We start from the raw sequence: 72,089 nt of genomic DNA on the forward strand, positions 1-72,089 counted from the left end.
TAGATATGTATACAGTTATGGGATATCACCATGTGAAAATGGTATGTTTTAAAATTCATAGCAATATTTGTATTAGGCAAAGAATTTTCTTTAAAAAATTATTTTAAAACATACAGGAACTTCAAAAGCATATAAATACAAAAAGACTCTGGTTTATGTATCAAGAATTATATTGTTTGTATATGGACTTTACAACATTTTCATTCACAAGATTTCAATTCTAAAATATTATTATGAAACTAGAATAAACATACAAGCATTAAGATATTCAAAATTAGATGTCACTCTGTGTGTACAATCATGCCTCATGGGTTCAGTCCTTAAACACTTCATGACACCAAAGTTCTGATGATAATCGGCAAATAGCCAAGAAACTGAGCCCCCAAATGCATCTGCCCTAATAGTCAATTATTTTTGCCAAAAACAATATTTTAACAGTTAGAAGACTGAGTAGTAATACAAATTCCTTTTTTCCCCATCCCCCAGAAACACCCCCCCAAAAAAAAACACACAAAACAGGATAACTGAATATTTTTAGACTTTCTAGTCCTTTAGAAGCTAGGAAGAGATGCTTGAATTTAGGACTAAAAATTCTATTACCTGGGGAGTCTAGCATTCCTTGAAAATGACAGCATTCCTCCATGAGCATGAACAAATCAAGGGTGAGTTTCTCATAATGACTTAATATATTGTAGACCTAGAGGTCGAAGGGCCCTGATTCATCCTCTGTTCCAACTCCCTCAGTTTCTAGGTGAGAAAATAAAGGTCAAAGCAGCTAAATAACTCTTCCAGAATTACTCTGGCAATAAAGGCAAATTGAAGGTATGTTCAAAGTAACTAATGGTAGTAAATAACTATATTGAAATTTTGATCCAAGTTTCATAACTATATTGTTTAAAATAAACAAAAAACAAACAAACAAAACCAATGAAGCTTTGCACTGAAAATTATTTCTAATTTAGGAGAATTTAAAAAAAAAACAGCATTAATGTTAACCAAGAGTAAAACTCTTAAAGTTAAATTTTGATGCTTTACCAATCCATTCAAAAAAGAAAATTATCAAAATTTAAGGACAGCATAACATTTGTTTATTATAGCTTATATTCTAATATTAGATTAAAATATGATTAAGTAATTTCATAGACCAAAAATCTGAATTTGCCAGAAATTAACTTCTGATGCAAAAGAGTCCATTGAAAAGCAAAAATGATTGGTTCAATTATTTTTCCAGTATTGTAAGCTATAAGTGCATAGTTGATGATAAAACACTCTGCTCAAACTTAAAGACTTAATAGATGTTTTCTTATAACAATTCTAACAATATAAAGCTTAAAAAGGATGGGGGTGGGAGGGAAATGTAACTCTTAAGGAACATACTAAATGTGGAAATAATGAAAACTGTCCATTTTTAGTTCTGTTTTAGAGTTGCTTGATTTTAATCATATAAAGGATCAGCACAATTAACCATTTGAGACTGAGGCACTTATAGAAACTGGTTGGAGTTCTAATATGTTAGCATCTGAGGAAGATTGGTTTTAAAACTAAAAGGCACACAGGTGCATTTTAATGACCACAAGAGGGCACCAGTGCCTGTAGAAGAGCTGGTCTAGGGAGGTGCATTTCCCTGCTTGGAAACATACAACTTGGAGCTCACATAATGCCAAATGTGTGTATTCATATACAAATATAAATATGTGTGTACATGTAACATTTCAGAACATTTCTCACTGCTAGGTTGTTTTAAATCTATAAGGTCAAGTTGTGTATTACATTGTGTTTCCTCTCAGAAAACAGTAATCCAAAAATAAAAGTGCTCATCATTTTAGTCTTCTAACTTCTTGCTTATGTGTCTCCAAGTTAATGGAAGCTCATGAAGGTAGGAAGAATTTATTTATCCATTAGTGATCTATTTAGATTACTAAAGGAAAAGATGTGAATCAGGAATTGACATTTGATGGAATTGAAATTTCTTTACATTAAGATATTTGATTCTGTAATTAAAAGAAATTCATTGTTACATTTGTGTGGGTGTTTTCTTTATCATGAAATAACATTGAATTTTTTGAGTATTATGACTCTTTCATTTGCATTCTTTTTGGTAAATTGGAAAATGGGAACATGTTGGATTTGGGACCAAAAAAAAACTGTAAGTTTAAAATGCTAGCATTTTTTCCTGAGCATGAAGAAATAGAGAGTTTCTCATAATGACTTAATTGATTGTAGAATTTGAGCTGGAAGGACCCTGAGTGAACCTCTAGTCCAATTTCCAGATGAGAAAGTGGAGATCAAAGTTTATAGGTGATAGCTCAATGTTATGCAAACTTTTGTTGTTGTTGTTGTTACACAAACTTAATAGGTGGGATTTCAGAACAAGTCCTTTGACTTCTTGGTAACTAGAGGTTTTTGTTTGTTTGTTTGTTTTTGTTTTTTAGCATCACACACTGCTTCCTTTTCATTGAGTTCATCTTTTCCCAATACACAAATGAAAATGTTAGCTTCTGTTAATATTTACAAGAAATCTCACAAGAAGTAACATTTCTCCCTGGCTATGGCTTGTCTAATTGTAAAGTTATTATTATAAATATACTTCTAAAATTTTAATTTATAATCACATAGTAATTAACCTAATTATTGCTCAATTTCTTATAGCAAAAAATGAAGGTAAGCCAAACCTGATTTGTTAGATAGAACTGCAATTCTAAAACAGGTGACTTTTCCTTATTCAACAACTAGGTATATGTAAATAGTTTCTATGAAACTATAACTTCCTAGAAGTCACATTGAAAGACCATCCATGAAAAAGGAGTGGGGTGGGGATGGAGGGAAGAAAATGAACTTTTCAATATGCTAATTCTCCCATGCAAATATGTAAACTGAAGTAAGTTTTTGTATTTTTTTTTCCGGAGAATTGATGCTGATTCTTTAGGTTTCCTCTTTCAAACTAAATCTCATTCAAACTGAATATTCATAATAGTAAATCAAAATACCACCATTAGGTAAATGGTATTTAGGAAAACACATTCCCTTCTCTTGGCAGGGACACAGTTTTGAGAGAGGAAGGAAGCATAATATGAATGCAATTAAAAACTAACTATATAAAATACTGTTTTTAGTTTTTTCTTTATCCTAAAATAAGCAATTTCCCATAGCTTCAATAAGAAGACTTTAGTACTCACATTTATTGCTTATATAGCACAGAGTTGAGATGGACAGTGAATAGTCTATGAGAGGACAAACTAAAATTTGGATAATGGCAAAAGGATGAGATTTGAGCAGCCAGAATATTAGAATGACTTGCTCTTGCCACTTGCTTATTATTTTTATTACTACTTATGGGGAAAGGAAAATGGAACTATAAAATGAATCTTGTTTTACCATGAAATCTTTCAGTAGAATTTCCCTCTATATTAAAGAAAGCCAAGTCTACTTGACTACTCTTTAAGTTTAACATACCTAAATTGCTTATTTTGCCATATTATTCATTTTGCCTAATTTTGGTAAAGATGAATTAATATAAAATTATTTTTTGTTGTTGCTGTTGTCAAATTCTTTAATTAGATACTATATTTTCAAAAAGCCATAAAAGAAGAATGAAGGAAAAGACCCCCAGATAATTCCCTATCATTAACAATCAGTTTAGCACCAGGATATTTAGCACCAAAATGTAGTCTAATTGTTTACAAATAGTAATAATCTTCATTGTAAAGGAACCAAAATATAACAAAAATGCTATACTGATTGAAATGATTTTAGCACCATTTTCCACCAAACTATTAGGGATTCAATTTATGTAATTGACCCTTCCTAGATTAGCACTTTGATTCCACTAACAGATTTACAAATCTGTTCAACATTGTCATGAATCCAACTTCCTTCTCCCTGAACAGTTTAGTACATAAAAGATGTCATTCAAGCCAAGACTGAATCCAAAAATCCATAGAAATAAGGGTTTGTTACACAGTGTAAGACATTAGACCGGATTCAAAGCATGAGTCCCTTTTTAACATAATAATAGTTCACAATGGACAAGTTAGCCTAGGTATATCCAACCCAATTATCTGGCTAGTTCATTTAAGTAATAAATGTGACATGTCAAGCACTGTCCACAAGCAAATTACTCAAAATTACCTGTCAGAATATAGGTTGAATTCCATAATCTGTTTGCTTGACCCAACAATAAAGCTAGTTCAGTACATTACAGTACTTGAAATGAAAATATATTCCTTTAAACTTAATCATCTGAGTCAGTTATGTACATGGAACCTATCACACAATTTTGCCCACTCTAATACATAGCTAGATGGGGCATTGAAACATTCTGTGCCTAAACTTAGAGCACTGTATATCAGCTAACTTGCAGAGCTGCATAAACTGGCCATGGAAGAAATATCAATTACTGCTACTAAACAAGAAACAAGCATAATATTCTGCAACACTTATTAAGGCAAGATTATCTATAACCACCTGAAATATTGTGGTTCTATCTATATAGTATCCAAATTACTATCCATCCTTGAGGAAATTTACCACAAATCTATCCTTAAGGAAATTTACCATTTAAATGATAACAAAAGCCAATAAAGTCAGACTGATTTTTTGCAGTTCTATAGACAAAAGAATCTATTGATTAAGTTCTTTAAAATCTTGGTTGTTGTTGTTAAACACGCTGTTATGGAGATACAATCTATAATTCAGAGAAGGTAAACAAAGTTCAATAAACTATGAATACATATTACCCCATCTTTTTACTGAAATATTTTCAAATAAAAATCTTAATGCTTGCTACACATTTAATAGAAAGCTGCTTTTATGAAATTGCCTCTAACCAGTGTGATATAATATGCTGTTATATTTATTCCAGCACCATTGTTGTGTGTTGCATATATATATATATATATATATATATATATATATATATACACATACATACATACACACACTTAATTGCTATTAGCATACTTTCATTAGCTTTAGCCCTGGAAAATAAAATATTTCGCATGGGCAGTTTATATTACTAATCTCTTTAAAGTAACAGCTACAATAACAAATATAACCATTATATTATTTTCAGTGGAGTTATTAAATTAGAAATCAGTGTACATTCTAGTTGTTTTTGGAAAACATCACTCTGAGTGTCATTTAAAAATGCACAGTCTATAGTCATTAGTCTGAGAAGTGATGTAATTATTTTAATGAATACATAATTTGATATTTATAATCTTTTCTTGGTCTTTACAAAGATTTGGTGAAGCAATGATCCTAAGTATTGCTGTTGTTGTTTTTTTTTTAAATTCCCAAATATGTAATCACTAATATTTAAGAGAAATTTCTTAATTTTCATAAAGATTGATTATCATCTCTATTTTTTTCTTAGTTAACAAAATCTTCATTAATATGACATTATCTCCACAGGGACTGAAATAGGCACTATCATTCTTGCTTTACAATCTAGAAATAAAGTATAGAAAGATAATGTATCTTTCCCCAAACAAATATGTAGAATAACTGCTCCCATGAAAAGTGTATTGAAATTTTACTGTAACAATATTAAGACAATATACTGTATCATTAATTCACAAAATAGATTGATTCATTCACCCCAGCACAATTATAAAGTTGGTAAGGTAATTCTTCACTATCCCATGGTTCTCCTTTTAGAAATATTGTGTACATATGGTCTTTTACTCAAATTGTCCCCAACAATTTAGGGTTTCCTATCAAAACTTCCCAAATGACCTTGTCTTTTGTGGTCAGAGTCCTATACTTGAGAGATTATTCATCGCTTCCTTAGATTCTTTAAAAAAAAAATCCTACTATTCCTGTGCCCCAATTTCTTTAGACTCTTGCTTTCTAAGGTGTTAGTCACCTGATCTGATAAATCAGCTACTAATTACATATTAACAAGTAATAATGTTCTTCTCCTTCCTTCCTATTTTATATATTTACATTTTAATACTTGGCAAAAGATTTCAACCCCTTTCAAATAACATTCATTCAACCAACATATTGCTCAGTTCATGAGTCTGTGGAGTAGTAACAAGTATAGAAATCAATTTGTCCAGGACCCTACAGGAAGTTAGTGGCAATACTAAAAAAAACCTAAGAGAAAAATTATTCTATCATATTGCTTTTTGAATTGTTCCATGTATAAGTTAATTGCTGCTAAGAAGTAATTGGGAAAAATCCATATTTTGTGAACTAAAAGAAGCCACATCCCTTGAATATTTATCTTTTGCACTTTTATGACAGAAATTAACTTGTTTCCAATATTGTAGGGTGCCATTTTGTGAAATTTCCTAATAAACCACCATAGCATTTCTGAAAATGTCTTTCATTTCATGTATTTTACAATCAAAGAGAAAGATTTCTGTCTGTCAATATTACATTACCTTCTTTCACATGTTATACTACACCATAAATTAAAAGATCAATATTTTTCTTAAAGAAATTGTTGTCTAAGAAAAATACATTTTGGAAATTAGTAAATTATTACTTATTCCTTTTTAAAAAAGCAATTAGAATAATACTTTTTTTCTTTTCAAATAATTTATGCTTATTTTTTCAGTATTGGGGGATAATCAATGAAGACTACTTTTCAAAGGAGCAAATGAATTTATACTATACAAAAACTAATTTATACAAATGAATATCAAAAGATAAGTGATTACTATGAAATTTTGCATAATATGTGCAAAATTCAATTTACAAGCTTTAATCTTGCAGAAAACCATCCTACTGAATAAGAAAACAGGCAAATTTATTTAAACCAATATAAGTAGTTTGATGTCACTCCAGGAAAACAAAGGTTATCAGTACAAGATCCTCCATAAGTGGGAGGGCAAGCTGAACATGGCACTCCTACTTTGTATGGCGCTTCTCCAATCCAGTTTCCCCTAAGAAGAAGGAAAAATATATATACATAATTTTAACATTTATAATATAGTTTGAAAATTAAGTTGCCCCTACATCAATGCAAAAGAAAAAGGCAGGAATTTCCATGATGTATCCTGTCTACAAAGGAAGGAGTACAATTACACTGGATCATAGGATATAGCAGATATACTATAAATATATAGATACATAAAATAAAATACCACAATATTTGAAGAGCATGAGAGACCACAACCTTGATTTTAATTTAAATAAAATCTGGAGGAAACACGGACCCATTGAAGTTTACTAAATGGAAGAATGACAATGTTGCATCTATTTTTTTTTTTTTTACTATAACTGATAGTTGAGTGGAGGATAAACTGGAGTAGAAAGAGATGGAAAATAGAAATCAATCAAGAGGCTGTCAAAATATTCTAGGCTTGAGATAATGAGAGCCTCTTCTGGGATGACAACTGTGCCAAAAGAAAGATGGTGAGAGACAGGAATATGTGAAAGTAGAATTGGCAGTATTTAGTAAGAAATATTTGAAGAGTTGAGAATGGGTGCTTAATTTGCAAGCTTGGATGACTTGAGAGAATATTAGTGTCTTTGGAAGTTCGGAGGGTTGAAAGTCGACAGGGACAGGAAGGAAAGCTGAGTTTAGTTTTGTGTATATTGAGTTTAAGGTATATATAGAGTTTAGATGTCTAATAGTCATTTGGAGATGGGAGATGATCTAGGCCGTAAGAAAAAAGTTTGGATTGAATAAGTAGATATGAGATTCATGGGCATGCGGGTGATAACTGAATCAATATGAACTGAGATGATTACCATTGGAGATAATATGTAGAGAAAAGAGGGCCCAAAATAGTGCTTTATAATTGTAACTGAGATGATCATCTATCAAAGAAATTTGAGAAGAGGCACTCAAGAAAATAGGGGAACAAAGAGAGGCTAATGTTATAAAAACCTAAAGTGAAGAGGGTATCCATAAAAAGGGGATAGTCAACAGTGTCAAATGCTGTACAAGTCAAGAAGCACCATCAAGAATATGCCATTAGTTTGAGAACTAAGAAATCACTGGTAACTTTGGAAAGCACAATATCATTTGAATGATGGAAGAGAGAGCCAGAAGGGAAAGTATAGGTGAGAGAGAGAGGAGGGGGGCAGAGAGAAAGAGAGAGAAGAAGAGAGAGACAGAGACAGAGGGACAAAGGCAGAGGCAGAGGCAGAGACAGAAAGACAGAGAGACAGAGACAGAGGAAGAGGAAGAGAAAGAAGAAGAGGAAGAGGAAGAGGAGGAGAAGGAGGAGGTGGCCTCAATTGTGGACTCTAGTGAAGTTACTAGGGGATAATGTCATATGTTTTATGTTTGCTATTTCTTTGTCAAAAATATTTTTATTCTTTTCCGAAATAAGGTCCAATTTGTGTACAAATTATTAAAATGGATAGACTCAAGGTATAAATAAATATTTAATTGAGATGCAGTATTAAATAATATTTGCATGAATGATGAATTTAGTAATACCAGTGGTAGATAGTATGTGTGACTTATGAGGAAATCACTTGAGTGAAAGCCAGCTGTTCTAAAAATGTCACATGCTAATTAATCTAAAGCAAATATTGAATAACACATGATTCTCTTACTATCACTCCTACTACAAATATATTTACATTGTGTTATGCTTAATTTCATTACACCTTCAAGCATAGAATAACAGCTTTTCTTTTGCAAACATATAATCATTTTAAAATTAAGTTTATCCATTTATTTGGCCACAGAAAACAATATGGTATAGTTAAAGGGACATTAAATTAGGATTAATATGACTTGCATTCTAGCTTGTAATTTGTCACAATCTCTGTCTGATCTTGGTTTGGTTCCTGAATCTCTTGTTTATTCATCTTAAAAATGAACACATTGAAGTAGGTCACTTCAAAAGTTCATTGAAATTAAGTAATTAATTTTGTCTTCTTTTGCTTATGATTACTATCTCAAATTTAGGAATCTTCTCTCATCCCTCTTTCACCTCTTTTTATTATGTTCAGAGCAGACTGTACATTCATACTATGTGTTCACAAGGACTTGTTTTCATTCAAAGCGTACATTCAGTGCTATTTTATCAAGGATTTCTGTGTTTGCTTTAAACATGCAAAAGAAAAAGAAAATAATCCCTCTCTGAAATATTGCAAAATATTTAGTATGTTGTGGACAAAATGATATAAATAATGTTTTTGAAACAATATAATACTTAGATGACAGTCATATTATTTTTATATAATCCAAAATATAAATTGAGCTATTTTTACTCTTAATGTAATATATTTGTGCATCAATCATTACATTGAAATATCAATGTATGAACTGAATCATATTCATATTAACATCCTCCTTAAATGTGAAAAAAATAAAGATATAATTATAGCCAAATAAATGACAGTGTAACTTACAGATTTTAGTCAGAGATGAAATAAAGAAGTTAAAAGAGTAGGTTTCTTTGTGTGCCAAAATATAATGACAATATCACTTCATGATACATTAAGCCAAGGCAGACCAAGAAGTATGAGAAATGCAGAGACCATAAGATTCAGTAATTAAAAGATCATTGGCAACTTTGAACAGTTTCAGTTGATTGATGAAGACTGAATCCAGATTACAAGTAATGGATGAGAAAAGATGAAGTTGAAGCAATGAGAGTAGATAATGGTATTGATATTCACATTTACTGCAGCAATTTAGCCAATGTGTAATGGGGCCAAAAGAACCCAGAAATTGCCTTAGTCAGCAAATAAGTGGTCTTTTTGCTTAGGAGAAAGATATGATCACCAATGGAAACAATATATTAGAACCTAAACTCATTAGAAAAATATCATAAACAGAAACTGTGGGAGAGTTGCAATCTCCTACAAAATAACAAAAATTGGTGTCAAAGGAAATGAATCTATAAAAAAATTGGTGTGGGTTCCAAAAAGGCCAGATCATGCAAAGAGCATGAATTTAAGATATGGATGAAAAACTAAAAGTGAATGAAAAAGTGAAAAGGTATGCTAATATTTTACATTCATATTTTGTTCATAACTGATAACTTTATAATAATAGCCAACATTTATAATAGTTTTATTAAAAGCACAAGCTAGGTGGTGCACTCTAATACCTCTTCTGTTCCATACTTTCCCTCAGAGCCTCCCAAACAATGAGCTAGTTCTGGCTATTTGTGTACCAATCTCATTATCAATGTGGATATTCCTGGAAAGTATACTGCCAAGGTAAATGAATTTATCCACAGCATTCAAAACTTCATCATTTGTTATAACCAATGGTTCCACATATGGGTGATGTGGTGCTGGCTGATAGAATACCTGTGTTTTCTTGGTGTTAATGGTTAGGCCAAAATTATCACAAGCAGAGAATTACTCCATATTTTGTTGTAACTCTGCTTTGGAAACTGCATTGAGTGCACAGTCATCTGTAAACAAAATAATCATGCATCAATACTCCCTCTAGTTTAGTTTTGGCTTGTAGCCTTATCAAGTTGAAGAATTTACCATCAGTGTATAGCTCACTTCAACTTCATATTTTCCTCATTGAAGGGAAAGCATTTGACAGCATGGCTAAAAATATCATACTAAAAGGCTAGCATGGAAGCAAGCACAAAGTCTCGTTTCACTCCATTGGTGATTGACGAAGTTAAATAGCATTGTCCATTGTCCAGAACTAGGGCAAGCATACCATCATGAAATCAATATACTATACTGATGAACTTCTTTGACAAACATATTTTGACATAATTTTCCATAAGCCCTCATGATTGACAATTTCAAAGGCCTTGATCAGGTCTACAATGTTGTACACAGTCCTCTGTTCCGTTCCTAACATTCCTCCTGGCGTTATCAGGCAGTAAAGACCATATTGACTATCCCTCAGATGTTTTTGAAACTACTCTTACGTAGATAACCTTTTTCTAGATATAAGATGAGTCTATTTAGGAGGATTCTGGCAAGAATCTTGACAGCAGTGACCAAAAGAGAGACTCCTCCTGTGTCACATGACAATCTATTCACATTATCTTTATAGATATGGACAATGGAGGGTTCCTTAAATTTCTGGGGCATAAGCTCCTCTTGCCATATAATCTAGAAAATTTCAGTTAGCTTTGTATGAGCAATGGACCCTACCACCACTACCACCATCTTGTAACTCTCAGCTGAAAGAGAATAAACACCAGGTGCTTTGCCACACAATAGTAGCTTAATGGCATTCAAAACCTCTTCAACAGCTATGGAGTGACTGATTTCAACTTGAGGCAAACAGTTAGTTTCCACATTGTTTGACGATGATTTCTTGAGAACACTAAGGAAGTGTTCAGTCCATCTCTTTAGGATCATGTCATTATCACTAATCAATGTGACACTATCAGCACTGAGTAACTGAAATGCATACTAGGTCTTTGGCTTAGAAATAGCTTTCAGTGCATCATTAAAATGATTTGGATTATTACTATCAACATAAAACTGAATTTCATCTGCCTTCTTACTGAGCCAAGAATCTTACATTTCTCTTATTTCACATCTATTTTACTTTTGATGGAATTAAATTTTACCTTCTTAGAGATGGATTAACTAGCCTGCTAGTACACTCTGTAGAGTTCTTATTTTTAATTTAGTGGCTTCCAAATTTCCCTATAATTTTCATCAGAGCAGGCTTGATGTCCTCAGATAAGCAAATGCAGACTGTACATCAAATCTCTGAAAGGTACGCATTCATTTTTCTGCTTTACCCTTGCCAAATGTGTGTTGACTCAACTTTTCCTCCAAGTTAGCAAAAAACTGTTTACACTAACTTTTCTAGTAGTCTTTTTGCATATGGGCTGCCACTTTTATTGAATGTGAATATTCAGCTTGGAGAGGCATGTTGGACTGATCATAGACTTATCTTCTCCAAACTAAATTATTTTCATCATTCTCACATTCTTTCTGTCTCTTATTCTTGCACTCACATAGTCTATTAAATCTCAATGTTTGCTGCGAATATGAATCCATAAAGTTTCACTGCCCTTAGGAAAATGGAATACAGTGTTGGTGATGAGGTCATGAGATGGACAAGTCTTCAAAAGCAAATGATCATTGATATTGCTGTTTCCAACTCCATTCCTTCCAAGGAATGTCACTGCCATGTCTGGTAGTCTAGCCTACTCTCACAATAAAGTCACTCAAAACTATAAGCAGCATTGTGACTATAGCTTCTATTGTATGCATACTTGCTGCTTTGTCATTCATCCATCACCACAGGGCTGTGAGATACACAGAAATGATAAAATGGTATAGTAAGGTCTTTTGATTAGAGTGTAAATTAAATTTATGTGAAACCGAGTTGCACAAAGTCATCAAGCCTCATACTCTCTTCCAGAGTCATCACTGTCTAGTGTCAGGATAGAGTCAAGATAATTGATTATAACACAAAATGTAGTGCATGACTTTGGAGTCTTTGATGCTAAATAAATTATAAGCACTCCACAACAGTTATTTCACCTGCCTTCATGGCCATTGGAACAAATTGTTCTCATCCATCCACTCCAACACGGAAAGTCTTCACTTGCTTGGGGAAGACATCCCCCTAACACACTCTACAATTTGAGACTTCTTGGTTACCTTCAACTTTAGCTCATCTGCTGAAAAGGTTTACCAGGGTGTGGCCATTGTGCTTGCTAAGATTTTTGGAGCCACAGAGGAGAGTTAGGTGGATTGGGTGGATAGCAGAAGTGGAAAGCAGATTTGTTAAGGGCTCAGAAATCCTCACTCCAGGGGTACTAGTCTTCCCTGAATATACTCTATACCTGGTACTTGAAGGAAACCAGAGAGCCCAGGAGATGGAAATGAGTGAGAATTCTAGGCAAGAATAGAGATAGAACCTCTTGTGCTTGGAAAGACAAAGAAGTCATTAATATTGAGACACAGAGAATGTGGGAAAGAATCAAACATAAAAAAACTTGAAAGGGAGAAGGAGATCAGGCAGATATATACCAATTAATTGTAAACTCCTATGGGGAAAATGTGTGAAGAGCATATTATTTGCATTAACATTTTTCCTATCACTTTCTTAAATCTAGACAATGAACAAAACAACAATTTAAGCTCTCATTTGTATCACTTGGCAATTCCAAAGGTGTAAGTTTTCACAATGAGGGGAAAATAGTGATCCAGTAAGTTCTAGCTCCAGCATACCTCTAGGGCCATTAGAATTTTATATTTTATCCTGGAGGTGAAAGAGAGCCATTGGACTTCATTGGATAAGCCAGTGAATATAATTAAATCTGTACTTTAGGAAGGTTAATTTTACAAATGAGTTAACAATGGTAAATAAGAAAGAGACTGGAGGCAGGGCAACAATCAAAAGACTATTGTTATGAGACAGGTGAGGACCTGCATAGGATAGTTGCTGTGTTAAAGGAGAAAATCAAGGATACAAGAGAGATGTTAAAAGGTATGACTGACAGAACTTGACAACAGAGTGGATATGGTGAATAAGAGAGAGTGAAGTGTGAAGGATGATACTTAGGTTGCGAATATAAACTATTGGAAGGATAGTAGAGCCCTTAGCAGTAAGTTTAGAAGCAGGAAGTTTAGAATAGGGAACAGTTTGGGATGAAACATAATGAGTTTGAATTTCTATGTATTGAGTTCAAGATAGCTATAGGGTATCCAATTGGAGATGTCAATAGGTATTTGAAAATCAGAGGTTGGAAAGGTCATGAAAGATATTAGGTATAGTTAAGAAGGTCTAGTAGTCATCAATATAGAAATGACATTTGAATCCATGAGAGTGGATGAGATCAGCAATGAAAATGGTCTATAAGTGAAAAGAGGGCCAAGAAAAGATCCTTGCTTTATATCCAGTTAATGGCTATAACTTGGATGAGAACCATAAAAGGATACTGAGAAAGGGTTAGATAGGCAAGTGAAAAACTCTTTTTATAAAGAGTTTTTTATAAAAAGTGTCAGGAAAACCTAGAGAGAAGAAATTACTAAGAAGAAGATATCCAAAAGTGTCAGAGGCTGCAGAGAAATTGAGAAAGAGAAAATCTGAGAAAAAGTCATTAGATTTGGTGAATAATAGAGCATTGGTAACTTTAGAGAAAATAATTTCCATTGAATTGCAATGTCATAAATCTGACTGCAGAGAATTATGAAGATATCAAGAAGAAAGTGGAAGCAGCCTTCTCAATTATTTGAGACACCAAAGAGAAAAGATATATAGTATGAAACTAGTGGGGATTAATGCATCAAGAACTTTTTTTGTTTTTTTTTGAAAGTGGGAAACACAAGGACTTGTTTATATTCAGTAGAAAAATTACCAGTAGAGATCGAGAAACTGAAGATTAATGAGAGTGGGATAATAGAGGAGAAATATGCTGGAAAAGAGAAGTAATGGGACCATTTGTTTATGCAGAATGGTTAGCCTTTGCATAGAAAAAAAGCCACCTCTTCTTTATGTGAGATGAAGTAAACAAAGAGATATAGGTAGAAAGCAACTGAGTGATGTGAGATGAGGAGAAGGAGATAAGAGAGAGCATGCCAAAAAGAGGAATTGGTATTTTATACTAGACAGAAGGCCACTTAAGCTCCTTGAACAAGAGAGTGATGTGACCAAATAAGCATATTAGGTGCGTTAATTTGGTGACAGAGTGAAAGATTTATTGGAGAGGGAAGTCACTAGATATAAAAAGATTAATAAAGGACCTTTGGAAAAGTCCAGGAGAAAGAAGATAGGGGGTTATTTGCATATAAATTGAAAGGTAAGAAATTAAAAAAAAAAAAGAGAAGCTATCTATATTTAAAATCTACTTCTTGATCAAATCTCCTTATTCATCTTTAGGCATCCACAGGGTACCACATGATTATGAAATCTAGTTTAAAAAAATAAATGAAGGAGCTACCTTTCCAATGTCCTTTCCTTACATGGGAACTACTTTTTGCTGATAAAAATTTAAAAAGTAATTTTGGGGATTCAATATCTATAATCACCTGACATCTCAGTTTTATAATGGAAATTTTCTGTTTCATAATCCATACCAGGATGAAAGATACAAAGAAAAATCTCTGGATGGTTCTGTTCTGAGGCTCCTGCACATAACTGTCAATAAAGCAAGTCTCATCTCTTATACATATTGACATGATACAAGCTTTCAGTGCTCTAGGCAATACTCTAAGATATGCAGACCTCCATTAGTGTAGAGTTTCTATGTTAGAAATTCCCCATACAAATGGAACTGCAAGTCTCATTTTTTAAAAGGAAGAAACTGAATGCTATGCAAATATTCATATTAAATAATTTGCCTAATTTAGAACCTGGAATTTCCCATGCTGAAGGGGTAGTGGTAGAGAAATCCTTCTCTGCCAAAGGCAATTTGTATGAGAGAAATCTCAGAGTTGGATAGACCTTAACTTAGATTCTGCCAAATTAATGTCTTCCAACCCCATATGCCAGCAAACAGATCCAGACAACTCTAGGCCTTGGGTAAGGTGGTGGAGAGAAAACAAAAGCAGACATTCTTGTCATTTTCTCCAAATATACCCACCTAACCCTTAACTATATATTCCTACTTTATTCTCTATACCTTAATTAATGAGAAATACAATTATTTTAGGCATGATAAGTTTTAAAAATCAAAAGGATTTACATTCATTGTCAATGGAAAATCACTTCTTTCTTAATGAAATACAGCTAATCAATAACATTTCTCATGTAATGGTCAAAGGAGACCTGGTTATAACAGAATTAGAAGAAGTAATTGACACTAAATGAGGATTCTGTAAAGTATCTATTAAATAAAAGTTAAACACTTACTTGGGGGCATAGTTGCATACCAAGTAAATTGCTCGCCGCCAAACAGCGCCCCAAACATTCATATTCTGGCAAGTATGGATTGCACAGCCAATACGATTGGAAGTAGCCCAGACCATCTAAATAAATAATTATTCTTTTGTTGAAGTCCAAGAATCAATAAAATACATAATACTAAGAAGATAGCAAATATACTTTAAATTTAGATTTAAAAATTATGACAACTCTGATTACCTGTGTGTAATGTGTACACATCGGCCCATAACATCTCATAGGACATCTGGGATTGCAGTCTTGAGGATATGGAAAAGCATAGTCTTTCACTTCATCATACCATGGTTTAACCAATTGGAGAATGGAACGATATCTAGATAAACATAAAAAAGAAATGGGGGCAGAGGAAAGGAAATGATTTGGAGAGAGGGAAAGACATTTGGGAGAGAGAAAAGGAGAAGGGGAGACTGAAAGAGGGTGGACTAATTTGTCACATATCACTTTCCTCAGGTGTTAGATACAGTTAGTTGGGATTCATCTGTGAAGTTTAGTGAACTTGAATATTAATTAGGATGAACTAAATCCTGTCTCCCTCTGTACCATTGCTGCTAGATCAATATCAATAAGTCAACCAAAAAGGACCCTGGGATTAAAGGATGGTTAATTCTTATTTTCTACTATGTGTGGTCAATTGTCTTCTAAAGACACTTTTTTATTTCCTATTATGTTGTTTTCTATTGTTAATTTTTCCTTTAATAAGCAATATTTTTCTACATGGTCTTACATACTTTGTAGATTGCAATAATGTGCATATTTCCTCTACTGAAAAATATACATATAAATAGATAGAAACATATCAATGTAGATAGAGATCACAGTCTCTCAACAGCTTATTCTTTGTGAAATTTCGTCCATATCTTTCTGTTGGGAATTCACCTAAATGTTTTGTTTCTCTTCTTTTTATTCTTTTAATATATCAGCAGTTCCATTGCATCACTAAGATCTGTTATTCCTCTAGATGACTGGCATCCTCTTTCCCATAAATGCATGTCTTTGACAATAATATGGACTGCCTAGAAAGATGATGGACTACCCTTTATTGGAGGTCTTCAAGCAGAAGACTGGCTGACCACACGTTAGAAATTTTATAGTAAATATTATTTTGAGGTTTCATGTAGATTACATGGCCACTAAAAGTCTTTCCAACTCTATTAAACAGAAACAAAGAATAGAAGAATAGGCTTGGAATCAGGAAACAAATTCAAATCCTGCTTCTGTCATGAACTTATGGTTTGACCCTCAGAACATAATTTAACCTCTTCCAGACTCTGTTTTCTAATATGTAAAATTAAAATGTAGAACTCAATGGCTGCTAATACTTTCTTGTTCTAAATTTATGACACTGTGAAATATCTTTTATGCTGCTTCTCATGCAATGACAAAATTGAATTATTTTAAACTGTATTTCCTTTCAACCATATATGCTCACAGCATTATTTATCTTAGATGAATATCACATTCATTTTATTGAAAACTAGTTTTTTTCACACATTTCATTATCTATATGTTGACTTCTCAAAAACAAATGAGCCTGTCTTCTAAAGAGAGATTATTCTTAGCTTTCATCTTCAGTTGTCAATTAGATGAATGATTTATTTCCTGAAGGGTTTTGGGGACACTTTCAACATTTTTATTGTAGTATCTGTTTCTTTAAGAAATTTTTAATAGAATCAGTGTCTTTATTTTGTCCTTTTTCAGTTAACAACTTGTTTAAACAGGTTAGGCTGAAATTGTTTCTATTACATATATTTCCTTAAGATTTATTCAAATTTGAAATGAATTTTGCCCTTTGGTTCAAATAAATATTGCTCTAATGCTTTGCTGACAATTTATTCTGAAATGGCTGCTATGTCTTTAACCTGTAGTTTTCTGTCTTTTTTTAAGTTCTCACTTCATTCCATAGTTCCTACTAAATTAACTTCAAAATTTCTTAGAGTTTTCATTTTGGGTCTCTTGCAGGAGGAGAACAGTGGATTCTTTCAATGACTATTTCACGGTTCTAGGACATCAGGGCAGTTTTCCTTGATGATTTCTTGAAAGTTGTTTAGGCTCTTGTTTTTATGGTGGTTTTCAGGTAGTCCAGTAATTCTTAGATTGTCTCTCCTGGACTTATTTCCCATATCAGTTGATTTTCCAATGAGATATTTTACATTTTTTTCTATTTTTTTCTTTTTTGTTTGTTTGATCCTTGATGTCTCATTGAGTTATTCACTTCCATTTGTTCAATCCTAATTTTTAGTGAATTATTTTCTTCTGTTAACTTTTTTATCTTTTTGTATTTAACCAATTGAACTTTTAAATAACTTGTTTATTCATTGAATTTTTTTCTATTTAACAAATTCTGTTTTTCAGAATTGTTTTCTTTTTCCATTTTGCCAAAACTATTTTTAAGGAGTGATTTTCTTCAGACAATTTCTGTTTCCTTTTCCAAAGTTTTCATTTCCTTTCTCCATTTTTCTTCTAACTCTCTTTTAAGATCCTTTTTGAATTCTTTCAAGAGATTCTTCTTAGATGGAGACCAATTTATATTACTCTTTGAGGCTTCATCTGTAGATGCTTTGCCTTTAGTGTCTTCAGGGTTTGAGATCTGTTCTTTCCTATCTCCATAAAAACTATCAATGGTTCCAGCTCTTGTTGCTTTTTCACTCATTTTTAAATGTTAAAGTCTCATCTTAAGAAGAAAGCAAGACTTTCCTAAGTTTTCTCTACAAGTACTTCCTCTACAAATACTTTCTTTACACTTCCCTGAGACTGATGCTGCTTGCTTCCATCTCATGCTGGGTGGGCATGGCCAAATCCCACTTTTTTTATGCTGGGGTTCAGGGATTTTATTTGCCTTCTGCAGTTGTGTTGGAGGTCTCACAGCTAGTCTGATAATTTATTGGTTTCTGAACCAGGACAGAGTAGCAAATGCTGCTGTAATTTAGCTATAAGCCTCCTGCTAGATTCCCTAAGTAAATTCAAGTCTCCCTGCACTTCACTGCAACTCTGCGGGGCTTCAACTTTCCCCCTGCCCTATTAAAACAGACCTTTACTGAAGTTCTTCCAAAATATCTTCCACTGCAAATTTGCTACACTCCAAATATTTGTGGGTTCTGCCACTTCAAAAATCATTCAGAGCCCAGACAAAAACCTGTCTACTTTCCACCATCTTGGCTCCACTCCCTCCTATCTTAAAGGAAATTTTTATTTCATACAAACATGAGCTTTTTTGTTTTATTTCATTATTTCATCATTGGATTTTTGTTGTAACCTTATTTTCACTATCTTGAGACAGCGTGGTAGAAGATGGGGACAGTGAATAGGAGTCATAATAGATAAAGTGGTAGAAGAATAATTAGGAAAACCTGAGTTTGACTCTTAGGGATGTGGCATTCTAGCTGTGTGATTAGGAAATTTCTTCATCTAAAAATAGATATAATAATAGCACCTACCTCTCTTATGAAGGTCAAATGAGACTGAGCATAAAAACATATATGTGTACTGTAGATATATCTATATTGCTTGGCAAACCTTAAAATATTTTATAGAGGTGAGAAATTCCCCTCAATCAGTCTTTAAATTGACGTAATCAGGCAAAATATATATATATATTTATCTGGTTTGGTTTGGAGGATCTTGTTAAGTTCTTCATAGAGCATCTCTGTTCTATCAGCAATATAATGAAAATGCCATGTTGCTAAAATATGTTCAAGACAGTCTTTTTGGTTATGATCATTGTGAGCATAGCAAAATAAAGTGATCAAGTACCCATTTCTCATTGCTTCTGGGTGAAATAAACATCAAACACTTTTTTAATATCCTTAATAAGGAGAAGGTGTGAACTACCTCTGTTTCACTTTCAGATTTTTATGTCCTCTGTTTATTTTTAAAGTATCAATATGCTTGGAAACTCATCCTAATTTAAAGGTTTTTAGATAAAGATGAATATTAAGATAACTAAATTAAATTAACTCTTTGTTAACTTTCTAAAAGGACTCAAAGAAAATAATCTTCATGTAACTAAATAGTTCCAATCTGGATAAATTTATTAAAGCAGAGTCATTGTACAAGGTGGAAAAAACTGGCAGGAGTTGGGATGGGAGGAGAAAAGGAAGATGAGTTGATGACTCATATTTATAGTTATAGTATCATGGTTATTTTCAACTCAGAATTCTCCAACTTTTTCCCATAAAAATGGACTTTTCTCATGCACTGAACAGCCATGAATATGGCTTCAGTAGCCACTAAGGAATTTCCCTGGCTCATCTGAGAGGAAGACTGTATAAAGTTGATCATCATAATAATTTTAGTGGGTGGTTTGAGGTAGAGGGAGGGTTTTAGCCTGTTCATGCTCACAAGGGTATTTAACTTCCTAGAATGAAAAGGAAAATTGGCTTCACTAAGCCTTATTCAAATGATTTATTGATAGTTGAACAAAATGGAAAATCTTTATTAGACCAACAACTGGTATTGTTCAAGCCAGGGCACTATAAACAATAAATTCATGTGGATTAATTATACCAATGAAACCACCTCCTACCTTCCAGTTCGAACAGACAGATTTTGGCCCAAAAATCTCAGTAAATAAGAAGGTCCATGGTCCCAAATGCATGTGGCAGCCCAAGCCTCAGCTGATTTTGCAAGATTTTCATCCCAAACCTGTTCCAAGAGTAAAATGCTTTTAGCTTTCCCAAAATTATTAGTGACAAAAGGGAGAAAAAAATCCAGGTGAAATACAATTACTTTTAGGTGTCCCTGAAATTCTAAAACTTGGAATTATTTTTAACAAAAGAGATTGTTATTCACAATATAAATTACTTTGATACAGGATAATTGTGGTGTTTGCAGTTTTTTCAGAGATGATCAGAGTTAAAGTTAGTGACTTGTAACCAAAAAATTAGCCTACAAAAATTCAAATGGCCTAGGATATTATGCCTTCAAATGGTTAGATGTTAATTTCTTTGGGTCCGAATTTCTCCATTTATAAAACGAGATTAAATATTAGCCATTTGTAAGATCCCTTCTAATTCTTTATTGTTTTTCTAGTGATCCTATTTCACTAAAAGAAATAGTCTATAAAAGTAATATAACTGAATTGTTTTGTAAAAGATGGAAGTTAAGAAAACCTAACTTCAACTTCTCTGTTAGTTATTAATGCATGAAGATAGTAAAATCTCTAAACTAAGGTTAATTAAGTACTAATTAACTAGAACAATAATAAAGATACACTACATACTAACTAATGTACTTTGTTGTTATATAGTAATTTTTTTGGTAATCTTGTTGGCTCTTTTTGGAGTTTTCTTGACAGAGGTATTGGAGTACTTTGACATTTTCTTCTCCAGATCATTTTACAAATGAAGAAACTGAGGCAAATAGGATTAAGTGACTTAGGTTCACAGAGCTAGTAAGTATTCAAGGTCAGATTTAAACTCATTGAGATGAGTCTTCCTGACTCAATGCCTGGCACTCTATCCATTATGCCACTTAACTACCCAAACTAGTGTACTAGAACTTATCAAAATATAATTGATCAAATAAATTGTAATCAATTCTAAGACAATATATAGCATAATCAAATTTAGATAAACTGTAACAGGTTTTTAAAAATTATTTATTGACTGAATGAAAGATTTGTAGCTAATGTAGTAATTTAGAGATTAAAAGTCCCATTAAAATAAAACAGACCTTTAGGCTTGTGATCCAGACTCACGAACTTATAGGATTTAGACTTAGCAGAAACCTTGATACTGAGTTTCAGAAAGGTTATAGGACTTGACCATGGTTATATTGAAAATAAGTAACTGAACCAGGATTCCAAGCAGAGCATTCCAACTATACATATGATGTGAGCATTTTATTATACCATGTTGCATCATTATGAGGCCTCCAGCATTTTGCGAGGTCACAATTTTCTTATAAGTATTCCGATGCAAAAAAAAAATTACATATAGAGAATAAAATTAAAATATTATGATGATAGTACCTTTTATTTGCAAAGCATTTTAAACTGTCTGAAAATGTTCCAGCATGATAAAACACAGCCATATTTTCAAGGAAAATAGTTGAAGAAACTGATGCTCAGAGAAATGCAATGTATCCAAGGTGACATAATGAATTAATAACAACAGAGACAAAATTAGAACCCCTAGTATTGCCATCCTATTTTAATGATTTTTTTCCCCTCCCTTACCCCAGAGCATTTGAAGTTTGAAGAGGCAGGCTATAAATTCAAATTAGAAAGTAAAAGGAAATGCTTTGAACCCAGCTATAGAAGGGACCTTTCTTTTTTTTTTTTTTTCCTCCAAGTTCATAAATATTTTTGGATATTTCTTTTTGGTAATTTGGGATATTTAGGGACATCTAAAAGGAAATTGTGATGGACAGTAGAAGAAAGGGCCCATCAAGGCTTTAGCTCTTTTTCAGCATATAATCAATTCCTTCTGTATAGTGAGTGAGTGTCTCATATAGAAAGAAAAGAGAGGTCATTAATTCCACAGCATTTCTTCTTGTAATGTGTAAGTTGTAACAAATTTTTGTTACTTTGAACCACCCAGTTGGACAGTGAGAAAGATTAATCATTTGGAACATTTTATTGCAATGAGGTCTATTGTAGTTTTGTAAAATTTTGCCTGCAGACACATAGATGAATCCCAGTGGAGGTAAAAGATCATCAAAATAAACCCTGATATAAATTATATATGTAGTTTTATATTTTTAACACAGGGAAAATGTGATGGGTATCAGAAATTTTAGTCCCTATTTCTTAGCTGTAAATGAATTAAATATGAATGTGGCTGCTATAATATATATACTTGGATCAGCGAGTTAAGAAAAAACACAAAATAGAGGATACCCTAATTCTCCAAAATGCTATATTTTGCTATGAGACATATTTTAACTCTTTATTACAGAGGATTTTCAGTGAATTTCTTTTTTATATGTTCCCTAATTAATTTATTGAATCATGAAATTTTTTCTGAGTTAGAGCTGAAAGATATTTCAGAGAGGTAGGGAATATCTTTCCCCTCCTGCACCATTTAATTGTAATTTCATGTTTATATTGGATGTATGGAAGAAAAGCATATCATCTCCACAATAACCAGTGGAAAGCACATTATTTGTAGAATTGCCAGAAGAAAATTAGCTCCTAACTAATTCAGCTACACATACTCTGTAGTTGTTTGAGCCATACCAAGTCTGACTTCTGTCTAGCTTGATTCCTTCATCTCTAAATTGTGATGTTTGTGAAGACCTTTGCAAATCTTAAAGTACTACACGAATAGTAACTATTACTACTATTATTATTAGAAAATGTCACCACTCAACTATATAGGAAGTACAGAGAATAAAAACATTTAAACAAGACTTTCTAAACATAGAAAAGTGCTTTTTCAAAGCCATCCACCTGGTGTCAGTGGAAGCTTAGCATTATGTGCCTGTTGATGTCAAAGCAAGTGAAATTCTACTGGGTACATGGAAATCATAGCATTGTTTATTGATTTCTTGAGACAAATTTTATTTATTGTGTTACACCTTTTTTTTCCTCCCATTCTCCTTCCTAATGGGCAATATTCCTTAAATCATAGAAAGACAGTAGGCTTAGGAAAATAATATAATTATAAAAATATAAGGAGGTTGGATTGGATGACCCCAAAGTTCCCTTCAATTATTAAATTTATGATTCTATGATCTAAATTTAGTGGTAATATTATACAAGAATTTCACTGTGGTGCTAATAATAATCTATAAGGTATATGTGTGTAGAAAATGTCCTACTCTAGAGGGTAAGACTGAAGAATTAAGTTTATCTAAAAAAAAGGAAAAGAAAAATTTTGATAGGGCAAACAGAACTTAAAATGACTAAGAAAAAGAAGTTTGAAAGAGTACCTGTCTGATCAGTTTCAATTTCCTAGTAGTTTATCTGTAAATGAATAGTAGAGAAGGAATGATTTTGTCAATGTAGAGAATTTCTGGTTTAGAAAACTCTCTTCACCAAGTCAACCACCATTGACTTATTTTTTTTTAAGTACCAGGGGGTTACTTGAGGAATATGTCAAGTTGAGTCACTTGTTCAGGGTTCTACAGCTAAAGAGAGATCATATATTTGCATGAGCTTTCAACTCTAAAAGGGCACTGTAGCCTGTATGCCACTTAGCCCCGAGGAAGAGCAGTCTTTTTAATATTTAAGTCATCAGAAATTCCAAAAAATAAATTGATGTTGAACCAATCAAAACTAATGAAAAACTTCTCTCTCTCCAACATAGTAAGAGAGAGATGAGTGTATAGTATCTAGAAATTATCTGTTGTTGTTTTTTTTTTTTTTTGTCTAAGCAAATTTGGCTTAAGATAACATTTAATAAAAATAAAGATATAGTTGAAATCTTTAAGTCAACTAGTGGGACTTCTTGACCATTCAACTTTAAAAGAGTCTTATGGACTTTGTTCTTTGATATCTTCTCCATATAATAGACTAATGGGATGATCCCCTTAAGTATGGCAGAATAGTATGACCAAAAAACCACTGGTTCTGAAATCAGATTAAAGCTTCTAATTTTATTTCTGGTGTTATTGCCTCTATAACGTCAAGAGTCATTAATTCTTCCTGGGTATTACTTTATCGATCTTTCAAATAAGGAAGACTAGTTTCCAGGACTTTCCCATTCTGGGCTTTGATCCTATGACAATTATTTTAAAGAAAATTATCTAACAATAGAATTTATAATTAAATCATGACTTTCACAACTTGAAAACATTTTATTATTAATGATAAATGTTACATAATGCCTTGACCTAATAATGTCATGAAATTTCTTAAATCACAGGTAATAAATAAAGGCTTAAAATGGACCCTGTTTATGGAGCTAGAAGACCTCATAATCTTGGAAACACAATAATTTGGGAATTGCTCAAACTAAACTGGGATATATTTTTTCTCACATTGATTTTTCATTTCATTAAAGGAAATATTAATTAATTGAAACTCAAGATAGAAAAGGAAAAAATAGTTAAAATTTTATAATGATGAAGCTTAAAGGGTCTCCATAATTGATGCATGTGCTTTTTAAAGATTTTTGAGATAATTGTGTCAGGAAAGGTTTTTTGTTTTGTTTTGTTTTGTTTTACCTGAAGTATCCAAATTAGGAAATCATTTGTATGGCAATCAGATTAGTTGACCTCTCCTGCCAGGATACATTTTTTAAGGATCAAAAGATCAAAACTAAACATAATTATTTAAAATCAGAAATAGTAATGAATATTTTATAATATTGTAAAGTCTACTCTCTAAGTTTTTTTTTAAATAAATTTAATGACTCATTAGTGGTCTTGTTGAGTTGTTTGATTTTTTCTTTTAACTATTGAACAGTAAATAGGTCTCTTCAGGAAGCTTTCTAGTATCTAATTATCCTACCAGTTCAGGTGAAGTTAATCTTTTGGCATGACATTTGTCATTGCCTAATCTGTAGAAGTCTATGCAAATAATATTAGTGATATATTGCTAATTAGATATGTTTGTTTCCCTTTAAAATCTTACATGTCTTTTTTTAGACAAATGATCAAATATAAAATACACACCTTCATGATGTATCAAATGATGCCAAGGAGTACAATTTACAGTCAAGTTCAGAAGGAGCTGCATGGATAACTTGCACATTGTGAAAAAGTGCTTCATGTTTTTTACACGTTTTGGTTAAGAGGAGGTGATAAATCATTTCTAAGGTCTAGTCCAAATGTATTATTATTCTATACTTCTTTATATACCACACTGTTAACTAACAGAAATAAGAGCCTAATTAAATAGCTGGAAGAAAGTAAATCAGTTGCATGAAGAACAGGAGATTAATAAATGGAAAACATTTCAGGATACAAACTTATGGAAATAACCAATTTTTGATAATATATTAGATTTCTTTGCATAGTATCCTTGTGAAGATATGCCATTGCATCAGAAAGAAAGTAATTGGGATCAAACCATAGGCTTATTCCATTCCAACTTAGTTCCAGGGCTGAAAATATATTTTGTTGTTTCATTTATGATGGTAATATTGAAGGTCATGAAAGTGTGGTATAAGTATAAAAACAACATGAATTGATATTTTAGATCCTTAATAGAAACTGAAGTTGAGATCTAAACTTTCCCAGTAGATTTGTTCTCTGCAAATTCACTTCAGTTCAAGATTTTGGTATAAGAGAACAGGAAACATGATGGAGTGGAAAGATTTTTTTTGCAAGGAACTCCCAATATTGAAACACCTTCTATTAAATCACTTCTATTAAATCCCAATGAATTATCTCTAAACTTTGTTTCACAATGATCATTTTGCCTCTGTTTTTATCCACAACACTGATTTTTTTTGAACAGGGGAAAGTATACATATTCACAACACATCACTGAAAACTTCTTAAAAATGTGACAATAAACCATAAATGGCTGCTCTTTGAGGTCATCTTTTCTCAACGTATCCTAATTATCACATTAATAATATGTTCTAGATCTTGGCAGAAATTAAAATCAGGCTATAAACTTTACTCTTCTTTTTTTGAAAACTGGGACAATTTTTGCCCTTCTTCAGCCCTGTTTCACTTCTTTACTCCATGATATTTGAGAGGTCATTGATTGTAGCCCAAGAAACATATCTATCAGTTCTTCTGTATCCAAGACCTAGTGTTTTTCTGGGGCTTGTGATTTAAACTTCTATGACAAACTACTCCTACTCTAATTCTACTTCTGACTCTAAGTACTTATTATCCAAGCTATATTATACAAGTCTTTATTTCTTTTTAACAAGAATATGCAGTTAGATTAATAAATATGTCAGTAAAACAAATATTTGGATACTAGTTGTACAGCTACATGGAGAAGGAAATGACAAATCATTCCAATATTTTTGCCAAGAAAACCCCAAATGGGGTCATGGAGACTCAGACAAAACTGAAATAACAAGTACAGCTACAAGTGCTAAACTAAATTTGAGTTTGAGACTTTTTACATACTTTGAAGTACCATAATTTTATGAACATTAAAAATCATCAATAGGGGTATTTGTAACCTATTGACTATTCTAACTACAAATTCATTTGTTTTAGGACCAATGGGTCACCTTCAGTACCAAGGCTAGAGGCATACATGTGTCATATCCTGTGCTACAAACAACAAACACCACAATCCCTGAATTTGATGTAATGATGCTTTATTTCAGTGTTCCATTTATTCTTTATAGTGTTTATTTGCATGTGTGGTTTTGATACAGCTCTAAACAGTTCTCTGCCTTGAATAAAAATAACATATAACACTTTCTTTGTAAAAACCTCTGGGAATTATGTAAATAACAATCATTATATTAGAGAAAAATTGTAGCTATGGTTTGGATGGAGATATGTATTCTTCAGAAACACATAGGAGATGTACTTTACAAAATCTCTTCCTAATCAATCAAATAACATTGCTTACTATAAAGGACTCTAAATAAGAAAACAAAATACATGCACTCTATTTCTGGTTCCATAACTAATTAGTGATATGACATTAGGTAAGTACCTCTCTATTCTTCGGTTTCTTATAATTCCTTCTATCACAATCTAGAGTTAGATCTTTGATTCTATGGCTTGATTTTGAAGATAAAAGGAAACTTTGTAAGAGTGACTCCAATGTGCCCTGGTTAATACTTTATGTAGCGTATCTTTCCATTTACTAAATAGCAGTTTTTGATATATCGCCCTGCAAAATTGTTCTTCATTTACTTCTATATATATATTCTATTGCCTATTTCTATTCCCCTCCTTAAAGACAAAATTATGCCCACATCTCTTTGGTATCCGAGTACTTGATAGTATGATATATACACAGGAGATTAAATATTGTTTTCTCAGCATTGGGGAGTCAAAATGATATCCTGAATGATTTGCTCTTTTGTTTGCCTTTTGATTTAATATACCAATAATGTAAACATTTATAGGGGCAGCTAAGTGACATAGTTAATAGTAGCCCTGAATTCAAATGCAGCATTTCTATGGCCCTTATAGCATATGATAAAGGAAGATTATGAAAAATATTACCTGATTTAGAAATTTGGTTTTATCTTTTCAATGACCATGCAATTTAGTAGATTTCAACATCGTTCGATGGAAAATAAGTTCTTTGAGGGAAGGAACTACTTTTGATTTTGTCATATTGTTCCTTTATAACCCAGGGCTCATACATAGTAGAGACAGCTAAGTGGCACAGTGGTTAAAGAATTGGACTGGGAGGTAGAAACAGCTGACTTTGAATTCTCAAACACCAGCTGTGTGAAAGTCACTTAATCCTGATTTCAGATGAATTATAAGCATAGCTAATCCTGGGTAATCACCTTATGGCCAACATGGTGATAAGCATATTTAAAGTTAACTAGACTATTTTTTTATAAAACAGACGTTTTTTCTGATTTCAGTTTATATCTGAAGTCTTTCTACCTTGGAAATACTTGATCTTGAATTCCATTGGCATAATTTTAAAGAACCCAGTGTCATTTTTTAAAATATCAGTAAGTATCAGACTAGGAATGTAGTAGATAATTCAATTGGAAAATAAAAGAAAGAACCCTAGTCCAATGACTTTTTCCTGTGAGCATATCCCAATTTTGGACCAAACATTTCTAGAATTTCATTCTATGAGACCTTAAAATTCTAGTGATGGAAATACCTTTAAGAACTTCTTTCAAACCTCAAGTGCCTCTTCTTAAATGGGGTTGTTACCAAACTACCTGCCCACACCAGCTTCTACTGCACTCACTCTCTAATCACTTTATTTCTTTATGTGTGTGTGAGTATATGTATACACTTATCACAACCACATTCCATCTATACCTATTTATATTCATATATACATACTTATTTTATATTTATACTTATTTATATCTGTGTGTATTCCTGTATATGGACATGTTAACTTAGCAACAGAATATCTGAAATTCTGTCCCTTCCTTAGCACATTAATCACAGATGTACAAAGTGAAACTATTTAAATTCATGGCAAAAACTAATGGATTTTTTTTAGATCCCCAGAATTCTGCATAGATTTACTGACTGCTATATGGTAAACCTTACAAATTTTTTGTGATTAAAGTTCTGACTAAGAGTTTTATCAGAGCGCTTTAAAAAAAAAAAAAAAAAAAAAAAAGGTCATCCCCTATTCCATATAACACAACTCATCCAGGACTTCTGGAACTTTAGTTTCACAGAGAAGAAACTTTTTTGAGTTCCCATTTGTTACATTCCAGCAAAACAAACAAACAAACAAACAAAAACAAAAACAAAACTTTATTTTAAAAACTAACTTAAACATAGTGTTAGGTGTAAATAGCCCTCATATAAGAACATTTTGAGAAGATTAATATAAAAATGAGAGGCAGCATATAATATAGCAGATGAAGAATTGACCTTAGAATCAAAAAGGCTTGAATCTTCCACATACCATCTGTGTGATCGTGGACAAATCCCTTAACTTTTCAGTGCCCCATGTGACTTTTTGTTTTTTGTTTTTTTTGGCAAGGCAATTGAGATTAAGTGACTTGCTCAGGATCATTCAGCTTGGAAGTCATCTTGCTGTCCCTCACACTACATATGATTTTTTTAAACTATAAATTGCAGAAAATATGTCATCCTGCATTTATAGAGGGAATTTCTTCAACTAGAGTCCCCTATACTAATGAATTTACAGGTTTAATATCTATCCTTAAAGTTCAAATGAATAAGAAACATTGAATTTATAAATTACAGTAGGAAAAACAAAACTTCAGAAGTGAACAGAAAATTCAAAAGAGTTTCCTCTTCAGCTGTTTTTAGTTTCATTCACTGATGAAACTACAGGTAAACTCTAGCATGAATATGATAAGAATATTAAGTTTTAGTGTAGGGGGAATAGGAGTTCCTATTTGTAAGGGACTGAGAGTTGAAGGGTATTATATCCTGGTTATATTCAAAGTTATTGTAACTAGAGGGTAAGGACTGCAAAAATAATGAGAGTACCTAAACAGCATAATCATAACATTTGTTAGATACTTTCATATATAATATTTAATTGGATCTTCCAAACAATCCCATGAGACATATAAGAAAAATATTTTTATGACCCTTTGAAGAGGAAAATAAAGCTCAGGAAGAATCAATACAAGGTTAATAAATGGTGAAGCAGAAGTCTTCAATGTTAAGTTTCATTCCTGTACTTTCAATGCCATGGTCAATCCTAGATTATGGTCAAAAGGAGTAAGAGCATGTTTAATGATTTTAATTCTATGTTTAAAACTAGTTTCTTATTATTTTGAAATGCTTAAACATACAGTTTATTATACACATAGAGTTTACTCATTTATCAAACATTTGATCATGGATTAAAAACTGGAGATGATATTAGAGAACATTAAGCCTAACTTTTACATTTTCCAAAAGAGGAATATGAGCCCCAGTAGTATAAATGACTTTTTGAAGGTTACACAACTGTTGTTTGAGGCAGAATTCAAAATCAGGTCTTCTTGACTTCAACTCCAGTGCTTTAACTACTGTGCTATTTAGCAGTCCCTACTATGTACAAGTCCTATGTTAAAAAGGAGCAATATAATGACAAAAAAGGCAACCCTGAATTCAAAGAACTTACATTTTCTTGGAATATGTTGGAATCTCCTATATTGTATAACCAATGAAAAGATAAAATGAAATGTCTAAGTCAGAAAAAAAATTTCATATTACTCCTTTGTAATTTGCTATAAGGGCACGAAATTAAATGTCTTTGTGAGTGACTATCCATATTTTCAAGTGACCAGATTTAAAAGTTTTCCTATATTTCCAAAATTTTCTTCAGATTTCCCAATTAGCAATTGAAAGGATGATAATTAATGCATTGTACCCCTGCAGGTTCTGTATGGTTACAGACAACAAAGAGCCAAGTAGGCTTCTATCCTGCCTTAGTTTTGCCAAGACTGGCAATCCTCTTTCAAGCCTTTCAGAAGTAAAAATGCTTAGAGAACTCCTCTCTAACTAGATAATTAATGAAAGACTACAATGGTTATATGGGCAGCAAAGTGGCTCAGTGTATAGAGAACTTTGCCTGAAGTCAGGAAGACCTAAGTTCAAATCTAGCCTCAGACATATACTAGCTGTGTGATCCTGGGCAAGTCATCTAACCCTGTTTGCCTCAGTTTCCTCATCTGTACAATGAGCTGAACGTACTCCAGTACCAGGAGTACCAGGAAAATCCCAAATGGGGTCACAAAAAAATCTGAAAAGATTAAACAACAACAAAATGGTTATAGAAAAAATGCCAAGGCTTTTTATATTCATTATTTGTTTTTAAAATAAAGGCAGTAAAAGCAAATTTTATACATGATGAAATAGAAAGAAAGCTATTTGGCTATGAAATCAAAGAATTTCTCCTTAGATCCAGTCTCTGCCATTTAATATCTATCCTGGAAGAGATCTTTTGACCCCTTTGGATCTCCATTTGCTCATTTGTAAAACAAGCCAGTAGAACTGGATGATTTAGGAAGTATATTAAGTATCTTATTTTCTACTTTAGCAGAAAAAATGCATTATTTATTTTAAAAGTCATTTGGCTTATAAAAGGAGAGCTGATTAACAGAGGAAATGACCTCAAAATATATTTTTTAAAGTGTTGACAAAAATATTTTCCCCAACAACAGCCAACAGCTTTTGAATCACTTTCTAAGCATAATGACCATGGTTTAATTTCAAAATAAAAATATTTAGTGGATGTATGCCCATTATGTAGAAACACTTAACAAATATTTATCATTGGAATCTGTGTGAAAGGATAATCTTGAACAAGAGAGAAAGAGGAGGAGAAATCTGGAAGAAGCTGACTTCATGCAAATGTTTGGTCTTTAATGCTTTTAAATGTTTAAGGCAAAGCAATAAGGGCTTCATTTGCAATTGGGATATTACCATTAAAATCATAGTGTACATTGTGAATTTTGAATGAATCTATTATGAAACTATAACGTCTTTTCAAAAAGAGATGAAACCTTAGGAGACTGGGGAAAAGGAAAGGGGATTTGCATAGGGTGAAGTCAGAAGTAAAGCCTATTTTGACCAGAGAACAGAATTGTTAAAAAATGTATCACTTTGTCCTGAACTTCCACAAAACAGCCTTGATAATAAAAAAATCAGTCTAGAAAGGAGAATATCAGGGATTATATTGGTGCTCCCTCCTTATTGATATAGGAACAGGAAGTAGAAGTTAGTTAAGCATCAAATAAGATATAGCTCAATAGAAAATTAGGAATGTATATATATATAGAAGGCATCTGTGACTTCATCAATAAATAGAAAATTTGTGTTGTGGTGAATAGAGAACTAGTCTCAGAATGAGGAAAACCTGGCTCCAGTAGTCTGGTCTCTGACAGTTACATAGTAGATGTGTGTTCTATGAAAAGTAATTTAGTGCCATACAGAGTCCTCTAAGACTTGAAGAGCTGGTCCTGATCTTCACTGCTCTTGAGAATTTCCTCATTGAGTTTCCTTACAATGATGAAATCATCAATCTAATTAAAAACAAAACGATACTGCAACTCTCACTATGGAAATTTTTTTACCAATATAGTGATCCTCAACCTTTCTATGGCATAGTAGATAAATCCTAGGAATTGCCTGGTAGGTGACTAGATGCCTGCTATGAATTACAAGCCAGGTAACTTGCTTTTAGGGTCACAAAACTAGTGTTTAAGGATTTAATTCCAAATTTTCTTAACTATAAACATTCTATTTACTCAAAATATTTCTATTTAAGGAATTCTGCATTGTTTAGGTACGACTAAGTAGCTCTCGGGGAGAATGGTATCCTGGATTCAGGAAGTTCAATTCACTCATTTTTTTTTTTTTTCTGCTGTGCTCAACTCCTCATGATCCCATTTGGGATTTTCTCTTCAAATATACTGGAGATATTTGCGATTTCCTTTTCTAGTTCATTTTATATAGAGAAAAACAAAGGCAAAGAATAAGTGATTTTGTTGTGCCACAGTTTCCTTTTATTATCCTGAGTCAGTTTCCCTAATTGTCCTGACTCAGTTTCCCTAAGTTATTCTGCTTCAGTTTCCCCAATTGTTCTACCTCAGTTCTTTAAACTGTTCTGCCTCAATCCCCTTGGTCTCAACCCTCCTTTTCTGCTCATTAGAACAGAGATAATTATGGCTGTGTAGATCTGACATTCCAGAAGATAAGACTCCAGATGTCCTATCTCAGATACTTAATTGACTTTGTCTATATCTCTAAGTTTCAGACTTCCTGGCTCTAGTTGGACACCTCCTAAGTCCTCCCAATTTGTAAAAATTTATGGTTCTACCCCCAACCTGTCAGAACCAGATTGATGGTCCCTGACTGGAGATTCCTGCTCACCAGAGTTTGGACTCCAAACTCCTGCCATTGTCTATCTACCCAAGCTTAGAGCCATATATATGTCATTGAGAACTCATGTTCCCTTCTGGATGCTTTGAGACATCAGCCCTGGGGGCAACATGCCCCCAGCACAATGTCTCCCTCTCAAATAAAATATTAAAAACTCTCTAATCTCTATCTTGCCTCAGTTTCTCTGGTGTTACAATTTACTCAAGGTCAACACAATTGAGTTTCATAAGGAGACGAAAAAGGTTGAAGTTGCACACCAGTATTGCAAGGTGTCTCAAAAGAATTTGCAGGCTTGAGCACATCTCCAAGTCAAGGGGCAAAATTTATTATACTTATAATGCCAATTGAAGTGGGTTAAATTCCAAAAGGAATTTATCCAAAAAGATCCAGGATCAAACAGATAAATTTATAGAAGATTGAGAGATATAGTTTTTTTATGTCATTGATATGTTAATTTTATGACTTTGAGGTATAACTGTGGAGTGATCTGATATGTATCTCAATAATGAATTGTATGGTTTAGAGGTGAGATTGAGTAGTAGTCTGATATGCACCTCAAAATTTGTCTCAGAAATTCTGTTATCACTGATCACAGATTGTTATCTGGCAGTCAGAAGAATTTGTAGGACTGTACCATAGTATTCCTAAGTCCAGAAGACTTTAGATTTATAGACAAACAGATTCTTAGAACAATACTACTCCTAAAGTCGGGATGCCTCAGGATTACTGCTATATCTCTACTAGAATTTGTACCCTGTCACTAGTAAATGTGTAAGGTTAGATTTACACTCAAGGAGAAGAGTTTTCCTGACTCTAAGACAAGACAAAGATCTCTGGAGCCAAAGAAGATTTGTGTTCTGATTCAAGTGGTCAAGTCACTTACACTTTGTTTGCTTCAGTATTCTTTTCTAAAAATGGGGGTATTTTTACCCCCCTACTTTCTAGGGTACTGGTGAGAATCAAATAATATAATAATTAGAAAAGCACTACAAAATAGGGGTTGGCACATTGCAAAGGCTATAAAAATATTAGTTATTACCATTTACATTTTAGTATTATTTTAGGCTTTCCTTGTCAGTTAAACATATTCAAATTCTTGTTCATTTTTGTATTCACCAGGTTTGGAGTAGAAGAGTTTTTCTTAGTGTGTTAGATAGAATACTCTCAATAAATATTTGTGGAATGAATACATGAAGGTATAAATGGATACCAATAGCCCAACACAATGGTATGACTTTTAAATTTGTTAATTATTAGTTCTGAGTGCAGACTGATTTTGTGAACAATGTGAATACCTAATCCAATAAAATAAGTACTTTTTTATCCTAATATTTCATTGCTAAAGATCACAATCTCCTCATTAACAGATAATGCTCTTCTGTGACCTATTCAAGTGCAATAATTATGGAAATTATGCATTTGATTGGAAGAAGTGATATTCTTGCAAGGCAAGAGGAGATGAAGTTGGAGATGGGATTTAAGACTTATCCCAAAGGTCAGTCAATCTATTATAAAAAGACTATGGTGGGATGATATGAAAGGTTAAATTTCAATATGTGTTGGTTGTTAAAAATCATTGTGTTTAGTTTCCACATCTTGTGGCTCTAAGTACATCATCTAACTCTTTTTTTTTCTTCTTTTTAAGATGTCTGTTGCACTAACTGTCCTCTAATGTCCCTTTCAGTTATATATCTTATCTGTGTAATTCTATGATTTTTTTTATGGTAGTCTCCCGTTTTTAAGTAGTCTCTCACTTGACTGGGAAATTTATATTCTGTAGAGGACTTGTAGTGTAGAGACAATTTGATGAGCTGTGAAATAGAATTTGAGCTGTGAAATAGAATTAGTGTTTTAATCATGGTTCTCCTAATTATTGTTTAAAAATATATTTTAAATGAGAAACTTGAAGTAGATGATAAATAATACTTCTTGATCTCAGAATATGACTGTTCCACCTCAAGCTTTTGTGATAAAATTAAGTCCTCACTTAAGATATAAATGATGTGGATAATTTAAAGCACTACAGATTAATCAAGGATCAATTGAGCTTCTGGGGAATCTGAAGTTAACTCCAATATCTTAAAGTCAGCATCAATATTATTGATCCCACAATATGAGAACTCCATATCTTGAATCAATGAATTAAGTTAGCAAACATTTATTTAGCAACTACAGATAAGGAAATTAAAGCTGGGAAAAATTAAGTGACTTGTCCAGGGCTACACAAGTACAAAAATACCCAAGACAGGATTTGAATTAAGGTCTTTCATACATCAGGTTCAACACACAATTTACTGCTTTATGTCAATTCACAATGTTATCATGCTACGTTCTCCAATGTGTTTGTTCACTGAAAATCCTTAGCATGAGGGACATCATCAGGATGATTAATTGGTTGAAGCAATGAAGAATACTTTGCAAAACTGAAAAACTGCTGAAGTTCTTTTATAGTGTGGGGAATGGGTGTGAGAGAGAGAGAAAATTTGTCCCTCACTATAATATAACTTCTACTTTGTGTGACCAAGATTTGAAATCAGATTCTCTGACCCCAGATACAGTACTCTTGATTGAGTAAGAATTTTAATAGCAGACAATTCCAGTAGAGCAACTGTTGTTAATAAAAACTACAGAATTAGAAAGTGCAGGATAATAACGGAAATAAATTGGAGGGAAAAACTGAAGACAGAGAACAATTATAGAACTTACATATTAATTCAAATATTTGGGACCCTAGCTATAGTACTAGCAATGAAGCTGAAGAGGATGGATGCAAAACATACTACAGTGGTAGAAAGAAAAAAAATTGGAAACTGATTTATTTATTGGAGGAGAGTTGAGGACACATTTACCATTTTAATTATCTTCTTCTCTGGGCCTAGGAGAATTTCTAAAGAATTTTTACAGTAAATGTGGCAATGGAGTGTTTCACCATAAAGCAGTAAATTTGAGTTTGGGTTTTGACTTAAGCAGTAACCAGTTGGGTGAAGGAGGCCAAAGGCCAAATAACTTAAATTATTTATGCCTCAGTTTTCTCCTTTAGAAAACCAAAGCTTATATTTGATTATCTCTGAAGCCTTTTCCATGTTTACATATCCAGGATTTATCTCTGGTTATTACAAATATGGTTTTGGAATTCATAGGGTTAAAGGGCTTTAGATAACACCATCTAAAAACAAGAGAAAGAACTGAAAATAACAATATTCTCCTTTCTGCCTTGATAACGTCCTTTGCTTTCAAGTTCTTGATGAGTACCTCTTGGATTGACAATATTCTTTGCCCTATCATTCCTTATCTTGCATGTACTTATGTGGATACTGTATCATTCTTAACTGAATATAAACTCTTTGAAGACAGGTTCATTGTCAGTATCATTCTATATCTTTGTATCTCTAGCATTTCATACAATGTTCTACACACAAGACATTTGGTATAAAATGCTTTTTAAATTTAATCAGAAAACCAATGTCTAATGGCATTGAGGTTCCTTTTAGAAAATTACCAGTGTTCAAGTTATTCCATGACAGCTAAGTCATTAAGGACCTTCAAATAAGAGGTAACATTTTGTATTAGATTTTGATATCTAAGTCTGTGTCCCTGCTCAGATAATTATTTCCTGAGATCTTATATTAGACAAATAACTTTTCCTGACCTCAATTTTCTTGCTTTTTAAGGGGTTTGTATCTCATAAATCTTCTAAAATGCCAACCAGCCCTCAATCAATGGTTATTTAACCATCTCACAGTTATGGCTGCTAAATATAGAACAAAGGGGATTTTCCTGCCTAAAAACCAAAAACATCAGGGCTAAATGACAAGTATCATTTTTCCCCCCAAAAAAATGTTCATGTGGGAGAAATATCAGTCAAATTGGCTGTGTTCCATTCCCATTCATTGCATTCCAGAGTTTAGCACAGTGTTTAATATATAGTGGTTGTTTAAAATATGTTTCTTAATGGACTGAATTGATTTGTGATTTCATTTGTCCATTTTTGCCTAATTTCTTCTAAGTATTGCTAGTTATACATTGAGTCACTTCACTGAGCTTATTTACTGAGTCACTTAACAGTGAGCTTCTATGTGTAGAAGCTAGATATATTTTTAATCATCTAAAAAATCTTCATACTAGCACAAGTCACTGGTCTATTTCATCTGTAAAATGACATTCTCAAAAGTTCTCTATTGATAACCTCTCCTAGGTTCCCTTTAAAGACATGCAAAAGGTGAGGGACCATTTTCTAGGAACAGTATTGGCCCATTTCAAGATATTTCTGAAAAAAATTCAGTTGATTTTGCATAATAAACAAATATGCAACGAAGCTACAAAGCACAACTAAGATCACTTGTTATCAGGAGCTAGGCAAACCAGTCATATAACCCCAAATATCTCTAGATATTTGTCTAGACAACAAAACGGCACAAAACTAGAACTCCCACTGTTTTATTGTAACAAAAGCATTCTTTTAAATGGCAGACTTGTAGAACAAGTAGCTAGACAACCAAGGGAAAAAATTAGTGTATAGTTTGAGTCCTATTAGTAATGTAGCTTGGCATTAATGTGGTTTCAAGCTCTAATTCAAGATAGATCAGATAGAAACCCAAACATGGGACTATTTTTTCCTTTGCATTGGAACAATTTAAACTATGATATAATCAGAAGCAGTGCATCTTGTATTAGTAATTGGGTGCTTAGAAATGGAAAAAAAAAAAAAACAACACTAGACTGGAGAAGATAGAAATTAGCCAAAAAGTTTAGAAGCTTTAGCAGTATTCAAACATTGATTAAGTAATTCATTGACTAAGTCAGCAAACATTTAACAAGTATCTGATACATGCAAGGAATAAAGTGCAATGGATATAGTGAATAAAGGACTAATTTTAAAATCATAAAGGTACCTGGGTTTAGGTCTACCTCTGGTATATCTTAGTTTTATGACCAAAAATGAATTATCTTCTCAGTTCCCTAGCTAACACTCCAAAACTTTCTCCAAGTAAGTATCTAATTAGCATAGATGAAGGGAATATCCACATCTGGAAATTCATATGCCAATGAAGCAATAAGTCTATAGAACATCTTTGAGAGAGGAATCTATGAAGAGGAAAAAATGCTGACTATCTTCAGGAAGTTTTCAATCCTTTCTGATACAAAAATGTCTATAATACAAAATGTGACAGATAAGAGTATGAAAGGAACAAAATACTATGATATCTTTAAAAAGAGATTATTTCTGATTTGAGAATAGGAAGAAATACTGTGAAAGATGTGGAATTTTTTTAGGTTTTGGAAAAAATATTTTGGATTCATACCTGCAATCTCATGCAGTGGGGGAAGGAATCTACCTCAGTAAATGGATTTGGCAACTCTGTAATTTATAATTCAGAGCACTGCCTAGGGCACTGAGAGGTTACATAACACAATATTGTATACCAAGCAGATGTGAAGCATAGGATTGGAATTCAGGTCTTTTGACCTGGAACAAGCTCTCTAGCTATTCTATCTTAGTACCTCACAGTGAAAATTTTTGCCCCTTGCTAAAATATATTATAGAATTGATAATTAAGAGTAAGAAAGGACATTGGAGGCATTCTAATTCAACTCCCTAATTTTTAAAGATTGGCAAACTGAGAATCAGAGACAGTAAGTGATTTGTCCAAAGATCATACAAGCAGTTAATGGCAAATTCAGGATTTGAATAAGATTTTTTTTTACTTCAGAGACAATATTCCTTCTACCATGCCATTTGAGGCAATGATTTTTGGAATCTCCCAGAATGAAAGAATAATTCTCAGATAAATCAACTTATACTTGAAAGAAAACCCCTATAACATATGCCAAAAGGTTTTTTAGTCTTTGTTGGAAGATCTCCAATGAATAGAAATCTTATGATTTCTCCCTCATGAAACAGACCAGTTTTCTCTTGAACAGCAATAACATTATAGGAAAAATTTTCTTGTACCCAAATCAAATTTCCTTTTCTGTAACATCTAACCATTGCTCATATTTCTCCTCTCTGACCCCAGGCAGAAAAAGTATCTGCTATATAATAGCCCTTCAAATTCTTTAAGGTAGCAATCATGTTCCTAGTAAATCTTCTGTTCTGTAGGCTAGACATTACCAGTTTCTTCAACAGAATTTAATATGACACATACTTGTGATCTTTCACCATCTACATTGCATGTCTTTAAATGTTTTCAGGTTATCTGTCAATGCATTTCCTAAAATGTGATTCCCAGTGTTGAATATAACAGTCCTGATATGTTCTGACCAGGAAAGTAGAATTCTTAATTTCCTATTTTTCTTGGTTTACGGTATAGGGTAATATCCTATAATGAGTCTTTATTCTATTAAAATTTCTTGTATTTTGAAGATGAATTTCTAAGCCACCATCTCCTTCATCATCATGGTGTATTTGCAAAGATTTTTTTTAAGTTTCAAGTGTAATATGTTAACTTTATCAGCATTAAATTTAATCTTATTTGTCAGCCCAATGTTCTTGAGCCAAATTTTTTGAACCCTGATTATCTCTAATAGCATGATAGCTGCCCCTCTCATTCCTATGATTAGAGAATACATTGAGCAAAAGAGGTAGATAATAATAGAGAACAATTGTGGAATGTCTAGTCCAATTTGCTTATAAAATATGTGAAAGAGAACTCTGTGAGCAAAGACTGTAAAGCTAAATGATTGCAATATTGAAGAACTCTTGAATGCTCACCTAAAGTATCTAAGTTTCATATCTTAGGGAAGAGTTATTGAGGATAGTATGATCAAATTTTGTCAGAACAAGTTTACTCAGATAGCAGTGTATTGTGAGATGCAAGAGAGGTGTGAGACTAAAAGCTATTGTAATAGTCCCTAAGAAGGTGTTTGCATGTTATAATTGGGTGGTAGCAAATGAATGGCTCCAAATGGATTGGTGACTTGTGAATCTACTGACTAGATATGGAAAATTATTGATTATGGATATCAATGGAAAGAGCATTTCATTAGGATGACTAAGAGAATGAAGCTACCATTTACAGAAATGCTTTCTGTGTCTATTTTTTATTAAGGTCCTTTCCCTTTTACACCGCAAGGCCATCCCACCCATGCTCTTTCTTTCTAAGGAAGAATAAGTTTTAATATTTAATAGTGCTATTAGGAATGATGGATTCATTTTTCTTTAATTTTCCCCAAATTAAAAAAAAAATACTACATTGTTATAATACTACAATAAATTAAGTTATTATATGATAAAAAAAACATTAAAATATGCCTGGAACCCCTATTGTCTTATATAATGGACACTTCATATTTTGTGATTTACCTATTTTGATAAAACATCAGCTAGGTGGCACAGTGGGTAGAGTGCCAGGTCTGAAGACAAAAATACTCATCTTTCTGAGTTCAAATTTTACCTTAGCCAAATAAGAGCTGTGTGACCTTAGGAAAAAATCAGTTATCCCTGTGTGCCTCAGTTTCCTTATGTGTAAAATGATCTGGAAAAGGAAATGGTGAACCATGCCAGTACCTTTGTCAAGAAAACCCAAATAATGTAACAGAAAGTTGGACAAGTTCAAAACAACTGAACAACAACAAAATTTTGGCAAAAGTATGCTTAACCACCAGGGGCAATAATATATCACAAATATTTTTGCTTCTACCTACTATCTGAGGAAGACATATGATCACTTAAGAATGTAGAAAGGAATGTAGATTTAGTATTAGATTCACATTTAATTAATTTAGGAAATACCTACATTCAACATCTATGTTTGTGCCCAAGTAACATCTTCTTTAAAAGTTTTGCTGTGGTTTATAGCATATGAAATTTTATGAACTTGATTTAATAATAGAGATTAAAAATATAGTCTACATACTAAACATTTAACTCACTGGGCAAACTAGCCACATTCATCCATGTCAAAATGTTTGACTTTTGGATTTGGATATTTTGAAAGAATCTAGGTCAGACAGAAAAAAATCTGCTCCCCCTAAACCTAAAGACAATTTTCATTAATTGCCTTTTTCTTTCAAATAAAGTTTTTGACTTCTTGTTTCTTCCTCCAACCTTTCAGGAAGAGTCACAAACAACTAACTAGCATTACACACACATACACGCACACACACACACACACACACACACACACACAATTATATATGTCTATTTGACCATGGCTAAACATGGAAGTTTAGAATTCATGGTAAGCCAGGGCAGGGTCCCCAAAGAGCAAATTCCTATTTCTAGAATCTAGAGATTATTACAAGAAAATTCTCGTTTGTAAGAATATATTATGGCATCTCAGGATATGACCTTTGGTGCAGGTAGAGGTTTTGGTTAATCTTGAAATACTCACGAATTTTCTAATGTTCTCTACCTTTATAATACAAAATATGTAATTGAAACATTCCTACAATTCTAGGGGTCTAATCCCACAAGCCTGAAGTGAAGTTTACTCATCTTAGATGCCCCTCTCTTTTAATACTACCATTCCAAGAGCAGAATCTTCCCTCAAGACCTTCACCTACCCATTTCCTGTTTGAGATTCTATATATTTGGATGGATGTTGCTTCACCAACTAATGTTTTCCAATGAATTACCACAAACTCAGTTAATTTGCTTTCTCACACTTTGGTAGAAGGGTATCCTAAGTTGTAAAAATGGACTGTTTCTGTGATTTTCTCTGCCTAGCAGCAAAACTTATCATTTGAGCCCACATATGGACAAAGAACTAAAAGCTACCTACATAACCACAATGATTTCTAAATAATTAAACATGGTAATAATAATATTTTATATTTATAGAGTACTTTACCTTACCAAATGCTTTAATATATGTATATATCATATATAGTTATAATAATCCTATGAAGTTAACATAATTATCATTTGAATGTTCAAGATAATTGAATTGAGGTTCAGAAAGGATAGCTGATACAGAAAATCAGGAAATCCTACTCCAAGCTCATTTTTATTTAGCACAATATTGATTTTCTATAATACAATGCAATTTCCCAATATGCTAAATCAATAAACTTTTTTATAGCAACCACCTTCCTAGTTGTTGTGGGTCTAATAGATGACAGGAAATATGATGGCCATTGAAGATGCAAAGTCAGAAATGAAACAGGCCTTGCCTTCAAGAAACTTAAATTGTTTTGGAGTGAGATGACATATCCATAAGCATATATAAGATCTATACAAGATAAATAGAATAATTTTAGGTTGGATAGGTACTAATAAAATCAGAAAAGACTTCATGTAGGAAATTTTGCTGAACTAGGCTTTGAAGGGATTTTTTTGTTGTTATCATTGTTTAATAATTTTAATCAAGTCTGAATTTCATGGGCCCATTTGGGCTTTCAAAGATACTGGCATAGTTTGCCCTTGAATAGTTTGCCATTTCCCTCTCCAAATCATTTTATAGATGAGGAAACTGAAGCAATTGGGATTAAAGGATTTGTCCAGAATCACACAGCTAGTAATTGTCTGATGCCTGATTTGAACTCAAAAAAATATCATTTTCACTCCAGATCAGACACTCTTTCTACTGTGCCAATTTACTAACTACCCTCTTCAATTTTCTTATTTATATAGAATTTCTAGTCTATCTTCAGTGAGACTCACAATCTTTTTTTTCATGCTCAAATAGTCACTTACATTCACCCTAAATATCTAACTGCTTAAGTTTTTCCATTTTTACTTTCACAATAATTCCATAGAAGCCCCCTTCTTTTCTCGCATGCAGACAGATATAGACTTTAATTACATCTTTATCCTGAGCCATTGCAGGAACCTTAGTTTCCCTGCTTGATATTTCCCCATTCTAATTCATTCTTGTTTCAGCTGCCAACATGATTTCCCGTAGCAGAGATCTCACTATGTCACACTTTTACTCAAAAAACTTTAATGGCTGTCTTTTCCTTCTAGGATGAAATAGAAAACCTTTTGCTTCTTATTTGAAGCCTGACCTCTTCCTGTCCTGGTCTTCCTACATATTACTCCCCTTTATGTATTTTTTGACCCAACCATAATTCCCTACTTGTAGCTTCTCCATTTTCCAACTCCATGTACTAATTCCCTTCTCTATTTCCTCACCTTCAACTTTTGGCTTCCCTTACTTCCTTCAATACTCACTTTAATTCCTGCCTCTTACAGGAGACTTTTTCCATTCCCTTTCTTGTGAAATTACTTTCAATTTACATTATATACATATAAAAATAGAAATATGTATGTATATACCCACATATATGGTTCATTTGGATGAAAAGATGTGTTCCATTTTGGGAATGGTGCAATTGAAATGCCTATAAGACTTTAAATTCAAGATGCTTGAAAGATATTTATTTGGTAATGCAAAACTGAATCTTGGAAGAGATATTAGGGCTGGATATATAAATGTAGAAATAATTTACAGAGAAAAATAATTAATCCCATGGGAGTTGATGAGATTACCAAGTAAGATAATAAAGAGGGAAAAAAGAAAAGATCCCAAGACAACACTTGGGGAAATTTGGGGATTTGAAGTTTGAAGTTTGGGGATTGCAGGTCCAGCAAAGAAGACTAAGATGCTCAAACATTAAAAAAAAAAAAAGGAGAGAAGCATTTAATGAAAATTTCTAGAGGTCATAATGTATAGGAAAAGACATTCAACAATGTTCACAGGAGCCAAGAAGGATGAAGTTTGAGTAAAACCCATGTGATTTGGCAATTAAGAGGTCACTGGTAAATTTAAATACAAAATAATGAGAAAAATAATTTCTATTTGGTTTCAGAAATAATAGGGAGCCAATAAAGTTTATGAAGAAGAAGCATGATATGGTTTAAGTCTTCACATAAGGAAAATACTTTGGAAACTTTATGGAAATCAAATGTGGAATTAATTAATAGAATCTAATGTCAAAAAGGTAATCAATTCATAACTATGGATCCTATGTGTTTGGGCTACTTTTTATTCTCAGCTTTGTTGTATTGCCAATGAAGCTATGCATTTACACTGATCCCTAGAGTTTACTTATACCTTTTACCTATTTAACATACATTTCACAGCTGAGAAAAAAATAGTACAAACTTGTGTCCTTTTGGCTTTGTGTGTGGAAAGCTGACTAAAAGCAGGAAGTTTTCAAGGTTACTACCTTCTCCATTCATGTATAAGTTAGTCAAAGTAATGTGTACCTTGGATGAAAATTCTTGAAAAATATGCCCTGTCTCTGTTTCTAGCCAAGGCATTGAAAAGGTTCTCCATTATGTAGAACAAGAATGTGGAGATCTGAATGTGCTGGAGAAATGCCTTCCTGTCAGGATTCTGCTAGGTTCATTGCTCTTTGGCAAAAAGTCTCAGAAGACTTTCTAGTGGTCGTGAAAACATTTATGGAAAGACTTCAGAATTTATACTTTAAATTTCTCATGTATACAATAAAGAAAAAAGCATTCTCATGCCCAAATAAGTATAAATGCTCAGTCTGTTGACATTATATTTTATATGAATTTTGATAAGGATGGGTATATTCCAGAAGGGGGCTATTTTTGGCTAGTGTTTAATTCACCACTATATAAAGTGCAAAACATTTTACACCTTATATAGACAATCAATATTTTCCTCCAAATTAAAGGGAGATTATTGCTCTTCAATCTTACAGAATCACAAGTTATTAGAGCAGTATGGGATTTCAGAGAAGCCATGCCTTTTTGGGAACCATTAAAGAATCTAGGGATGGTTAGCGTAGAGAAGAGAAAATTTAGAGGAGTCATGATAGATGTCTACAGATATTTAAAATGACATTGTATGGAAGAGGAACTGGTATTTTCTACTTGGTCTCAAAGAGTAGAACAAGGATAAGTGGGTGACATTTTGAAGGAGTCTGATTTTGACTAAGTATAAAGGTTGAGTCAACATCTCTAACAGAGTTCTCAAAAAAATTGAATGGTTTTTCATAGGAAGTAGTCTGTTCTATTGATCTTGAAGCATTGGCTTGATGAATTCAAATAGAGATATTTATGAGTTTGGCTACATTGATGTTGGCATCCATTCTGACTATGTGACTATGACATATTGAAATGTAATAGTCCAACTCTCTTACAAATCAGGAAATTTAGTCTGAGAAATTTGAATGACTTGCCCAAACAGAGAAAAAGTAAGGATTAGGAACCCTCCCCTCAGCTTTCAAATTAATAATCTAGTTTTCTTTCCATTATACCCATTGCCTCACCTAACACAGGAATGAGGTAGTAGATAAGGTTTGTCTCAAGGGCTGATGCCTAAGACTGAACTACTATCATATATTTTCCTTGCCACCCTAAGGAAATACAGGGACTTGTGGGAGTTGGTTTGCCAGTAATTATACTATGTTGTGAATTACAACTAATCATAAATTATAACTACTCATTTTTGGCAATAGAGCACTGTGGTTATTTGCCAAGGTTATTTTAAAGTATTTTTCATTCATTCATTCAAATTATACTTCCAGGTGATTTAGTTCAAATTGATGATTCACCTTCTTCCCTTTCCTTTTCCCTTCCCTTTTTCACAAGATACTATGAAAAGTAAGATCCAATTAGATTTTGCACATGATAATTCACATAAAATAAACTAGTAGCTTGGCCTAATTAAAAATGTCTTTTTGCATATATTTAGGTAAGTTTTTCTAAACAAATGAGCATATTTACATGAATAATTTTCTTATAATAACTAGCTTTAGTAATTTGCTTTAAAGTCTGCATAAGTTTTTTTTTTTTTTTTTTCAGATAACCCTCACAACAACCTTATGATGTAGCTATTAGCATTTTATAGATGAGGATAATCAGAGACATTAAGTGTCTTGCCCTTGGGCATACAGGTACTTAAGTGTCAAAAGTGGAATATGATAGTTACAGGAAGCTAGTTGGCGATAATCAGAAAAATTTATCTCAACTACTTGATCTTGGGAAGATCACTTAACTATGCTCTGCCTCAGTTTTCCTATCTGTAAAGTGGAAAAAATATTATTGCCTTCCTCCTGAGTTGTTGTGATGATAAAATGAGAATATTTCTAAATATTTATATACATACATATATACTTTATATGTGTATATATATATTTATATATATACATATGCAATTCCTTTGACCTCTTCTCTTCCTATTTTTTCATATTCTTCACATGATAATACAGAGTTATGTACCACTGAGATGAATCACAAGTGTAGATCACTTACATAATTGTGAAAAGTAGGCTTAAGTGGTATGTATCTTATTACCAACAATAATATTATCATGAAAAGGCACAGACATTATTCATGGCATGTACAACAAAGAAAAAAGCTAAACAAAGCGTATGATATGACAAAGGAATGATAAATGGATAAGGAGTAGTGTAGTGGTAGTTTCATCAATAAAATATTAAAATAATTAGAAGGCATCTGGAATATCAGGGTGGACCCTTTATCAAAAAGATTTACAGAAAGCTGTGGATAGGAGGTAGCTAGATGATTCAATGAATAGATAGCTGGGCTTACAGTCAGGAAGACCTGAGTTCAGAACTGGCATCAGATACTCATTAGCTGCATGACCTGTGTGACAAGTCATGTGACTTGTGTTTGCCTTACATTGTAGGAGGAAATGGCAAACTACTCCAGTATGTTTGCCAAGAAAACCATGGACAGTATAGTGCATTGGGTCACAAACAGTTGGACACAATTGAAGAACAAAAGCAATGGACAAGAAGGTCTCAAGATAAAAAGCCACGAGTGCATATGTGAGGGAAAGAAATATCCACACAAAGAGATCAGGAGATCAATGTATATTTGAAATGAGCATATGTACCTCTATAAACATAGATGATATCTACATATCCATGAATAAAATCCTCAATATTTTAAAAATCTGTGACTTCTTAAATATAGTCATTCCATCACATTATAGGGCACATTATAATGATATAAAAGGCTTTAGTCAGTGTAGTCCCAGAAATCTTGATACTTCACTAAACTAACTTAAGAAAACAAAATAAAACAAAACCAGAACTAGAATATTTAACTGGAGGTAAATTAGAAATTTACTGGAGGTAAGAATAGATGATCTACATCTCTCACTACATTGAATTATTTACTCTTCCCTTTACATCATATTCCGTCTTTTTTGTCTAAACATTTGCACAGAATATCCAGCATTTCTCCATCCCTTCCTCTGTCTGTATTCCTCTGTTCAAGCCTCAACTCAAGGGTTATTTTCTCCACATAACCTTTCTGATTGCTCCCAGCCATATTACTTCATATTCATTTTGAGTACATTTTGTATTTATTTATTTATGCATATTTTGCTTCTCTCAATACAATGTAAGTGCCTTACAATTGTGACTACCTTTACATCCCCACTTTGATATGATATAAATTTTGGTATGTTATCTCATCATTGTCATTATCTTGAGTGAAATTATTAATTGTGTCTATAATTTGCTGTTCACACAATCATTCTTTAAGATGAGATTATTTAGTTTCCAACTACTTTTTGGTCTATTTACTCCTAACTTTTGGTTGAATGTGGTTTTTATTGCATCGTGATCTGAAAAGAAAGCATTTACTATTTCTGCCTTCCTGCATTAAATTTTGAGGTCTTATGTCCTAATATATGATCAATTTTTGTATAAGTTCCATGAACTGCTGAGAAGAAAGTATATACCTTTCTGTCTCCATTCAGTTTTCTCCCAAGATCTATCATACCTAATTTTTCTAATATTCTATTTACCTCTTTAATTTCTTTCTTATTTGTTTTGTGGTTTGATTTATCTAATTCTGAGAGGGCAAGGTTGAGACTTCTCACTATTATAGTTTTGCTGTCTATTTCTTCTTGCAACTCTCTTAACTTCTCCTTTAGGAAGTTAGATGCTATACCACTTGGTGCATATATGTTTAGTATTGATATTGCTTCATTGTCTATGCTACCCTTTAGCAAGATATAGTTTCCTTCCTTATCTCTTTTAATTAGATCAATTTTTGCTTTTGCTTGATCTGAGATAAGGATGGCTATCCCTGCTTTTTTTATTTCACCTGAAGCATAATAGATTCTGCTCCGGCCTTTTACCTTTACTCTGTATGTATTTCCCTGCTTTAAATTTGTTTCCTGTAAACAACATATTGTAGGGTTCTGACTTTTGATCCCATTCTGCTATCCACCTCCACTTAATGGGAGAGTTCATCCCATTCACATTTACGGTTAAAATGATTAATTCCGTATTTCCTGCCATCTTATTATCCCCAGATTATGCTTTTCTTTTTCTTGCCCCTTCTAACCTTCTTCCCCAGTTTTTAACTTATGGGCCCCACTTGTGTCCCACCACTCAGCCTCTTTAGGATCCCTCCTCCCCCTTTTGAATCTCTTCCCCTTTCTTATACTCTTCCCTTATTATTCTTTTCCTTTTCCCTTTTCCTCTTCCCCTTTTTAATGAGGTGAGAGAAGATTCTCTGTAAAATAAATATGTCAATTATTTTCTCTTTGAGCCAACTCTGATAAGAGTAAGATTCACACAATGTTTCTCCCCCTCTCTAAATTCCCTCAGATTTGATAGGTTTCCTTTGCCTCTTCATGGGATGTAGAAACTCAATTATTTCTAAAAAAAAAAAAAAAAAACTTGCTAAGAATGAATTTCTATAGCTTTACTAGATCTAAATATCTTTAAAAGACCCAAAATAAATTAAAATCTGGACCTATTTCTCCATTATATATTATAGTCTATATGTCTCAGGCTCTTTGGGCATCAAACTAAAAAATAGTAGAATTCACCAGTACCTTGATGCTAAATGGAAAAAAAAAAAATTCCTACTGTCATGCTTTTAAAGGTACTATTTGTAGAGTATATTTACACTATGATAAATAGCCTTAGTCTCAATTTGTGAAATACTCTCCTTTTATTTTAACATATAGCAGCTTTTATTTATTCAAGGCTGATTTACATCATTAGAAAGAAATGGGGTGTGTTATATATATATATATATATATATATGTATATATATATTCTTCTAAGCTACTTAATGCCTTCTATGAATAATAATAATAAAAGCTTCAGAGGATAGTGAATAAAGTTTTTAATATTTGATCTCAAACTAATTCAACTTATCTTGTTGGTTTTAGATTAAATTCTTAACTAAAAAGAACCTAATCCTTCTTGTAGAGAGAAGCTGTGAAAAGGGTCAATGAATCATTCAATAAATATTTATATTGAGCCAATTGAGCCAAACTTTATTATAAACTCTTGGAGTGTTTAGAAACACATCAGAATATCACATAGCATGCTATAATTTTTAACAAGTTGAAATAAAATCTGGAATCTTAAACTGAGCCTTGAATTAGAAGGCAGCATTGCTAGAGATAATCAATATCCATTAAGAAATTGGTCCTCAAAAACTACCACAGACAGATTATTCTTTTATACCTTTTGTAGACTTTGGATTTGCATTAACAAAGTCAAAATCTACAAAACATACAATGGAACAGGCAGTGTTCTGATTTAATTGAGTCAATTTACTAAAGCTTTATAACTTTACATGAACTTCCATGTGGTCTTCTTGACTGCTGTTGTATTACTTCACAATATCACCTCAACTATATGGCATAACATGTTAAAAGGTAAGCCTGGAGCCTTTAAGACTTTGTTAAAGTTCCCCTTCTAGAACATATTGACGGTGATTCTGGGTAATTCACTCTTGTCCTCTGAGAAACTCTTTTCAGGTAAGGTTCTTTTCTAGAGAAGTTCCTTATGTTTGTGTTCCCTATATAATTGAAATGATAGATCCAATCCCTACTTATTCCAGCCTATACTAGATTTGTTTAGGTTTAGCAGAAAATATGGAACAACAAGAATGTGGTGAGCTTTTATGTATACCTAGCATTGTGGTTGGAGCTCTGAGAAATATAAAAGGATTATATAAAGTCAATTTATTCACACCATTTCCTTCTTTTCCCAACCCAAGAATAAATAGTGGGAAATATCAAGTGGAAATCAATATTCCAAGGCATCCTTTAATTGAGAAGCAATGTAGAATAGTAAAAAGAATGTGAAATTTTGGAATTAAAACATCTATATTTGAATCCTGTCTCTTTTTACATTTGAAGCTCTGTCACTTGCTTTTTTGTGACAATCTCTATTTTTCTCAATTCTCTCATCTATAAAACAGAAAAGTTATAATAGAGCATCTAAGGCTATTCTCAGCCTATAGCCTTTATATCTCTTATTTGATGATTTTATCTACAAGCTTTGAAAAAGTAAGTTTGTAGGCATCAGCAACCTGATTATCTACAAGTGGTATTAATGCCAGCCTTTTTGTACTTAGGCAGTGCAATTTGTTGCATTATTTTACAAAGATGCCCTAGATATTATCAAATTACATTCCTTTTAATTTATAGTATATGACTTTATAGCTCCTTAAAAGTAGTGACTTTTTAGATCAGTTTTTCAGACATCATGTTTTTATATAGGGTGTAAAATAGAAGTTTTGTGCTTAAATAAATTATGCATATTCAGTAAAGAAATTTTAAAACAAGGCCTATTGCTTCAAAATCTGATCATGCCAAGAGAGACTGAAAATCCATGTCATAATATTTGAATGATTTCTAAAATCTCATAAATTAAAAATAAATGTGTGAAAAGCATCTATGTAATGCCTACTATGTTCCAAGCTGAAAATGCAAACAGTCCTTGCCCTCAAAGAACTTACATTCTAATTGGGAGGGAAAGTGTATAGAGAAATATAGTTTGGAAAAGATGTTTTGGTCTGGGAAGTTGCTTATATGGTGAGTGAAACAATAGGGCAATCCATTGATGCTGATATTCATGAAATGAAAAAGGAAAGATGGTCTCTAAATTCAGGGATATTCCTTATCCTGGGCCAGAAAGGGAAAAGTGAAGTCAACTATATATGGTCTTTCTCTGAAAAATTCTAAAATCTTTTAGTTTCTAAATCTTTCATCTAAAATAGTGTCCTCAAGGCCATTAACTTATTTTCTTGATTTCCTTTCATGGAGAACAACAACAACAATAATTTTTAAAAGAACAATACAAGTAATTGATATTTCACTAAATCTTATAGTAATAAGAATTAGATTGTTCTTTCATTATCTTAAAACAAAATCAGGAGGATCGTGATATATTAGAAAGGATACTGAATTGACACTCATATGTATTGAGTTCAAATAGCATATTTTATTACTGTGGGAACTTGGGCAAATTAGTTAATCAGCTTGAGCATCAGGTTCTCCATCTGGAAAACTGAAATAAAATAACATAATTATGTACTTCACAAAGTTATTGTAGAGAAATATAATTAGGCAATGTATGTAAAATATGATTAAATACAATTAGTCTGATACTAAAATATTTTGTAGAATGTATAATTTCTCCAGTTTAACCTGTTCTCAAGAATTTCTATTCTTCATTCAAGTTGAAGTTGTTGGCAAGCTCTTTAGAGAAAGGAAAAAGTGGGATAGTTTAGTGAAAGAGTGCTAGATTTGGCATTAAATAAGCTGCCTTCAAATTGGCTTTTCTTTTAACTGTATGACTTTAGACAAGTCACTTAACCTCTCCAGCTCTTTATTTCTTCATCTTCAAAATGATTATATTAGACTTGTTTTGAAGTCAATGAAGCTCAACTATAGCCCTAACACATTCTAATCACTTAATCCTTAAAAGAAAAAAGATAAATAGAATAATTAAATGAGTTTATTTGTCATTCCCTCAAAGAAGCATCTTATTTCTATAGATATGTGCTGAGTTAAAGGGATTCTCATTTTGATATCTTTCCTATTAATTTTTTAAAAGACAGTAACTGAAACTGATATGACCATAAATTATCCTTTCTTAGAAGTCATAGAAGAGTTTATCTGGACAGAAACTTAAACAACCTTGAGAAACTTAAATTAACAGAGAAATCCTTTGCATTTGAAAGGTGACATTTTTCCCTCCCTGATCTTTCCAGCTGATCAAGTAAAATTTATTTGAATAGAACCTGTTTTCAGAACAGGTCTGAAAGATTTCCCTGTGCTATTAATATTATTATTCCTGACACTTACTTCTGGACACCAAGGTGATGGTCTTCAAAACCCAAAAGCTGTCTCCCTGCTGCTCTCATTTAGGATTATGTTACACATCATCTTGAAGCATTATTCATTCAAAACCAAAAAAGAAATGTGATTATCTTTTTAAAAACAACTTGAATATTTTACTTGCTAGGTAAAACCATTTACACATAATTAACGTATTTTATTTACTGCAGGTTGGAAAAATCCCTCAGTTCCTTCACTGAGCGATTATCTGATTGACAAAGCATTAAGCCATAATGAGGAAATAACAGAGCATAATCTCTTAGCAGAGCAATAGTATTTCCAGAAAGAGTTTTAACCCAGAAAGGTAAGACAAGTACACTGGAGTCTACTGAAACATATTATTATTAAGGAAACTGTAACTGAGAGAGAAATAAAATCATTATCATGAAAACAAAATGTGCAAGTGTTTCATGTGACAACTCTGGATTTTTTATAACTCTTTCTTTGAAAAAGTTCAAGAAGCTTACCAAAAATCTTCTATTCCTTCATCTTCTGAGGCATTATCAATAATTATCAACAGTTACAGAGTTCCCCAGCAATGTCTACCCTCTTACTTTTATGGAGTCATTATCAGCTAAGAACCAATTTGTAAATACATCTCTCCTCCCCACTTAAAAATACCACCTTGAATTGATATTTTGGTTATCCTAGAGTAGGCATCTTGACTAAGAAGCTCCTTCTACACCCATGGGAAAAAAAATCCTCTTACCATGTATTCCATGTTGGCAGCAGGTGGAAACACCTTGCCCCGAACTTGGTTATGATAATCGAGGATGGCAATCATGTCATTCTGAGAGATGTAGCGCTTCCTCCTGGCTTTGGGGAGATCTGCTGAGTCCAGATGTGCTTTTAGAGCAGCTTCAATATCAGTGAAGTTATTGGTTGGCAAGGATGAGTCAGTGGCGTTGAGTAAGATGATTGCACTTGTTTCACAGAGAAGGGAGAACAAGAGCACACCACTAACAACAGAGATTGCTATCATCTTGGGATGGAGGAGGGGAGAAGCCACAGCGTTTACTCTGCTTTGAAACAGGAAGGCAGAGTTAGGATCAATCTATGAGAGGGCAAATAAAGAAAACTTCCAGAACACATGATTTAGCACACAAATGTCTCCCCTGAGAGCCTCCCTTAACTTGATTATATTTTGTAATCCAAAAGACTTTTTTAAAAAATGTTATGAGAAAGCATATAATTACTGCCAATGTTGCTTTGATGGATAAAGAAGTAATCTAAGATAAACTCTCCAGAGATAGAGATGAATAAAACAGCATATCACGAACCTTTGGCTCTCAGATGTCTTGCAAATTATTTGTCCACAATGCCTGAACATATACATACTACAAGATACCAACTGCCAAAGTGGACACTTGATTGTAAATGGGCAATTTGTAAAGAATTAAATCTCATTCAGTTACTGAGAAGAAACACATCTCAGGAAATAGCTTCTGCTACCTGCAGCAAATGTATGGATGTTGTGTCACAGACACATGCACAGAGTGACAAAATAAATACAAAAGTTATAATTCTATCTCAGTTTCATTCAAGAAAAATAAATGTGAACTATTTTAGTATAAATGCATGCAAAACAGAGTCATTCAGCTAAATGGCTTACCTCTGAACAATGCCAAAATGAATATACTGTTCTTCCAATTTTTTAAAAAAGTTCTTTGCTATGTTGTGGCATAAAACCTTGTAAGGAGGAGTGTGTCTTATTACAAACCGTCTAAGAGCAAAAACTCTTGCTAGTTTTGACGCGACTGGTCCCAGGAGCTGCTACAGCTTTTATATGTCACAGGCTGCATAGTACAGAAAGGGCAGGCTTTCGAAGGGTCTCTCCCGAGCCAAAATGAAAGAGGAGGGGCTTTTGGAAAGAAAACACACTGATTGGGTGGCGACCTTTTTCATGTGGGTGGTGAGGAAATGGAGTCACACCCACAGCTTGCAAAGTGCAGACTTTACAAGACGATCCCCTTTTCTGACCCAGCTTCTCACCTTTTCTGTGACTAGCTCATTTGATACTGGTTCCCATGGGGGAAGGGGGGGAGGGAAGGAGGGGAGAGGGAGAATGGCTCTTGAAAGGGGGTAGTTCTTGAGGGGAAAAAACAACTTCTTGGGTAGCAAACAGAATATTTTACATGGAAGATGAATGACCTGAGAGTTAAATCAGGGAAATCAAGCAAATGCTATTTCTAGGTTGGGGTGGAGGGGGAGGGGAGAACTTAACATTTTTCTTTTTAAATCAACAAAGGGGCCACAGTAGTAGATAAGCAGTTTAGTTAGGACATAAATGCAATGAATGCAATGATGACTGCTATTGGTCTCCCATTAACTTTTTTCCTTTCGTGTTCTCTCTTCTCTGTCTGCCTGTCTCTGTCTCCATCTCTATCTGTCTCTGTCTCCATCTCTGTCTGTCTCTGTCCGTTTGTGTCTCCCTCTGCTCTCCCTTGATTTCTCTCTTTCCCTCCTTCCCTCTCTCTCTCCTTCCCTACCTCTCTTTCTTCCTCTTTCTCTGTCTGTTCCCCTTTCTATCCTCACTCTATCTGCTTGCCTATCCATCCTATGTCTTTCTGTATCTCTCTTTTTTCCTTTGTCTTTATCTTTCTCTGTCTCTGCTTCTCTCAGTCTATGTTTTCCTGTCTCTTTCCTACGTACACATTTTTTTCAGCTTCCTCCTCATTGCTCTACCCCTAACACACATACCTTCCCACCAAACAAGCAATACCTCTGTATGTATCTCTGGCTAAAGAAAGGATACATAAATTAGAATGTAGCACTACTGTCCAGCATCTGAATAATTTTGCGACGCTCAAGAACCAATATGACAGAATGAAGAGCAGCCAGGCAAACATCTGTTTTATGTTTAGAAGCCTATAGCTGAAATTATTTCAAGCAGAGAATGGCTCAGCCACTCAAGCAACAAAGTGGAGGGCACAGTACAGAGGCCAGGAGGAATTCAAAAGCAGCAGCTAAGGCAGTCAGCCAGAAGTCCCATATTAAGAGGATGCACTTTGGAACTTATTAAGGGTCAGGCTGGGTTAGAACCAGAAATAGGAATTCTGAGGCAATCTTTGAGGAGTGGTCTTCAAAAATGCAGCTGATATATGTTGTGATGTCACCCACAAAATATAGATGAATTCAGTAGCTGGAAAATGGAATTCAAGAAATGGATACTAGTTAGAAGTTTATAAACTGACTTAAGATACACTATCATGTATCCGGTTTGCTAATGCAATGACCTTCATTATATTTCAACTGGAGAATATTTCAGTATGTGTTCATTAGCAACAATGACCATACTGGTAGAGGGAAGGAAAAAAAAAGAGCCAATTTCCAATCACGCCATCATCTCTGTGTTTAATGCTAGAAGTACCTTCTTAATTTATCACTACTGCCTGGGAAGGAAAAAATAGAATATGCACAGCATCTGGCACATGATATATGCTTTTTAAAAGCTAATTGATTAGTTGATAAAACGCCACTAAAATACTTTAAATCACAGCTAGCAAATATATTTTTAAAATCATCTTTTAGGGCTATATTGTTAAGGAAAGAATGAACAAAGTTATTTATTTTATTTTTAATTTTAAATTTATTGATTCTAAAGTTCTCCTCTCAGAATCATTGTGAATAGGAGATGGTCCTAGATTCTCCAAGGCTCTGCTAGAAGAGCAAAAACTTTGGTAGACCTACCTAGGTTTGGCAGTAGATTCAGAATGATTTTCGGCAGATCCTGCCCAGGACTAGGACAAGCAGCAGGGAATGAAAGCTTTGGAGAATTAGGAGCAACTAGACAAAAAGCCAAGTTTTCAAGAATTTCTCATTTTGGATGCCTAATCTGATGCCTTTTCTAACATTAAACCATGTTCTTGTTTTGGCTCCTTGGATATAAGCATTCCACAAATACTTGGGTACCGACCTGGCCTGGCTTTCTTTTTTTATGCGTGTTCTCTAAACTTGGACCTGACTTTCTCAGTACCAGGTGGAATTATCTTCTTCATCACTCAGGAATTTGTCTAATCAAAGGTACATATTTGCCCTCCCTCCCATAAGATGTTATGTTACCAAGCTGAAAAGACTTTGATTATCAGCCTAGCAACAAACTTTATGCTGGAGTCAAGCTAAATCAGGAGAGGTTCATCATTAGAAAGATGATCATCAGCTATTAACAATAACAATAATAATATTCACATAATGATTTAAAGTTTAAAAAATATATGTATACATATATACATATACGTGTATATGTATGTATATATGTATACATGCATGTGTGTGTATCCTGTGATCCTGATAATAACCCTGATAGGTAAGTACAAATATTGTCTCTTTTTATAGATGAGGTAAAGAGAAGTTGTGACTTGCTCTACCTCATAATCATACTAAGTACAACATTTGAATTCAGGTTTTTCTGACTCCAAATCTTATACTGTATACATTGTACCACCTAGATGTTGAAGTTCAGACCTTTGATTTCTCCAGAGTCTCATAATTAATCTGCCTTAGTTGTTACTTTACTTATTAACAGTTGTTAACATGTTTCTAGCACTTTAGGGGTTACGCCATTATGCCATGTGCAGTGAATAGAGCACCAGCTTCGGAATCAGGAGGACTTAAGTTCAAATCCAGCCTCATATACTTAATAACTTACTAAATGTGTAATCCTGTATAAGCAACTTAAGCCCAACTGCTTCACAAAAACAAAAACAGCCCCCCCCCAAAAAAAAAAACTATTATGCTATGCTTTCTTTCATGAAGACCAAGAGGTATATGATTTTTAATTTGTATCAACAGAGTAAATAACCATATCAAAGGAGACTACAAAATGTAGCAACATGGTACAGTGGAAAGGACCTTGGCTCTGAAATTCCATTTATAAAATAATTACAAATAATATAAAATATTTGGGAGTCTACCTACCAAGACAAAGCCAGGAATTATATGAACACAATTACAAAGCACTTTCCACACAAATCAAGTGTTCATGGGGAAGTCTGGCTAATGTAATAAATATTACAAATCTACCAAAATGAATATACTTATTCAGTGCCATACCAATCAAACTGCCAAGAAGTAATAACAAAATTCATCTGAAAGAACAAAAGGTCCAGTATTTCAAGGGAATTAATGAAAAAAAATGCAAATGAAGGTAGCCTAGCTGTATCAGACCTAAAATTATATATAAAGAAATGGTCATCAGAACCATTTAACACTAGAGTAGTTGATCAGTGGATTGATTGGGTTCACAAAACACAATAGTCAAGGACTATGCTAATCTAGTGTTTTGAAAAATTCAAAAACTCCCGCTTCTGGATAAGAATTCATTATTGGAAAATAGTATGGAAACTAGGCATATATCTATACCTATACCAAGATAAGATTGAAATGAGTTCATGATTTAAACATAAAGAATGATACTGTAAGCAAATTAGGAGAATAAGGGGCAGTTTATCTCTCAGGTCTATGGAGAAAAAAGAAATTTATGGACAAAGAGAATATTAAGAAATGCAAAAAGGATAAATTTTATTATATTAAATTAAAAATGTTTTGTTCAAACAAAACCAATGCAGCCAAGATTAGAAGGGAAGCAGAAAACTGGGGGAATTTTTTTTTTTACATCCAAGGGCTCTTATAAAGGTATCATTTCTAAAATATATAGAGAATTGACTCAAAGTTGATAAGTACTCAAAGTATATAAATGGACAAAATTTTCAGATGAAGAAAGTAAAACCATTTATAGTCATATGAAAAATGCTTTAAAACACTATTCATTAGAGAAATGCAAGTTAAAAAACTCTGAAGTACTACTACATGCCTCTCAGATTGGTTAAAATGACAGGAAAAGATAATGATAAATGTTGGAGAAGATGTGGAAAAAGTGGGACACTAATGTTGATTGACATGTGAACTGACAACCATTTTGGAGAGCAATTTGGAACTATGGCCAAAGGGCTTTCAAATTGTGCATACAATTTTAATCCAGCAGTGTTTCTACTGAATCTGTATCCCAAAGAGATCATAAAAAAATGACATTTTTATAGCATCTCTTTTTGTGGTAGCAAGGAACCCAAAACTGAGTGCATGCCTGTCAGTTGGGGAATGGATGGATAGATCATCCATCTGATGGATGTATAGGGTATTCATCCTATGTATAGGGTATAATATAGGTATAAGGATGTAATGTAATATAATTAATATAATGTAATATACAATACATATATATGTAATATATATATATATATATATTAATAATATACACTATGTATAGTATATGTATACAATATACTAATGTATAGGGATGTAATGGAATATAATTGTTTTATAAGAAATGATCAGCAGAATGACTTCAGAAGGGCCTGGAGAGGTTTACTTGTACAGATGCTAAGTGAAGGGAGTAGAACCAAGAGAACACTACAAGGCAACAACAAGATTATGTGATGATCAATTCTGATGAACTTGGGTCTTTTCAACAATGAGTTGATTCAGGCTAATTCTAATAAACTTGTGATGGAGAGAGCCATCTGAATCAAGAAAGAGGACTATGGGTACTCAATATGGATCACAACATAGTATTTTCACTTTTTTATTGGACTTCGGTTGCTTTTTTTTCTTTCTCATTTTTTTTTTCTTTTTGATCTGATTTTTCTTGGGCAGCATGATAAATGTGGAAATATATTTAGAAGAATTGCATGTGTTTAACCTATATTGGATTACTTGTTATGTAGGGGAGGGGTTGAGGGAAGGGAGGAAGAAAAAATTAGAACATAAGGTTTTGCAAGAATGATATTGAAAACTATCTTTGTGTGTATTTTTTTTCCTTTGCATGTATTTTAAAACTAAAAAACTAGTATTTTTTAAAATGGCTTTCAAGTTAGAAGACTTTTGTTCAAATCATTCCTCCAAAGCTTACTACTTGACTGACAATCAGTCAAGCACTTACTATGTACCAGTATAATGCTAGATATAACTAAGTACTGGAGACATCTTGGACTTCACTTTCCACATGTACAAAAAGTGGGGGTTGGACTGGCTGACCTCTGGGGTCTCTCCAAGTAGGTTACACACTAGGAAGATTACTGGTCTTTTGAACCTGAGTTCAAATTCAACTTCAAATACTTATTATATACCTGTCATGAAACAGGATAAATCATTTAACCTCTATCTTCCTCAGTGTCCTTATCTGTAAAATTGGGAAAACAATAGCACCTACTTCCCAGGGTTATTGTGAGGATCGAATGAATACTATTAGTAAAAAACTTAGCATAGTGTTATATGAAGGCTAGCTATTAATTTCTAAATTTCCACAGAGCCCAGCATAGTGTTCTGTATAAAGAAAGTTCTTTAAAAATGATAATTGAATTAATTTAAATTAAGAGAGCTCATAAATGTAATACAATAGGCTAATAACCAGAGCCTCTGCCTCCTGACACTATGTTATGCTATCCAGGCACATATGCAAACTATTCTGGACCTCTCCCTTTCTCAATCTTTGTAAAACAGTCCTTTCCACCTATGACTACCATAATTAAATTTCTCAAAAATCTACCAATCTTGTTTCCTTTCTGTCTCTATTAAGCATAATACATATGACAGCTCTGAGCTTAAATGTTGAGGCCACTGGGTGACTTTGTGGTAACTTCTTTAAAATACTCTTTGTTTCTGTGCCTCCATATAATTCTCTTTTCCCATTATATGTAGGCACTTCGCTTACCCTGACTGAGCTTAAAATTCAGTAGGGAAAGTAAGAGATAGTGCCCAAATACGTTCTCTGAGGCAGGAACAAAGAAAAAGAGGTAGAAGCAGAAAATTGGGAGGAGTAACTTCTTGTTAGTCTGAATCAGGAAAGGTTTCAGAAAAGAATTGAGCTGAGCATTAAAAGATAAGTAGAATTTCAAAAAATACATGAACTGAGGATGAGATGAAAACTGATCAGAGAGATAGAGACAGACAGAGACAAAGAAAGTGACATAGAGACAGAGAGACAAAGAGACACACAAAGAGAAAGAGACAGAGAGAAAGAGACAAAAGAGGGAGGTAGGAAGGGAGAGAGAGAAAAGAGAAGAGTCTTGGATTGTGTTTAGGAAATAGTGAATATCAGCCTGTTTCTAATGGCTCAGAGCATCCATGCTTGTTGGCTCCTTTTGGTCAGTAGCAAAGAAACTTACAGGATTTAAGAATTCAAACTTGGTACAAAAGAAATAACCTTCTACTTTATCACAGCCATGGTAATGTCTATAGGTCATATGATTTTCCCATGGAACAAAGGGACAGCTAGGTTCTATGGTGGATGGAACACTTGGCCCAGAATCAGGAAGACTCACTAGCTGTGTGACCCTGGGGTAAATCACTTCACTCTGTTTGCCTCAATTTCTTTATTTAGATAATGAGTTGGAGAAAGAAATTACAAATCACTCCAGTATTTTTGCCAATCCAAATGAGGTCATAAGAGTCAGACATGAATGAAAAATAACTAAACAACAATATAAAAAAGGAAATGACCTCAAAACGTATTATTTATACAGGCCTATAGTGCACTTTTTTGCAGTGGTTTCTTTGAGAGGCAATGAAATAAGGGAGCTCATGATCTTTTGGTAGTCTGTTCTACCTTGAGGGTTTCAGTTAAAATGTGCCCCTTTGAAAAGGAGCCAACCATAAATAATTGCAAAGTTGTATTTCCTTAGTGAATGACTCCAAAAGTATTAAAAAGAAAGCCTGAGTCATTTCAGAATTCTTAATATAACCTTTGAGAGCTTAGAATTTAATTATTCAATCAACAAACATTTATTAAATTCATATTATATTCCAGGTACTTTAGTAGATGTGAGGGACAGAAAGACAAAGATTGAAATAACACTTCCTTTTAAGTAGCTTCATTCAACCAAGAAAGATAAAATGTACACATATACATTTATTCAAAATATATATAAAATAAACAAAAGGTAATTTTTGGGCAAGTGGCTGAAGCATCTGGATAGCAGTGGATACAGCATTGCACTGGAAACCAGGAAGATCTAAGTTCAAATCTGCTCTCACCCACTTACTAGCTGTGTGACCCTGGACAAGTCACTGGACCTGTTTTTCTTAATCCAGTGGAAAAGGACATGACAAACCAATAAAGTATCTTTGGCAAGCAAATTCTATATATGGTTATAAAGAGTCAAACATAACACTGGAACACCAAATTTAGGAAGAAGCACTAGAAATTGTGTGATCAGAAGCTTCCTATAGGAAGTAGCTCTTGGACTTAGTTTGGAAAGAAACTACAAATTCTAAGAGGTAGAGAGTGGCATTGCAGATAGGGTAATATTGTTGATGCAAAGACAGTGATTAAGAGATGGAATATCATGTATGGGAAACATGAGTCTGATTTGACTAAGGTGTGAGAAGAGAAAGACACAAGAAAGAGAAGTAATATGCAATATGGTATTGAGTGAGTTGATGCAAGTCATGTGGAGTATTTTCAATGCCAAACAAGAATTTATTTCATCCTGAAAGTAATAAGGAATCACTAACGCTTATTGAGTTGGACAATGGCATAGTCAGACTTTGATGTTGCATAAATACCTTGCATATTGGATAAATCCCTTTGGTAGCAGTGAGAAGGATGTATTAAAGGAAAAGAGTCTAACTAAGAAGCTACTTCAATACTCCAGGGGAGAAAGGACAACATACTCTTTCCTCACTATTTCATAGCTACCACCTAGTTTAATTTTCTTATTTTACTGTTATGAAAACCATAGATAAGTGGCAGAGACAAATTTCAAACCTAGGTACTCTGCATTCAAAATCAACAGTCATGTCACTAGGCCACCTTGACTTTTGTTAATGAACCAAATAATAGTTTATTTCCAGTTTTACTCACATTGACAAATCAAGTCAAAGATTCTCACTTCAGGGCTCAAAGAATACTCTTAGAAGGTTCAGGTAATCTTTTCTAATACTATTGCCATTCCAATATGCTTTCTACAAAGTTTCCAGTTATTGGTGTTAAGCAAATAACTTCTATTAGGCTTTACAAAAGTATACTGAGAAGACATAGCAAGAAGAGAAGTATAAAGAATGACTTCAAACCATAGTACATTCTCTAATATTAACTTGATCGCTGAGGAGAATGGGCTCAGACTTAGAGAATTTGCTATTAAGTATTCGTCCCAACCAATTTTTTTTCTGAAAAACTCTATGCCTAATGGATGATCATGCCAGAAAGCAGGATTTTAGATGTTGGGTCTAATTCACTAATAAGCTAGGGTCACTGATAAGCAGGTTATTAATCAGGGCCATGGAAACTGTTGTGAAATCTGACTTCCAAATCTCTGCTGGTTCTCCCACCTTTTTATGCTCACAAGGTTGCTGCCTAATTTCTTGTACTTCTTATATACTTTTATTTAAGTGCAGAAGAAACAAACATAAAGAGCCACATAACAGGCTTGTGTTTGGGAGGCACATGTCACCCATAGTGGAAAGGTCTTTACAACCAGAGGCTTAAAAATTGAGCTTTACTCAAACCATCCAGTAAGAGTAGAAAGAATGAGTCTATTCTAAAGAAATACTTTACCTGTCTCTCAGTTCTGACAGCCTATCCTATGGGTGCCTCTTTATCAAAGATAAGAAGACCTAAAAACATTAGAATACTCTTGTACTCTGAATTAGGAAGAAGAACCATTTCATGATAAGACATCAAGACTTCCTAGTTTTTTAGTGTCTCCTACTTGTGTTGGCAATGGGCAGAGTATTGCACATGCTTTAGAAATAGAACTCTATTGGTCAGTTCTTTTATTACAAAAAGTATAAAATGCTTTACAAGTTCTAAAAAAACCTCTAAATATATGTTGTTACTATAATGCTAGAAGAGTAAATTATTCACAGTTTTGGGCATTAAGTACCATTTTAAAATACTATAATGCAATGTGTAGGCATGATTCCAAATAATTTGGGATTGAAGTATTAAAGAGCAGACAAATAACAATGAAAAGATTTTTCCTAAATCTTCTTCTTGAAAAGATTATTCACCTCTAGATTTAGAGACAGAAAACCTGAGTTCCAATCCCACTTTGTTTAAATAGTTTACCAGAGAAGGTAAAAATTCAGTTATTACATTATACAGAAAAGATTTATATGTAATTTGCAAAGAACTATCATCTATTTTGACATCTATGAAATATTATTTTTTAATATGAAAATTAGGTGGGTTTTATAAGGTTAGTTACTGGAAAAACAAACTTGTTTAAACAAAGATATATTCTTATATGGCATTATTCCAAGTTACCAGAATTGCACAATCATTTCACAATCACATACACAATTCACAATCAACACTAATACATAAAGAGGAAGCCCATAACCAGAACTAAAATCTCAGAATAATAGAAATGGAAAAGACTTTAGAAGTTACCAAGTCCAATTCACTGATTTGTTGAAAATAGCACAATTAAATAACTTGCCCAGTCAAATAGTTTATTAGATGTAGTTTGGGAAGCTAGCAATTTGGCATACCAAACTACCAGGTAAAACATGTAGTTCCATTTGGCATCAACTCATAGCAACTAAAATCTATGGAGTTGTTGCATTTTTTGGGAAAGGTGCAAAAAGTAACAATCCAATGTCAAGTGAACTCAAAGGAAGAAAAACAAAGGTATTCCAGGTGGGCAGGACAATAAACTGTAGTTAGCAGCAATATAAGTACATCTTTCTACATACAATTTTGGTCTTATTGTTATAAAGAAAGAAAGTTCATTCCTAACTACTGAAAACTCAAATTTAAAACAACTGTAAAAATATCTAAGGGTGGTGAGAAGAACAAGCAAAGGGAAAACTAACCAAAGTCTTAGAATATTCAAAATAATTCATATGAATGTTTTAATAATCATTAGAGGACTATATATCTATTATATATACTTCTTCCCCCAAAATGAACAATCTTTAGAATGTTAGAAGGGTAAAATCTTATATTCTGTTCTTTCCCTCCCCCCAACAATCTCAGACTAAACCTCTATTAAAAATGCCTTCTCTATAGTATGTAGGCTCTTTCCCAGCATTTTAATGATATTTAGAGAAGGGGCTTGCATAGTTCAATGAAACTATGATCCTGCTGGGAGAGATTACCCAAGACAGACAGGTCATAATGGACAATTCTGACAAATGGTAATCCACTGGAGAATGAAAGGGCAAAGCACTATCTTTGCCAAGAAAACAGTCTTAAAATGATAAAATATATGACATTGAAATATGAGCCCCTCAGGTTAGAAAGTGTCTGATCCATTACTGAGGAAGGGATAGGAAAACTACTAATTGGAAAAAGAATGAAGCAGCTGGGCTAAAGCGTAAAGGAAGCTCAACCATGAATGTGTCTGGTGATGAAAGATCAATATTGCATAGGAGCTGAAATATATGAAATTAAAGCTGAAGCTTAAGTATTTTGGCCACATGATAAAGGCTTCATTGGAAACAAAAAAAAAGACTGATGTTAGAAAAGATTGAAGGCAGAAAACGAAAGAGTAAAGCAGAAATTGAGATGGATAGATAGTTTCATAAAGTGTCATAAAAGAAACAAATATGAGCTCAAACAGATCTGGATGCTATAGCTCTGTAAGTGAGAAGTTCCAAAAGCAAAAGTGTCCCTCAGTTTAGCAGAGTATCTCTACTTTCAAATTATCAGATACACATTTATCTCAAATTTAGCAGTAATGCTGAACTGTACCAAGAAAATGTTGAAGTAGACATTGAAGCAAATTCTCATTTTTTTTCAGAAACATCCTTGTGACAAGACTGTACATTTCTGAAGAGAATTCATTGGTTGATTTTACTTTTGGAAAGTCTCTCACATCCTCCCTCCTCTCCTATGACATTGTCATCACCTTGGCACAGGCCATAATCATCTCATGCCTGAATGATTGTAAGAACATGCTGGTTACTTTATCCACCACAGAATCTTTGGTGCTCCAGTTTTCCCCACTCTCTTTGTCAAAGTAATCTTCCTAAAAATAAATAGATATGAAGATGTCATACTTCCTGCTTCAAAAATCTTGATGATTCCCTTTATGGCCAAATATAAAATCCTTTTTTGAAGCCCAAAGGCATTCATAACCTGCTCCCCAACATGTATATACTTTTCTAGTCTTTTTGCACCTTATACCCTCCCCCCAATTCTGTAATAGTAATACTGAACAACATCCTGTTTTTCAAACAAAACACTCCATCACCAAACAAGCAGACACTGTCATTGGCTGTCCCTCATACATGGTGATTTCTCCATCTTCATCTAGGCCTCTTGCTTTTTCTAATTTCTTTCAAATTCCAGGTAGAATCCCACATTTTACAGGGAGTCATTCCAGTCCCCCCTTAATTATCTTGCCTTTCTTCTATTGATTATTAATCAATTTATCCTGTATATGGCTTGTTTGCACGTAGATATTTGAATGCTCCTTAATCTCTAAGAGCCCAAACAGTCTTTTATTTTTTCTATCCTCAGTGCTTACCACAGTGCCTGACAAATAGTAGATGCTCAGTTAGTGTTTATTGACTGACTTAACATGTTTTGTTTCCTAATCCATCATCTACAACATAAATTACTACTATAATTTTGTGTCATGTATAATTTAACTTTTTTTTTTCTTCACGATGGCTCTTCAAATGCTAGAAGACTGTTAACTTTATTAACCCTAAGTCTATTCTTATCCCAATTAAACATTTTTCCATTCTTTCCATTGATTTCCATTTCTCATTGATAAAACTTTTAGATATCAGGGAGACAAGGAGAGATCTCTAAGGAATTACAGAAGAAATCTAAATTGATAGCAAATAACCATTGACTTTTCTTTGGGCATGGCTATTCAACCTTCTCTAAGTTCCCATTGCATTAATTTTTGTGTAATTCTAATAATACACTATTATTTCTATCTTCCTGCAAGACCTTAAACATTTACAAATTCCTGCTTTTATTATCAATCTGCTTTTTGTCAATTGGCAATAGATGAGATGAAATATCAGTATTATTTCAGATAGTTGTTAATGTTTTGCTTTTTTATGAACTGTTCATATTTTTGACCACATACATATACATATATAGATATATATCATGTACATAAGTACTTTTACATACATAGACAAAGTCTTTTCAAATAAATAAATTTTGGTTTTATTTATTCTTTCTATAGTATTTTTTGGCTTTTAGTTTATCAATTCTTCCAAAAATTTTAAATATTTTCTCTTTTGCTTTTTATTTTTGGTTCTCTAATCTAAAAAACGCATATTCAATACATTCATCTTCATTTCTCTGTTTTCTTATTGAAATTTTGTAAAAATGTGCTTTTTATTATGAAGATTCCATTAGCTGAATTCTAGAAATATTGATATGATATTTCAGAATTATCATATTTTGTCATATAATTATTATTTCTACTCTTCTGATTTGGACAACTCATATTATAGGAAATCATTGCTAAAACTCCATTTAAGTCTCTCTTTTGTGGTCCCTATATACTGGTTTATATTTTGAGTTTGTTGTGCTCTAAAAAATATATATTTATAAATTTTATTAAAAACTTCTTGTGGGTGGAGCCAAAATGGTGGAGAAGGTACATGAGGCTTTTGAAGCTCTATTATACCCTCACAACCAATTATTAAATTCAGCCTCAAAAATAGTGCTTGACTGGTAAAAGCCACAAAGACTAGAAGTACAACAATTTACCAGCTGAAGATAATCTGGAATTTCATCAGAAAAGGGTTGTCCTGAGGGGCCAGGGAGAAGATCAGCGCAAGCAGGGAGAGAACTAGAGGCTAGCATGTTGTGCAAACTGGGCAAGAGTGGTTTTTGTGGTTAGAAAAATTACAGAGATGACACTGGCATATACTGATTAATCTGCCCTGCTTGCAAAACAGGAGATCAGCAGAGAAATCAAAGCCACTCAAAAAAATGCCAGAACCTAATAGGATCTGGCTTGACCCACTCAAAACTGGAAGTGACTCAGCACAGATCACATCACAACTCTGCAGCCCCAACCCGCAGTATGGGGTTTTCCTTGAGGCAATTACAAACCTGCATTGCAGGGGGGCACAGCCTGGGGCAGCCTCTAATCTGCACAGTAAGGGACTCAGCCTGGGGCAATAGAACTGCCTCCAGATCAACTTGCTTCCAGGCAGAGACATTTTGGATCTGAGTGGGGCCATTCACTGGTCAGCTGCTAATATCCCAGCCCCAATGGAGGCTTTGTCCTGGGGTAATGACACTTGCATTGCATAGCCTCTAGCCTCAGGGCAGTTGCTAAAACACATAGCGGGGGTTCTCTACTGGGCACTTCCATAGCTGGCTGGTGCTAAATCACTTCTGGTTGGGGGAGGGGGGAGAAGGGGACATTATCCCAGAGAACTCCCATACCTCACTGTTTGCAGCCTGTTTATACCTTTCCCTGCTTTTCAGAGGAAGCTGGTAACCCCTTGCCCTGAAGGTATATCCTAAAGGCTTTAAAAAATGAGTAAAAAAACCAAAAGGACCATCAATAGCTTCTATACAGAAAAATAGCAGATTTGCAACCCCAAGGAGACTAATAGTAAACAGTCTCCAGACAATACCCCAAAGGGGAATGTTATCTGGCTCTCCTAGAAGAGGCAATTAAAAGTCTCAAAAGAGGGTTAGAAGAAAAATGGGGAAAGGAAAGAGAAGCTTTCCAAGAAAGTAACAACTTCCTGAAATATGAATTGGAAAAGGTAAAAAATTCCCAGGAAGTGCAGGGAAACAGAATTTGTGAATTGGAAAAATTAAAAAAAAATCCCAGGAAAGAAGGATTTATGAATTGGAAAACATAAAGAATTTGCAAGAAAGTAGGATAAAAAAATTCCATAGAGCAAAACAAATCATTTAAAAACTCAATTCGATATATACAAAAAGAAGTAAAAAAAAAAAAAAGCTAATGAAGAAAATAATTCATTAAAAATCAGAACTGAACAAATAGAAATCAATGATTCACGGAGACATCAAGAATCAGTCAAGCAAGACCAAAAAAAATGAAAAATTAGCGAAAAGCATCAAATATCTACTTAGAAAAATGACAGATCTGGAAAATAGATCTAGGAGAGATAATCTGAGGATTATTGGACTTTCTGAAAATTATGATGAAAAAAAAAAAGAGCCTAGATACTATTTTACAGGAAATCATCAAAGAGAACTGTCCAGATGTAATAGAATCAGAAGGTAAAATAGGCATTGAAAGAATTCATTGAACACCTTCGGAAAAAGACCCTAAAATAAAAAACTCCAAGGAATCTTGTGGCCAAATTTCAGAACTATCAGAATAAAAAAAAATATTACAAGCAGCCAGAAAAAAAAAAAAACAATTCAAATATTGAGGTACCACAATAAGAATTACCCAAGATCTGGCTGCCTCCACATTAAAGGATTGAAGGGCCTGGAATCTGATATTCTGAAAGGCAAAAGAACTTGGAATGCAGCCAAGAATGAACTACCCACCCAAACTGAGCATTTTCTTCCAGGTAAGAAGATGGAAATTTAACAAAACAGATGAATTCCATTTGTTTGTAAGAAAATGACCAGAACTAATAAAAAAAAAAATTAATCTCCCACCATAGCACTCAAAAGAAGCAGAAAAAGGTAAAAGGAACTCTTGAGAACTGTATTTCTGTTGTGCATATAGAAAAAGACTATATGTATAATATGATTTTACTGATATAACATAAAAAGGAAAGTAGAAATGGAAAGGGGATTGTGTCAGAAAAGGGGGAAAGGTGGGATAAAAAGAGGGAAAATACATCCCATGAAGAGGCAATGGAAACTTATTATATCTGAGGGAATTTAGAGAGCGGGAGAAACATTGTGTGAATCTTACTCTCACCAGAGTTGGCTAAAGGAGAAAATAATTGACATACTTGTTTTATAGAAAATCTTCTCTCACCTCATTAAAAAGGGGGAGAGGAAAAGGGAAAAGGAAAAGAGTAATAAGGGAAGGGTACAAGAAAGGGGAAGACATTCAAAGGGAGGAGGGAAGGATCCTAAAGAGGGTAAGTGGTGTGATACAAGTGGGGCACATAAGTTTAAAATTGGGAAAGGGGGGAACAAGAAAAAGAAAATCATAATCTGGGGATAATAAGATGGCAGGAAATACAGAATTAGTAATTTTAACCATAAATGTGAATGGGATGAACTCTCCCATTAAGTGGAGGTGGATAGCAGAATGGGATCAAAAGTCAGAACCCTACAATATGTTGTTTACAGGAAACAAATTTAAAGCAGGGAAATACATACAGAGTAAAGGTAAAAGGCCGGAGCAGAATCTATTATGCTTCAGGTGAAATAAAAAAAGCAGGGATAGCCATCCTTATCTCAGATCAAGCAAAAGCAAAAATTGATCTAATTAAAAGAGGTAAGGAAGGAAACTATATCTTGCTAAAGGGTAGCATAGACAATGAAGCAATATCAATACTAAACATATATGCACCAAGTGATATAGCATCTAATTTCCTAAAGGAGAAGTTAAGAGAGTTGTAAGAAGAAATAGACAGCAAAACTATGAAAGTGGGAGATCTCAACCTTGCACTCTCAGAATTAGATAAATGAAACTACAAAACAAATAAGAAAGAAATTAAAGAGGTAAATAGAATATTAGAAAAATTAGGTATGATAGATCTTTGGAGAAAACTGAATGGAGACAGAAAGGAGTATACTTTCTTCTCAGGAGTTCATGGAACTAGGCAAAAATTGACCATATATTAGGGCATAAAGACCTCAAAATTAAATGCAGGAAGGCAGGAATAATAAATGCTTTCTTTTCAGATCACAATGCAATAAAAACCACATTCAACAAAAAGTTAGGAGTAAATAGACCAAAAAGTAATTGGAAATTAAATAATCTCATCTTAAAGAATGATTGAGTGAAACAGCAAATTATAGACACAAATAATAATTTCACTCAAGAGAATGACAATGATGAGACATCATACCAAAATTTGTGGGATGTAACCAAAGCGGTAATAAGGGGAAATTTTAAATCCTTAGAGGCTTACTTAAATAAAATAGAGAAAGAAAAGAGCAATGAATTGGGCTTGCAACTTAAAAAGCTAGGAAAGGGCCAAATAAAAAGCCCCCAGTCAAATAATAATCTTGAAATTCTAAAATTAAAAGGAGAAATTAATAATACTGAAAGTAAAAAAAAAAAACTATTGAACTAATAAATAAAACTAAGAGTTGGTTTTATGAAAAAACCAATAAAATAGATAAGCCTTTGGTAAATCGGATTAGAAAAAGTAGAGAGGAAAATCAAATTAGTAGTCTTAAAAATGAAAAGGGAGAATTTTCCACCAATGAAGAGGAAATTAGAGAAATAATAAGGAGTTACTTTGCCCAATTTTATGCCAATAAATTTGATAACCTAAGTGAAATGGATGACTACCTCCAAAAATATAGGCTTCCCAGATTTACAGAGGAGGAAGTAAATTGCTTAAATAGTCCCATTTCAGAAAAAAGAAATAGAACAAGCTATTAATCAACTCCCTGAGAAAAAAATCCCCAGGACCAAATGGATTTACATGTGAATTCTACCAGACATTTAAAGAACAATTAGCTCCAATGATATATAAACTATTTGAAAAAACAGGGAATGAAGGAGTGCTACCAAATTCCTTTTATAACACAGACATGGTACTGATACCTAAATCAGGTAGATTGAAAACAGAGAAAGAAAATTATAGACCAATCTCCCTAATGAATATTAATGTTAAAATCTTAAATAAGATATTAGCAAAAGACTACAGAAAATCATCCCCAGGATCATACACCATGATCAAGTAGGATTTATACCAGGAATGCAGGGCTGGTTCAATATTAGGAAAACAATTAGAATAATTGACTATATCAATAACCAAATTAACAAAAACCATATGATCATTTCAATAGATGCAGAAAAAGCACTTGATAAAATCCAACATCCATTCCTAATAAAAACACTTGAGAGGATAGGAATAAATGAATTTTTCCTTAAAATAGTCAGGAGTATATATTTAAAACCATCAGTAGGCATCATATGTAATGGGGACAAACTGCAAACATTCCCAATAAGATCAGCAGTGAAACAAGGTTGCCCACTATCACCATTACTATTTAGTATTCTATTAGAAATGCTAGCTTTGGCAATAAGAGTTGAGAAAGAGATTAAAGGAATTTGAGTAGGTAATGAGGAAACCAAATTAGAGTTGAGAAAGAGATTGAAGGAATTTGAGCAGGTAATGAGGAAACCAAATTATCACTCTTTCCTGATGATATGATGGTATACTTAGAGAACCTCAGAGATTCTACTAAAAATTATTAGAAATAATCCACACCTTTAGCAAAGTTGCAGGATACAAAATAAACCCACATAAGTCATCAGCATTCTTATATATTACTAACAAAATCCAACAGTTAAGAGTTACAAAGAGAAATTCCATTTAAAGTAACTACTGATAGTATAAAATACTTAGGAATCTATCTGCCAAGGGAAAATCAGAAACTTTATGAGCAAAACTACAAAACACTTTCCACACAAATTAACTCTGATCTAACCAATTGGAAAAATATTAAATGCTCTTGCATAGGGCAAGCAAATGTAATAAAGATGATAATATTATCTAAACTAATCTATTTAGTAAGTGCTATACCAATCAGACTCCCAAAAAACTATTTTAATGACCTAGAAAAAATAACAACAAAGTTCATAAGGAAAAACAAAAGGTCAAGAATTTCAAGGGAATTAATGAAAAAAAAAAAAAAGCAAATGAAGGTGGCCTAGCTGTACCAGATCTAAAATTATATTATAAAGCAGCAGTTGCCAAAACCATTTGGTATTGGCTAAGAAATAGATTAGTTGATCAGTGGAATAGGTTAGGTTCAAAGGACAAAACAGTCAATAACTTTA

At 33.2% G+C, this 72,089-nt stretch overlaps 1 protein-coding gene across 2 annotated transcripts; it reads right to left on the reverse strand.

The window, feature by feature from the left end:
• Positions 1-6,502: 6,502 nt before the first annotated feature.
• PI15 (peptidase inhibitor 15) lies at positions 6,503-54,028 on the reverse strand. Of its 2 annotated transcripts, none has more exons than XM_012541253.2 (6): positions 53,807-54,028; positions 52,904-53,216; positions 20,292-20,410; positions 15,950-16,082; positions 15,719-15,834; positions 6,503-6,893 (listed from the first exon to the last, which is right to left on the reverse strand). In XM_012541253.2, exons 2-6 carry the CDS (start codon positions 53,174-53,176, stop codon positions 6,758-6,760), a joined length of 777 nt encoding a protein of 258 aa, XP_012396707.1. In that variant the 5' UTR covers positions 53,177-53,216; positions 53,807-54,028; the 3' UTR covers positions 6,503-6,757. The 2 variants fall into 2 exon arrangements, with proteins under 2 accessions (XP_012396707.1, XP_031802103.1); XM_031946243.1 differs by having other exon boundaries at positions 52,904-53,213; positions 53,807-53,992.
• Positions 54,029-72,089: the final 18,061 nt, after the last annotated feature.

Source organism: Sarcophilus harrisii, chromosome 1 (genome assembly GCF_902635505.1).
Source record: "Sarcophilus harrisii chromosome 1, mSarHar1.11, whole genome shotgun sequence".
Classification (NCBI taxonomy): Eukaryota; Metazoa; Chordata; class Mammalia; order Dasyuromorphia; family Dasyuridae; genus Sarcophilus; species Sarcophilus harrisii.

Excerpts from the sequence above, each read along its gene's own strand:
- PI15 (XM_012541253.2), bottom strand. The coding sequence starts at position 53,176 with ATGATAGCAATCTCTGTTGTTAGTGGTGTGCTCTTGTTCTCCCTTCTC. Across the intron at positions 20,411-52,903 it reads CTGCCAACATGGAATACATG|GTTTGGGATGAAAATCTTGC; the intron begins GTAAGAGGATTT and ends CTCTTGGAACAG. Across the intron at positions 6,894-15,718 it reads GTATGCAACTATGCCCCCAA|GGGAAACTGGATTGGAGAAG; the intron begins GTAAGTGTTTAA and ends CCTTCTTCTTAG.